This window comes from Podarcis raffonei, chromosome 17, assembly GCF_027172205.1.
Source record: "Podarcis raffonei isolate rPodRaf1 chromosome 17, rPodRaf1.pri, whole genome shotgun sequence".
NCBI classification, from domain to species: Eukaryota; Metazoa; Chordata; class Lepidosauria; order Squamata; family Lacertidae; genus Podarcis; species Podarcis raffonei.
This window is the reverse complement of record NC_070618.1, coordinates 5,506,053-5,578,141: the sequence shown is the minus strand read 5'-3', so window position 1 is coordinate 5,578,141 and position 72,089 is coordinate 5,506,053. Positions and strand designations below refer to the sequence as shown.

Sequence of the window (72,089 nt, the reverse complement as noted above, 5' to 3'; positions counted from 1 at the left end):
CATGGCCCTTCTGCAGTAGTCCCAGCCAATCACACTGCCTAACTGAAAATTCCAACCCTGCGCCCACCAATCAAAATATGCAGGCTTTCAATCCCTCTTTTGCATACTGAGAATTCTAATTCCAACCTTCCTCACAGGTGTCAGTTGACGCCTCAAGCAACAGTTAAACAAACTTTCACTGGACCAGAGTGAAAACTTCCCGCATCAGATACATTACAGTACAAATGTCAGAACACATGAAACAATACCTGTTAAAACCTAATCCACTTACACAGGATTCCTTCAACCAGGCCTTTGTGGCTGATTAATATTCCACAGCCTTTTAAATGGGTTTGTGGGAGGGGGTTATTGTTTCGTTGCTTCTATTTTAACTGTTTATTTGTGCTTTTATCTTGTATTTTTATCTTGTGAACTGCCCTAAGATCTTTTACTGAAGGGTGCTATACAAATAATAATAATAGTAATAAAATAAACAATAATAATAATTCCACCAAATCAAGAAAAATATGCCTAAGCAAAGAAGGTATATGGTAGTTTCTTGTTTTTCAAAAAAATACTGAATCCTAGTCCAATTGAGTTTGTAATTATCCATTGGTGTCTCTTATTTAGGGCTGGTGTTTGTGAGTGGGCAGTAGCCGTGAGGAATCTATGCCCCATCCTAATACCCCCAAATACAAAGACCATTATACTGATAGCTGTCAGTGGCATTTATCTTCAAAAAATAGTACTATATACTTACCACAAACAAAATGAAGCAAAAATACACTTCTGGTCTTCTGTGTCTCACATTTCCAAGCAACTCTTTTTTCAATGACTTCAGGGTAACACTTCCCTTTTGTTATCCTTACAACAACCTTGTGAGGTGGGCTGGGACTGAGAGATAGTAACTGGGTGAGAATTTGAATCCTGATGTCAACTGTCCAAGTCTAGTGCTGTAACCCCGCCCCCGCCCCATTTTGACTGTTGCTGTATTGCTTGGAAAAGTCACTGCAGCCTCAACCAAAAGACCAAGTCTGAAAAATTCAAGTCCATATTTTACGAGCTGATATGCAAATTACATCAGTGGCTTTCTTTAATAAGGGAATTTGCCAACTTAAGCCCTGTTAGCTTTTCATGGTTGTCTGTGTTGTATTTCACTATTTCACATAATGAATTCAAATTGTCCTCGTTCCCATGTTGGAGTTAATGCTTGTAAGCTACTACTATAACATTATAGTCTTTCTCTTTGAATCTGTTTCCTAGTTTCATGTACTCAACATGATGACCACTCCCCCACATTAAATGGGGGGCACCCTTTGTGTGGTCGCGCGCAGCCCCCTGGACCCTATGCGGCACCATTAGCACAGGCTTGGCTTCGACGCCCCCCAGGTAGGATACCTGGAGGTCTCCGCCTACCTCAGTCAGTTGCCCAGTCCCGCCTGGGGAGGCGTTGCCAAGGTGACCAGGCCAGGTAGGGTGAGGGAATACCTGCCCACACAATAGGGGGAGGATCTTGCCTGGGAATCGTCAGTTGGCTCCAGAGCTTCTCCCACCCTCCCCATCCTCAGTTAAGACTTCTTTTGCAGGTTAACCTTTTCTCCACAGGTACGCGGGCACTGCTACGTCAAGGTCGCTGTTGAAGGGCCGGAAAGGAATTCTCCTGCATTGGCAGGTTTGCCTTTCCTGTAGCAAAACGTCACAACTTTGGGGGTATTAGGCCTTGGGTGGAATCCTTTAGGCTATCTTCCCTGAATGGGGGGGCGTGCAGCGGTGACCCACGCCCCCCTCCTCTTTGTGGCGGCAATACCAGGGTACGTAGGCTGAGACCCTATCTGCCTGCGGACTGTCTCGCCAGAGTGGTGCATGCTCTGGTTATCTCCCGCTTGGACTACTGCAATGCACTCTACGTGGGGCTACCTTTGAAGGTGACTCGGAAACTACAACTAATCCAGAATGCGGCAGCTAGACTGGTGACTGGGGGCGGCCGCCGAGACCATATAACACCGGTCTTGAAAGACCTACATTGGCTCCCAGTACGTTTCCGAGCACAATTCAAAGTGTTGGTGCTGACCTTTAAAGCCCTAAACGGCCTCGGTCCAGTATACCTGAAGGAGCGTCTCCACCCCCATCATTCTGCCCGGACACTGAGGTCCAGCGCTGAGGGCCTTCTGGCGGTTCCCTCATTGCGAGAAGCAAAGCTACAGGGAACCAGGCAGAGGGCCTTCTCGGTAGTGGCGCCCGCCCTGTGGAACGCCCTTCCAGCAGATGTCAAAGCAATAAACAACTACCTGACATTCAGAAGACATCTTAAGGCAGCCCTGTTCAGGGAAGTTTTTAACGTGTGATATTTTACTGTATTTTTGGTTTTTATGGAAGCCGCCCAGAGTGGCTGGGGAGGCCCAGCCAGATGGGCGGGGTATAAATAAATTATTATTATTATTATTATTATTATTATTATTATTATTATTATTCCCCGTTAAAGGGGTTGTTTGAGGGGAGGCTCTGGCCATACGCCTAGAGGTTGTCATTGCTCTCCCCTGTGACGGCGGCATAACGGGGGCGGACTCTCTCTGCTTGAACATATGTTCTCCAGAGCCAGCCCATTCCCCCCCCCCACTGGATAACCCTGATGTTCCCCAGATCCCCGGGGGGGCGGACTGGGAGGGATAAACGCCCAATGCCTGAGCCAAGGTCTACCCACATCTGAAACCTAATAAAGTTGTGGCCAATTTTAATCCCATAGCACATTGTCTTGAGTCGTTATTCCACACAGGGGCTGCCCAGGGTTTGGGGGACTCCGCCTGTCCACGCAATTCTGTTATAAAACCTTCTGAAGTATAGTTCTTTCTTTCTTCGAAATTAACATCACCACCCATCAACAATACTGAGGAATTTTTTGTGTGGAAGTTTACAAAGATGCTTTGATGGTGCTTAATGGTCTGCAAAGTCACATTCTTTGCTTCAGAAAGAGTTGTTGAAAACAATGTAATTTCACATTTTTTGCAACTGCCTTCAATCACAGCCAGTAATCTTAAATGCTAGTTTGATATCCAGATTCTTCTGTTGTGGCAGTGATGTTACAAAGTTAAGATCTCCCAATGTTTTTAGCATAATTTCAGTAAGAAAGGACAAAGAAATTCTATTGATCTGTTTGAGCAAAGTAATAACATCTGTTTTTAAGTGACAAAATTTATCACAAAGGGAAGATGCACTGATTAATTTGAGTTGTGGTCTACCAGCAGTAGTTAGAATCATAGAATCATAGAGTTGGAAGAGACCACAAGGGCCATCGAGTCCAACCCCCTGCCAAGCAGGAAACACCATCAGAGCACTCCTGACATATGGTTGTCAAGCCTCTGCTTAAAGACCTCCAAAGAAGGAGACTCCACCACACTCCTTGGCAGCAAATTCCACTGTCAAACAGCTCTTACTGTCAGGAAGTTCTTCCTTATGTTTAGGTGGAATCTTCTTTCTTGTAGTTTGGATCCATTGCTCCGTGTCCGCTTCTCTGGAGCAGCAGAAAACAACCTTTCTCCCTCCTCTATGTGACATCCTTTTATATATTTGAACATGGCTATCATATCACCCCTTGACCTCCTCTTCTCCAGGCTAAACATGCTCAGCTCCCTTAGCCGTTCCTCATAAGGCATCGTTTCCAGGCCTTTGACCATTTTGGTTGCCCTCCTCTGGACACATTCCAGTTTGTCAGTGTCCTTCTTGAACTGTAGTGCCCAGAACTGGACACAGTACTCCAGGTGAGGTCTGACCAGAGCAGAATACAGTGGCACTATTACTTCCCTTGATCTAGATGCTATACTCCTATTGATGCAGCCCAGAATTGCATTGGCTTTTTTAGCTGCCGCATCACACTGTTGGCTCATGTCAAGTTTGTGGTCAACCAAGACTCCTAGATCCTTTTCACATGTACTGCTCTCAAGCCAGGTGTCACCCATCTTGTATTTGTGCCTCTCATTTTTTTTGCCCAAGTGCAATACTTTACATTTCTCCCTGTTAAAATTCATCTTGTTTGTTGAAAGGTTAGCTTCAGTGTTTTCTTCATCCCCACATCGCCTCTGACAGGAGTTGCTATTCTAGATTTATTTCCAGCAAATGAACTTACAATGGATGCTTGCTTTGAAATCATGATATGCATTTCCCCCAGCTGGGGAAAAATAAAACTTAACTTAGCCTCTCCCCTCGCCTCCCCACCTCACCCACAACTAGCAAGGCATAGATACACTCATTTCCCATTTTAAGCCTCGCTGCCAGGCCCACCAGGGCAACAGCCAATGACTGGCCAGGCAGTGAGGCACCACCCTCCAAGTGGGGCCTCTGATTGGCCCATTCAAATTTGCCCTCTTTGGTGCGAAGATCGCCCCTTGCTACTGCTGATAGAGGGCAATTCTCCAGCAGCAGCTGGCAAACAAGCATGCTCTAGCTGCTGAGGAGGAAGGTGGAACTTGAGGGGGCTGCAACTGTCACCCCCCCATAAACACGGTAAGCGCCCATATACTGCTGCTAGGGTGTTGATGACCCACTAGGTGAAACCTGGAGGAAGGAACCATTCTGGGCCTCTGAGGCTACCATGTCTGGAGTTATTTGGAACAAGGACACATTGACATAGCCCCATCGAAGCATGGAAAAAATCTCAGACTGTGTTAATAAAATTCCCATTAAACCTGGGAACAAATAAACAGTTGAACAATCAGGATAACACTAACTACCCAATAGTTCATCGTTTTACCAATCCCGCCACCAAATTATGCTATGGATGGCAACAGGAAATGCAGAAAACTCTAGGTTCTTTCTCCCATGATTTTTTCCAGGCTCCACAAATAACCCACCGTTTCACCCCCAAATCACTCGGCTCCATCCTGGCACCACTTCCGACCTCACCAGATCCCTGCAGGCTCAACCAGCCACCAATCAGTTTCTATCCTTGTTTCACCTGATTTGGCTTTACCCTCCTGGCTCAGCCTGTTGTTGTTGTTGTTTAGTCGTTTAGTCGTGTCCGACTCTTCGTGACCCCATGGACCAGAGCACGCCAGGCACTCCTGTCTTCCACTGCCTCCCTCATGCTTGTAGCTTCGAGAACACCGTCCAACCATCTCGTCCTCTGTCGTCCCCTTCTCCTTGTGCCCTCCATCTTTCCCAACATCAGGGTCTAGGTTTATCATTGCTTTTCTCCCAAGGAGCAGGCGTCTTTTAATTTCGTGACTGCTGTCACCATCTGCAGTGATCATGGAGCCCAAGAAAGTAAAATCTCTCACTGTCTCCATTTCTTCCCCTTTTATTTGCCAGGAGGTGATGGGACCAGTGGCCATGATCTTCGGTTTTTTTGAGGTCGAGCTTCAGACCATATTTTGCGCTCTCCTCTTTCACCCTCCTTAAAAGGTTCTTTAATTCCTCCTCACTTTCTGCCATCAAGGTTGTGTCATCTGCATATCTGAGGTTGTTGATATTTCTTCCGGCGATCTTAATTCCGGCTTGGGATTCATCTAGCCCAGCCTTTCGAATGATGAATTCTGCATATAAGTTAAATAACCAGGGGAGGCTCAGCCTACTGGAGCTTCAACCACAACTACACTTCACAGGATCCCTAGCAGAGTCAGAGAAAGATGCTTGGCTGGATATGCCCAAAGTTACTGTCTATGCCTACCCCTTGCTCCAAGACATGGTTGATGCCAGCAGAAACTGCAAACTGGGCTGTGTTCTCTCCAATCCCACTCACAGGCAGGGCCAGCCCCACCATTTTTCTTGAGGGGGACGACAACGACACACAATTTTTATTGATTGATTGATGTGTTTAAAATCCACACTTTCATATAAGTATAACAAGGCATTATACAACATATAAGAATAAAATCAGCCAAAAGCATCCATTAAAACTTCCTTAATACACCAGCAAATAGTGATTGGATAAAAGGAGTATATTCATATTACAAAGTATAGTTTTCAAAAGTTGTTTGAAAGAGGGGAGGGGGTGGTTCTTGCTTAATCTCTGCTGGTAGAAAGAGTGAGAGGACCATCTCAAAGAGTAGATGCTGAAGGCCACAGACTCCTGGCCACCCATCCTTAGCCTTCTGGCCATTCCCCTCTGTTGGAAGGCAAACATGTGGATGTTGCACAGTTTCTCTTGGTCCTCCAAAACTAGCTGGCTTCCTCAGGTGCAGTGAAGGATTCTGTCCCTCCACCAGTGTTGAAGGAAGATTCAAGGAAGGAAGGAAGGAAGTTGATTTCTGCATGTGGAGTGAGGAGAAGGTGCCATCCTTTGGCTCAGGCAGCAAAATGTCTTGGGCTGGCTCTGCTCTCAAGCATTAGCTCAGGGGTTCTCACCTTTGAAAGGACACCTCAAATGCTTTCAAGCACCCCTATTTACCATACAATAAAAATATCTTTGGCAACCCCAAAAGACAACCGAGCCTCATTGATTCAAACTTCTGAAAAGCCCCCGGAATATAGCCAGTGCATTGCAATAAAGTACTTTAATCTTCCCTTGACTTTAATTAAGTTAAACTTATGGGCTTGCAAGCCTGAAGAGGTTTATATTGGAATCAAATATCTCAACAGGCAGTTTTCCCCGATCTTGTCTATCTCAACCTTGCCTATACACTTGCTGTTTTAAAACAAGCTGCAATATCAGTCCTGGCAGAGGCGCAGACACAGTTAACCCAGAACTCCTGCTGAAGTTAAATGACCCATCCCTCTCTTCAATGCTGTGTTTTTTAAAAGCTGACACCTAACACTTGCATTGCAGCAGCTTTCTAGCAAATTCTCTCTCTGGGATCTAGAAAAGGGGTCAGTCTTTTGACATTATATACAGTATGCAACACTTTCAGGCTTCCCACTCCCCACAAGCAATCTTGATTTGGCCACCACTCTCATTGTTAGCTGCTTGCTAGTTTGGGATGCGGGTGGCGCTGTGGGTTAAACCACAGAGCCTAGGACTTGCCGATCAGAAGGTCGGTGGTTCGAATCCCCCGATGGGGTGAGCTCCCGTTGCTCAGTCCCTGCTCTTGCCAACATAGCAGTTCAAAAGCACGTAAAAGTGCAAGTAGATAAATAGGTACCACTCCAGCGGGAAGGTAAACGGCGTTTCCGTGCGCTGCTCTGGTTCGCCAGAAGAGGCTTAGTCATGCTGGCCACATGACCCGGAAGCTGTACACCAGCTCCCTCGGCCAATAAAGCGAGATGAGCACCGCAACCCCAGAGTCGGTCACGACTGGACCTAATGGTCTGGGGTCCCTTTACCTTTACCTAGTTTGGTGCTCTCTCCACTGGCAGCTTCTCCTGAAAAGTTCCATTGTGTCAGCAAGGAAAAAGGACAGGACATGGGGAGGTGGGTGTAGAAGAGTCCCAGCAGAATTGAGACCAGAGCTAGACAGAGCGCTGGAGTTGATCTACAGGATAGCAACTCCACCAACACCATCAAAAAGCTGCTTCTGCCCCTCTTCCAAATACCAACTTCCCTCTCACCACAGTGCTGCTTGCACATCCTTCACCACAGGGATGAGAGTGTGGGGATTTGAAACGAGGCGTCACACCCTCTGAACGGCCAGAATAATTTTAATGTCAAAGTTCTGGAAGTGGGTTGAGATAGCAGAAAGTGTCTGCCCTAGTCTAGGCAATGTTAGACATTACCAGAGCATGGGGTAGATTTTAGCCATATGGAGATGTGGGGATAAAGCTATTTTAGGTATAGTGTGTAGCTCCTGATTCAAAGGGGGTGGGGGCTGGCTAAAAGTGGGGCTGGATGAAATAGGTTACTGTTCAGTACCTTCCATTCTCCAGGTCCAGAGGAGTGTCCAGAGGAGGGCAACCAAAATGGTCAAAGGCCTGGAAATGATGCCTTATGAGGAACGGCTAAGGGAGCTGGGCATGTTTAGCCTGGAGAAGAGGTTAAGGGGTGATATGATAGCAATGTTCAAATATATAAAAGGATGTCACATAGAGGAGGGAGAAAGGTTGTTTTCTTCTGCTCCAGAGAAGCGGACACGGAGCAATGGTTCCAAACTACAAGAAAGAAGATTCCACCTAAACATTAGGAAGAACTTCCTGACAGTAAGAGCTGTTCGACAGTGGAATTTGCTGCCAAGGAGTGTGGTGGAGTCTCCTTCTTTGGAGGTCTTTAAGCAGAGGCTTGACAACCATATGTCAGGAGTGCTCTGATGGTGTTTCCTCCTTGGCAGGGGGTTGGACTCGATGGCCCTTGTGGTCTCTTCCAACTCTATGATTCTATGATTCTAGGTTATTAACTTAATATACTTTGCTGACTCTGTTTCACCAGAGAGAGGCAGTCTCCCAAACATAAACAGATTTCATACCATTATTCTATGATTTATTTTGCATAGTTTAGAGAGGAATCCTACATATGTCTACCAAGAAGTAAATGTATTTGAGATCTATCTTTTAGTTCAGGGGTAGGCAACCTAAGGCCTGTGGGCAGGATGCGACCCAATAGCCTTCTATTGGGCGGTCCGGGAATCAGCGTGTTTTTACATGAGTAGAATGTGTCCTTTAATTTAAAATGCATCTCTGGGTTATTTGTGGGCATAGGAATTCGTTCATTTTTTTCCTTCAAAATATAGTCCGGCCCACCGCATGGTCTGAGGGACGGTGGACCGGCCCACAGCTGAAAAAGGTTGCTGACCCTTGCTTTAGTCTATTCTATCATTTCCACTCTTTTGATTAGCATTCTGGACCTGATGTTCATATGGAGGGACATGCTTTTTAAAGCATAAAGGTAAAGGGACCCCTGACCATTAGGTCCAGTTGTGACCGACTCTGGGGTTGCGGCGCTCATCTCGCTTTATTGGCCGAGGGAGCTGGCGTACAGCTTCTGGTTCATGTGGCCAGCATGACTAAGCAGCTTCTGGCGAACCAGAGCAGCACACGGAAACACCATTTACCTTCCTGCAGGAGCGATACCTATTTATCTACTTGCACTTTGACGTGCTTTCGAACTGCTAGGTTGGCAGGAGCAGGGACTGAGCAATGGGAGCTCACCCCGTCGTGGGGATTCAAACCGCCGACCTTCTGATCAGCAAGTCCTAGGCTCTGTGATTTAACCCACAGGGCCACCCGCATCCCTTTTTCAAAAGATATGCTTTTAAAGCATATCTTCTGCTAAATTCAATACCACGCCCAAGGAATACAGAGAGATAAACCACGAACTAAACAACTCTGTATGTAGTTTACAAAAACTCATTAACAATAATGTACAGCATTTCAACACCTTCTATTACATGAAATCTTAAATAATATACACAATGCCAAAATAATGACTTGCGCAACTCAGTATCTCAAAGCCAAGCAGTCCAAATATTTCTGAAATGAGTCCATAAGAGAAACTCTCTAGATGTATACTTCTGCTGGTGCGGTCCCAGTGGAACTCCGACAAGATACCCAGATTTCAGTCTCTGTTTCTTGAATCTTCTTCTGGTTGGCCCAAAAAGGAACTATACTGTGGCAATTCAATGCTCCACCAAATAGATCAGCTCCAGCCTTGAATGGCACTTTGCAAAGACATGCCTTTTCAAAAAAAAAAATCAAACAGTTGAATAAGAAAGAAAGAAAGAAAGAAAGAAAGAAAGATAGAAAGAAAGAAAGAAAGAAAGAAAGAAAGAAAGAAAGAAAGAAAGAAAGAAAGAAAGAAAGATTCTCAGGAATCTGTATTCTGTGCCCAATATATTCTGGGTCTCTGTTGTGCTCCTGCAGTATCCTAGTATACACGGAGCCCTGAAAATAAACAAGCATTCTGGGGTTACCAGCTTGGTAGAAGCTCCTGGTAGGTGAAAACTCTTGCCATCCATTTCCCCTAATCTTGCACCCAACTTTCTTTGGGCAGCAGGGACAGTGCAGCCTTCCTTGTTGGTGGCAGGTTCAGAGGCGAGGGGCACAGTGTACAGGGGATGCGCTGCTCTTGGGAACTCGAGACAGTTCCCCCTCTGACAGGTAACTGATTGGATTAAGAGGCCTGCCTGACAGCATGTCTGTTCAGCCACGCCGGCTAATCAACTTCCCTCTCCTTGCCTGCTAATAAATCCAGCACTGGGGACCATTCCGCTTGATGATCTCTCCTTGGGGAGTTTTTAAGGCTTCTTTCCGAGAAAACTACTCTCAGTCTATTAAAAATTGGAGCTGTGCAGTTGTCAGGTAGTCCCAGGGAGTCACGGGAGGTGCCCATCACCCAGGTGGAGGTACCTATTACATATTCAAGCAACAACAGTGGGGGGAGAAGAATGGGGCTATCTTGGAAGAAGCAGAAATTACAATCAAGTTGATAGAACACGCGCCCACTTTCCCCCCCTCCCAGCACTGACGCTGTCACATCAGAAAGAATGACACATAAATATATAACAGTACACTCGTAACACAATAGATCCCAAGACAGAACATGTGCCTGGCCTGTTTACGGAAGGATTAAGCAAAATGTAATTGTTCCTTGGCACAAAGATGCAAAGGCACCTCGACTGCTGCTAGTGTTTTCAAAGCCAGCCAGTTTTAAAGAGCTAAGAGCAAGCTGTCTCTTGACCCTCCAGATATAGTCTGTTGGCCTAATAATCCAGCGATATGAGTATTTGACTTGATTTGATTTGCTTTGCTGTGGGGCGGAGGGAGAGGGCAAGAGAGAGACTTCTCCCTGTAATACATTTTGCTGCGGTAGGCTCCTGAAGGATGCACCGTATGAATAGATTAGAAGGCAGTAATTGTCAGATCTATAATATCTGTATGAAAGATGTATAAATAAATTAAAGTTTTAATTATTTTACTGTATTGGCCATTGGAGAACAAGATGGGAGGGTGCCTAAAGACAAGCCAAATGTAACTAGGCAATAGGAGAGAGGGGCTTCCATCTCTGTTTAACTGCTATGGATTTATTCTCCTCCATTGGCACAAAGGAACATTAAAAACCAATTTCCCTTGTTGCTTAAGATTAAAAAAAAAAAGTTAATGAATTTTAGTTCATTGACAGCTGCCTCTCAAATAGTGTGTTGGGACCTGTGGTTCTTATCTCCAGTAACCTAAAGTCAGGAATGTTGGGGTGTTCCCCCCCTTTTTACTTGTCATGTTCTTTTTTTAAAAACTCAAAAACCTTTCACAATATATGTTTTAGGTCAGGCTTCCTCAACCTCGGCCCTCGAGATGTTTTTGGCCTATAACTCCCATGATCCCTAGCTAGCAGAACCAGTTGTTAGGGATGATGGGAATTGTAGTCTCAAAACATCTGGAGGGCCAAGGCTGAGGAAGCCTGTTTTAGGTAGACAGGCATGCGATCCAAAATAAGATGTCTATTTGACAGTCATTTAGTAAATTGCAAATATTTAAAGCATAGGTTGGATCTACATTGATTTGTAAAAACGTTATTAAATAAAATGTTGTATAACTCTCAATGCAATTCTCCATTATCGAAGGCTCGCTGCTCTACAGCGCCCTCTGGTGTCACATTTTAAGAATGCAATTTTAACGTTATAAACATCCAGTGTAGATCCATCCATAGAGAAGGATTCCATATGTTCTTTGAATCCGGCTCCCATCAGCCCCAGTAAAGGCTGCCAATGGTCAGGGATCATAAGCGCTGTTGTGATGGCCTGGGAATCTGATTCAGAGGCTGAACCGGAGGAATCCCAGCCTGCACAGGAGTCCCCACCTCCAGGGCCAGCTGAACTGGGGCAGGGCCTTGATTCTGAAGCGCCTGCACCTGTGCCGGATCCTCAGGAGCAGGCACCAGGTGAATCCACTCTGGCTCCGGAGGTGGTTGAGGACTCAGTGCCTACAGGTGAGTCTCCCCCTGGGTCCAGTAACCCTTCAGCCTCTCCTGAACTGCAGAGGCTCAGGGCAGAGAGGCGGAGGGAACTGGTTTCTCCCAGGAGGAGTGCTCGCCTTAAGGCCAGGAGAGGCGGGTCTCCTGGGGGCCGGGGCCGCCCCTGGCCTCAGAGAAGATAAAGTGCAGTCAGCCCGGTCCCAGGTTGCGGGAGCAACGTCGTTGAAGAGCTGTTTTGGCCAGCACCCAGTCCGGTTCCCCCAGAGTTCCTGTCCTTGCCTGGCTCCTCGCTGTGGACCCCGCTTCACCCGTGGGGGGTCTGCCGACCCTCGACTCAGGTCCTGGACCTCGCCCCACGATAACCTCCCCCCTGGACCAGCACAGCTATAGTCCAACATCTGGAGGGCATGCAGAAGGCCAACCCCAACTTAAAGAGCTATCCAGAGGATATGAAAAGAGCAAACCCCTTCTTTAAAGAACAAAAGGGAGGGGAAGAAATGACCACATTCATCAGCCTCCACTGCTTCTTCTAAGAGCAACATACAACTTTATACAGTTACTTTTGCACCACGGTTGACATAGTTACTATTGCTGGGCTGAATAATATTTTTGCTGGACTTGATGACACTTACTTAGTTTCCTCGGTATAATTAGTATAAGCAGAGATGCTGATAAGTGCTTATCAGATTTGGGGATAGGCCTCTAGACACATCCTTTGCAAATGCTAATTTATGTGTAATGAATTCAGATGTACACTTTAAATGCTACAGAAGGCAAGGCGCGTAATTTCCTACACAAATCCCACCAAATAAGTTCTTCGGTTAATTTTCACCCCACTCCAGATCACCCCAAATCAGTTCATCCTCAATTCATGTACCCCAGTTGATTTCTCAACAGATCCATGTCCAAATCAGTTCAATTCCTCTTCTGTTACATCCATTAATTACCTACCAGTGAGATCTAAGGGACGCGGGTTGCGCTGTGGGTAAAACCTCAGCACCTAGGGCTTGCCGATCGCATGGTCGGCGGTTCGAATCCCCACGGCGGGGTGAGCTCCCGTCCTTCGGTCCCAGCTCCTGCCCACCTAGCAGTTCGAAAGCACTCTTACGTGCAAGTAGATAAATAGGTACCGCTTTATAGTGGGAAGGTAAACGGCGTTTCCGTGTGCTGCGCTGGTGCTGGCTCGCCAGAGCAGCTTCGTCACGCTGGCCACGTGACCCAGAAGTGTCTCCAGACAGCGCTGGCCCCCGGCCTCTTAAGTGAGATGGGCGCACAACCCTAGAGTCGGATACGACTGGCCCGTACGGGCAGGGGTACCTTTACCTTTTTAAGATCTAGATGAAGTCACATTCAGTTAATTTATTCCTCCAGATTAATATCCGACTCTGTAACAAAGTTCACCCCTTAATTCATACACTTCCTGAAATTCATTACCTGCCCAGAAACACTTAGGGCACTTAGAAGAAAAATTTGAGGTTCATGTGCCATAGACTCACCCCTGGCAACACCTCTGAGTGTAACGGGGGGGGGGCTGGATTTGCTCAGTTATGAGAGATCCTTAGATTTCATATTTTTTAAATATTCCTAATATATAATAGTCTACTTATTGCTGCCTGCTGTACTGCACTTTATTGCTATATTGGTTTTAGTTACTCTTTCATCTTGATTTTATGTGTATGGTTGTTGTTAGCCATGAGGGAGCAATGTAATAATAATATCTACTAAGTTATCTGTTTCACTCTTCATTTGGCTATTGTTATGTGCTAAGATATTGCAACCAAATTTGCACAATGGTTTCTGAGATCAAGGAGTAAAGGGGTCAGGCTTTTACATTTGATCAATGTATCTTGGAATTTTGCATTACTTCGGAGACCATTGTTCGTTACTGCTTGAAAAGCTGAGTTGATCCTTTGTAGGGGAGTGGGAAATGTATTTGTTTCTTTGTTTATTTAAACCTACTGGAATAGCTGTATAGACTAGTTCAGGTATATATATATATATATATATATATATATATATATATATATATATGCACACACATGCTTGGTTACTAAATGTTTGGTGCTTGGCAGTTGAATACATGAACAGACTATGTACAGTGACATTGAGGGATATGTCTGTGATATTAGACTTGTCACACACTCGTGAAAAAAATCAGAAGACTGTCTCCTGCAACAGCAGGGAGTCCAGCGAAAAGAAGAAGCAAGAAGCTGGTGAATAAATAGATAATTACAGAATAAGACGACAAACCTACACTCACTTACCTGGAAGAACGCCCAGTGGAACTCAGTAAGACCAACATCTGAACAGACATGCACAATATTGCATTGCCAATAGTTTAAAGCAACTGGTAGTGTCTTTGCCCTTTAAATTTACACACAGAGGGTTTGAGACCCATCGGCTACCCTCACCTGGTTTACCTGGCCAGTCAAAGCCGTTCCTGGGGTGTGGGTGTGTCACATGCTGACAGCTTCTAGGAGCCACAGGTGAGAGCTGAGTGCAGGGTAGGGACCAAAAGGAGACCAACTACCTGCTAGATGTAGACGTAATAATGCCCACTGGCTTAAAAGGGGATTAGAGAACTTCATAGTGAATAGTCCTATTATCAAGCTGTTGGTCATGATATCTAAACAAAATACCTACGTTCACGGGCAGTATACAGCTGTTTGACAATTTCTACCAGGTAAACAGCAGCGGCTGTTTTCATGCCTTGCTTGTGGATTTTCTGGAAGCACCTATCTGTCTACTTGGAAAGGGGATGGACTCTTCATTTGATCCAGTGGTCTCTTACATTTTTGGTCAACTTCTGAAAAGAGCTTTTGATGTCGCTTGTGTAAGTAAGAGTTACTGATCAAGTGTGTCTTATCTTGTCTGAGAACCGATGTCCTTTCTTCGCAAACACCTAGAGTACAGTGACTTGGCTGAAGTAAGCGTTGGGGGTTGATGAGAGTTGCAGGCATGGAATCTGGAGAGCACCATCTTCAGCATAAATGATGGCTGAGACACATACATAATGGCTCATAAAGACTGAATTCTTCAGTCAGCCCTTATGCAGAATCAATGGATACCTTTGAGAAGACTAGAGAATGGTTGTTCCCGGACGTGTGTCCTTTAAAACAAAGCACCCCTCTCTCTTTGGCTCTCCTTTTCTTCCTATTCTGAGAAAAGAACATTCACAAGACAGTAGAGTTAAATCTGAAAGACAAACACTAAACCATCTTTTGGATGAATGATGGCCTCTTAACCCACTTTGCATATTTATTGGCATTTTTCATGGTCTCCAGCCTCTTAAAATATCAGAATGTTCCACTTTAAAAATCTTATTTGCACTTTTTAGTCATGGAAGGATATTGTAAAATGCCTTATTCGCATCCATTGATTTTGTGCTTTTAAGGGTGTCATATAAAACTCTTTAATAGGTAAAAACCAACCTACCTGAAAATGGATTCTATATATCCTGTAACAGATTAATATTAGTACACTTGTGTCACATTAAGTGAAAGAGCAGATCATAGGCAGGGCTGGTTGTTTGCCATGCATCTGTGCACACAGCATTTAGGATGTAATTTGTCATCGCTGGAGCTTTCATTTTCTTTTTTAAAAGCATGTTTCTAGCCCTCATGGTGGTGAAGTTAGCAAAAGGCAGCATATGTAAAAGACTCCTTCACTACTATATAGGTGATAAAGCTTCAGGGTCTAGGGTGGCAATGCCCATTCCTCCTCACTTGAGCTCCTTGAGTTACTTCTGTTTTCACTATGTCTGTGAGGCATCTTTTGTTAATCATTGTATTCCCTCTTTACATTGTCCCCAACCATTTACCATGATCACATGTGTCAGGGAAGAAAGCAGAGTTAGCCCTCACTGAAAACCCTCCGGGTAAACACACCTTGTGGGACGCAGGTGGCGCTGTGGGTTAAACCACAGAGCCTAGGACTTGCCGATCAGAAGGTCGGCGGTTCAAATCCCCGTGATGGGGTGAGCTCCTGTTGCTCGGTCCCTGCTCCTGCCAACCTAGCAGTTCAAAAGCATGTCAAACTACAAGTAGATAAATAGGTACCGCTCCAGCGGGAAGGTAAACGGCGTTTCCGTGCGCTGCTCTGGTTCGCCAGTAGCGGCTTAGTCATGCTGGCCACATGACCTGGAAGCTGTACACCAGCTCCCTTGGCCAATAAAGCGAGATGAGCGCCGCAACCCCAGAGTCGGCCACGACTGGACCTAATGGTCAGGGGTCCCTTTACCTTTACTTTAAACACACCTTAATGGTGACGGGCTCCAGTTTAACTGGAAGGACAAAAAAAGGCTTACTGAGCCTAACGCTAATTGAGCTCCCAATATAAATTGGTGCATGCAAGAGACGGAACTAATTTTTCTTCATTTAAAGATCCACTGATGTGTACTTTCTGCATATATCTTTAGGGTACTGCCCTTTTAAAGGACTTCAGCTGTTTGTTTCTGGCTTTGGCTGTTAACCAATGCTTCCTTCTTTGAGATGCGGAGGCTTTCCCTGACTACACTGAACAATTTAGAAAGCTGTTAGTAACTCTTCTTCAGTTGTTCTTTTTCTTCTTCTATGAAAGCCTTTTTTTTTTTTTTGCATGGTTTACCATAGAAAACGGCATACAAATGATGAAGATGATTATTGAAAATGTGCATCAGTGTTAACTCTTTATTCATGACACACCTGGTTTAACTTGTTTATTGAACCATATGCCTGTCTCCCCAGTGGTCGATTGAATTTGTTGCTTAGTGTAAAAGTGGTATAATGTCCAATGTGAGTAAATAAGGACTGATATTCCTTAATTATATTCCATAATTTTAGGAAAGCAGAGATTTTCTGATAGGGTCTCTCTCTCTCTCTCTCTCTCTCTCTCTCTCTCACACACACACACACACACACACCTGGCTTATGCCTGATATATTTTGAAAACTTAGGCTGGGCATTTCTTTAAAAATCACATACACTTTTCTGCAGAAAACAAAATAATGAATACTTTGTCATGAATGTTATAAACAGAGGTTATGCAAGTTAAACATGCTTTCATTGTCTACCACAACTAGAAGTTGGACTTTCGGTGTCACTACTGCAGAGATTCAGCAGACATCATCACTTTTGACTTGAAGATTTCTTTATGCTGACAGGCCTATGCAATTCACACACACACACCCCTTGAGTAGCCAGTCATTTAATTATTGCTTTGTACTGTTTTTAATGGATTAAAAATAAATAAATCTTTTAACATTGTTGTACATTTCTCCCCAGTTTGTGTGTGGTGCAGGTGGCTTTTGAGCCTTTGAATCCAATCTGCTGCTCAGAATACAACCCTCTGTTTTAGGCCTTACTGATTTCAGAGTTCCAGTGTTGGTTGGGCCAGGACTTCAGAGGATCTGTTGGTGGTGGTTGTGGATAAGGAAGCTTGTGACATCAATTCTCACCCTCCAACATTGAAACTGTAGATTCGATCTATCATATGGCACCTGGAGTGCCCTCCCAGCCACCAGGTTGCCACCTCTTAAACAAAGTCACATATAAAGGTATTCACACATTACACTCAGTGAGTGTACAACCTGTGTGCACAACAGATGAGCTGTACAAATGAATGCATGCACTTGTACACGTGAAGAGACGGCTTGTACCTGTGTTTAGTACAACATGTGCACAGGTGCATATTTCAGATAGCTGCAAAGTGGGGAGGAAGAAGCTCTCAGTCCTACCTTGGTATGTAAAGGTAAAGGGACCCCTGCCCATTAGGTCCAGCCATGGCCGACTCTGGGGTTGTGGTGTTCATCTCGCTTTATTGGCTGAGGGAGCCGGCGTACAGCTTCCGGGTCATGTGGCCAGCATGACTAAGCCGCTTCTGGCGAACCAGAGCAGCGTATGGAAACGGCGTTTTCCTTCCCGTTGGAGCGGTACCTATTTATCTACTTGCACTTTGATGTGCTTTCAAACTGCTAGGTTGGCAGGAGCAGGGACCGAGCAACAGGAGCTCACCCCATTGCGGGGATTCGAACCGCCGACCTTTTGATCGGCAAGTCCTAGGCTCTGTGGTTTAATCCACAGTGTCCCTTGGTATGAGAGGGTGATATATTGCAATGGAAAAGGTGAACCACCACCTGAACAGCAGCATGCTGGTCTTTGAGAAATATCTGAGCATGATCAATTCATTGGCAATCAACAGACAGGTGTCTCAACTTGCCAACTGTCAGCATTCCATCTATCTGACAAATGAAAACATTGCAGTATCCCACCAAGGTACCTGAGATCAGCCTGCAGCCGATTCTGCTTTACATACAGGCAGATTCAGAGAATGAAAATTAAAAGAATGTTGCTGCAGGAAATTGCCTGTGAATACCTGAATTCGAATATAAAATGGCAAAGAAACAGAGTCCTCTCTCACATTGGACAGCGGCACTTTATTGTGATGAGGAGCCATCAGGATGGCACTCTCATCAATAAAGTTATTTCAACCTTAAAATTAACATCTGTTCTCAAACATTGTATCATTTCCTCAGATCCATTATCTATAGTAATAGTTATCAGGGCATAGGCTGGAAGGAAAAAATACTAATTCTTTCAAAATAATTCCCAGGTGCCATTGTATGTCCTAGACGGTAGAAATGGAAAACATGATCACCCACTGGGAGAAGCCACAATTTAATTTAAAACCTCTTACAGGGTTTGAATAAACTAGCCGTAACTTTGTTGCTCAGTGATTTTCCTCCCCTTCATCCATTTGCTGTATGTTTAATTTACACATATTTAAAAGGAATCTTTTGATCCAAGTTATATTATAGATCTGCAGTATTTGCAACCCAGCTAAACCAGCCCACCAACCACCTGATTTTGCCTCCTGCCTGGGACTGCAAAAGAACGGGTTTCCAAGGACCTGGCAGACCACAATACATGTCCAGAAGGCTGTGTTTAGCTTGGTGGGTCTCTTGTCTTGGTTTGGAAATCTGCTGAATTTTAGTATCTCATCATGGCAATTGCTGAAAAGTTTGCAAAACTGGAATTCAGTTCTGAAACCACTAGGATCACTTCATTCGTTACTTTTAGATGATATAAAATTTAGCCTCCCTCTTCTAGGAGACACTTTACCAGGTCCTAGCAGTGTGGATTTGTGCCAGAAGTCTTGCTGAAGTCAAGATATATTAAATCTCTGGAATTGCCATTATCCACCAAACCAATTATTCTATCCAACAAAGAAATAAGGATGGACTGATACGATTTGTTCCTAACAAATCCAGGTTGGCTGGTTGTAATCACTCTCTTTTTCTTCTGGACACATACAAATCTATTGTTTTGCCATTCTTTTTCTAATAAGATCCTAGCGATAGATGTTAAGCTGATGCAGCTATAACTTCCAACTTGAAGGCAGACCTTGCTCCTGATCCATATACTGTCATGCGCTGCTGCATGTGAAAATCTCCCCTGCTAAATAGATGGTTGGCATTGTCAAATAACACAGCATTGGCCAGCTGTTGGAGGTAGAAGAGCCTAGAATCTCTTCTCCCATGCCTGAAAAGAATTATTTGTGCGTAATTTAAAAGTGCATCTTTCAAGTTTCAGCTATAAACAGATTGCAGGGGTGGAGAACTGTGCAACGAAAGAGCTTTCCTACAATAATATATTATATAGTGCCTGTTTCGTTTTGCTATTAGCAGTTAGAAAATACTCCAGCCCTACTCCAGCTCTGCTAAGCAATTTGGATCGGGCAACTGTAGATTATTGATTGGATGTCTGTCATGTGCTGTCACAGCACATTGGCCACACATCCCACATCATGTGGTCTGTTAGGATGAAGAATTATAATGTGCAACAAACCAATGGACAAGGCTTTGGCTTTGGTTCATGGCAGCCTTGCTAGAGATGTAGAGCATCCAGCTAGCTGCAAACAGTTTAGAGCAATCATAAATTCCCATCTCAGCCAACTGGTGTCAAATTGTTTCCTAGACAGAACTGGAACTGAGGATCTAAGAAGCATAGTAAAAACAACTCCAGTTTAAAGGGGGTGACTCTTAAATAAATTGACTGTTAAAATCTTATACTGACTTTTGGCGGTACAGTATAATATAAATTATATTATGCATATTTCCAGTTGGTGCAGGAGAAACTGTATAATATAGAAAGGAAAATCTATGGATGCCAAGATCCAAGTTTGGGGCAAGTACTCTTTGGTGAGGGAACCCCAGCAGAGATTTAAAATCCCAAAATATACAGCAAAGTACAGCATGGAAATACAGGCTGTTTGTTGTTGTTGTTTAGTCGTTTAGTCATGTCCGACTCTTCGTGACCCCATGGACCAGAGCACGCCAGGCACCTCTGTCCTCCACTACCTCCCGCAGTTTGGTCAGATTGTCTTTGTCCATGGAGTTTTCTTGGCAAGGATACTGGAGTGGCTTGCCGGTTCCTCCTCCAGGTGGATCACGTTTGGTCAAAACTCTCCACTATGACCTGTTCATCTTGTGTGCCCTGCTCGGCGTAGTTCATAGCTTCTCTGAGTTCTTCAAGCCCCTTCGCCACGGCAAGGCAGTGATCCATGAAGGGGATCACTGAAGGGGATCCATGAAGGGGATCACAGGCTGTTAGATCTTTAAAATATGCCCTTACAAGTTCCTTCCGAAGTTCCTGTCTTTCCCTAGCATAGAAAAAGACCACACATTTGGTAAGTTAAAAATCGGCTTACAGTACTTACAAACTCTCCTTATTGGAGTGAATTGTATTGAAGTAAACAAGACTGCCTTCTAAGCAAATGAGTTCAGGATCACCCACTGACTATTTGAGCCAAGATAAATTATTAACAGACCATTTGACATAGCAGGTTCTGCACTGCAACAATTCAGGATACAGCTAGGGGATAAAATGTCTGAATATTCACCAATATGAAAATGACCCATTAAGCGATACAATGGGTGAAAGATGTGGGACATAATATACTGATGACAGATTGGGAGAGGCTATGGAAAATAGATCTGAAATTTATGGCATGTTCCTCACTGAAAGAAAATTATATGAAAATGATGTACCAGTGGTATTTGACCCTGGTAAAACTAGCAAAAATGTACTATAGAGCAAGTACTAATATATGCCGGAAACATAAAGGAAAAGAAGGTACCTTTTATCATATGTGGTGGATCTGTAATATAACTAAAAAATTCTGGGAAATGATATATAATGAAATGAAAAAAAAATGTTTAAAATAACTTTTGCTTAAAACCCCCCAGAAACTTTTCTGTTAGGAATTATAGGTACCGAGATTCCAAGAGACTGGAGGAAACTGTTTATGTATGCTACAATGGCCACCTGGATGTTACTAGCCCAGAGGTGGAAGGAAGAGACAGCCCTGACCAGAGAAGAATGGCAAATTCAATTAATGGACTATGCTGAAATGGCAAAACTAACTGGGAAGCTCAGGAATCAAGAAGACAAGAAATTTTTTTTTAAAATGGGAAATGTTTTTAATGTATATACAAAATCATTGTAAACAGGTCAAAACATTAGCAGGATTTTAAATATACTTGTAATGTAACAGAAAACACAGATAACTTAGGAAGATGAAAAATGGAGTAGTATTGATATGCAGTTGAAAATAGAATCAAAAGGACCCATGGAAGGGATGGAGTGAAGTCAAGAGATTCAGAGCAATCTCGCTATTTGCCTCTTGAACTGTCTTACGTTGTATGTTTATATTTTTGAAAATCAATAAAAAAGATTATATAAAAAAGAAAATAACCCATTGAGCTAGCATATCACAAAAAGGCCCAGAAACCTTCTTCCTAGTGAATCTGCTGATCAAGTGGCTTGGATCTGTTACACTTCAGGTAAATTCACACACAGCATGGGCAAGCAGCTGATGCCCAGTCTCCAATGGTGTAACCACTGAACTTCTCGTACTTTTGTCATTTGCATTTACACAGCACCACAAATGCACAGAACCGGGGTCCTTTGCCTATAGGAAAGACTGCTTCCTTTCCCGTAGAAGAATGCAACCTACGTACTATCCTCAACATAAATGCTTTGTTGACTCAGGCTGAAGACATCTATTACCATTCTCGTTTGCCTTGTGATTTGGATATTGGAGAGTGTTCAGGGAGCGCTAGCGCTGTCGTCTGGGATGCTTTTGTTTTAAAAGGGCATTTGTATCTGAAATAGGGTTTCTGGTAGGATGAACGACTGGAGCAGAACCATATGCTTACAATGTGCAGCAAAACATCCCTTGCAGAACTCTCCCTCCTGTTTATTCTCCTCTCAGCGTGGCCTGCCTCTGATTATCTCGTTTCCAAGTGGGGGATAGCGCCTGCCGCAGCTGGTTTCACCCTTTATTTCCACCGAACAGCAAAGGAAATCCAGCCCTTCCCTTCTATTATATAGCCAAGGAGGATGGGGTGTGTGAGTTTGTGCAAAAACCAACACCGCACCAAACAATGAACCCCTTTTGCGACTGACCCAGCTCCATAGTTTTGTGTCTGAGTGTGCCTTGAGAGATTCAGCTGCCACACTTCGAGGCCTATTTGGTAGATCTTGTGCTAATTCCCCATGATGAAAAGCTGCCCGCCTCCTGGGAAGTACCTACAGCCTTCAACGCCGGCCAGGTCTGGCCGTTTTATCATGCACACCAACCGAAGACATAATCAATTCCCCAGTTGGCACTTTGCACTGAATACCCACTTTTTCAGCTTGATAGCAGGACTAAATTAGTTATTTAGCAACTAGACCCCTAATTTAAAGTGAGCAAGTGGCTTGACAAGCCTCATTGTTCAAGGCCTCTGCCTCCCCCACTCCTCCACCTCTTTGCTTTCCAAGAAGAGTCCCTGCAAATCCTGGGGAAGTGATAAATAGACAATTAGAAAATAGATATATTTTGTTAGATCTACAAAGCTCCCCAGTGCTGTCAGATGTACAATAAAAAGGACTCTGCTAAATTGGTGGGCAATGAACACCATCTGTACCACCATCACTCCTACAGACACAAAGCCATATGCGGCCATTTACGGGACATCCCTGAGAATAGATTGGACCAATAAGACCAGAGGGAACGGAAAATACTTGACAAAGTTGGCTGCTCTTCATTTAACAAGAATAAAATATCTAATGGAGTGTAATGGAGACCATCAATCACCTCTGGGTAAACCTCAGTTTTAATACTTTGCTTTTAGCTGTTTGTTAAAAAAAAAAAAAAAAGGTTTTCCCTGGAATAAGCCAGGAATGAATATCTTCAATGGGTGGTAAGATGGTGTTCTTTAGTGCTAATAAATGATGTGCAGCACCCAATAGAAGTGATCCAAAACAAAATTTGATTTGTAAGAGCAAGAAAACAGGTAGAGCCCGAAGCATTTGAAAAAATGTGGTTAACATTCGTAAGTTGCTCTTCCCTGCTAAGTCAGAGTTGTCTTGATTGTTATTGGGGAGTGCAAACAGAATGGGCCCTCACAAACATAGTATTTGTTAAGTTGTGGGTGAACATACCAGACAACACAGCAATTCTTCAAATAGCTCTTGCTTATTCACAGGCCAGAACAGAACTGAACTGAAGGGTTCAGCCAGCCTGCTTATATAGAGCTCCACTACAGCGCAACAGTAACCACTTTCTGTAACTATCCAATCACTGAACGTCACTTTCAATCCCCTATTTGCATATGTGGACCCGAGTGAAAACTATCTACAGTATCCCCCTGCTGGCCCAGGGTGAGAACTTCAGTACGTAACAGTATTGATATTATTCCAGCTTAATTTCCATGGCTTCTGTCAGAGAATGCTAGGATTTGTAGTTATGGAGAATTCTCTATTAAGAGACTCTAGCCCTCATTGCATAAATAAAGTTCCTAGAAATCTCTGGAGAGAGAAAATTAGTTTGGAATTGCTGTCTGGCATTGGCAGGCCAAGGTTTGAGGGGCAGGAGCGCCGGCTGAGGGGAAAATGTAATGACCATATACCATCAGAGCTTCCCTAGTTTAATAACAGTCATTGAAGTGGCTCAAATAAGTGAGCCAGTCAATACAACTTAGGGCAGTGAAGAAAATCTGATCTGGAGGGAGAAGAGGAAGTAGTATTGAGATGGAGAGGTAACAGAGGATGCAGGTTAAATTTACCTGCAAGGGGTAACACAACTATATGCACAGTCTCATATTCTTTCGCTCTATAGTCAGCTTGAAATGCTCTTTGATTCTATATTTTCTAGCTCAGTTCCTGTTGGCACTGGCTTGTCCTCTCTTATTTTGAACCCCGGTCCCAAGCATAGTTTCATTAGATGCCAGAAATATACACCCATCCTCCTTTCTGTTCTGAGCAGAGGAGAGCTGCAGAAATATGTTCTGTGAACAAGCTCAGCCGTGGCTGATATAGGTACCCATCCATCTCCCCATCCCCAACCCACACCCTAGAGAAGGGAACATGCCTGCATTGTTTTAATTAGTCCTGCCTCTTTCTGTTCTTTTAGATGTGGCAGGGATTTGTGCGATGCCACACCATCACGGCAGCTATTTCGTGACTGCGGCTCTGTTTTCTCAAGTGACCCCTGCCATAAGTTGTTGAACGAGGGTCTGTAAATGGCCAATTCTATCCAGGTCCTAGTAGATTTGCTCTAGTGGAATTGCTTTTTTACTGGGCCAGGTTGAGCTGTTAGAACATTCTGAGGACAGAAAGCCTCATAATAATGGTACATAAAGAGCATGCTAGTAAAGGTAAAGGGTAAAGGGACCCCTGACCATTAGGTCCAGTCGTGACCGACTCTGGGGTTGCGGTGCTCATCTCGCTTTACTGGCCGAGGGAGTCGGCGTACAGCTTCCGGGTCATGTGGCCAGCATTATTAAGCCGCTTCTGGCGAACCAGAGCAGATCACGGAAACGTCGTTTACCTTCCTGCTGGAGCGGTACCTATTTATCTACTTGCACTTTGACATGCTTTCAAACTGCTAGGTTGGCAGGAGCAGGGACCAAGTAACGGGAGCTCACCCCGTCGTGGGGATTCAAACCGCCAACCTTCTGATCAGCAAGTCCTAGGCTCTGTGGTTTAACCCACAGTGCCACCCGTGTCCCTTTTAAAGAGCATGCTTTGTTGTTAGTTGTTTAGTTGTGTCCGACTCTTTGTGACCCCCTGGACCAGAGCACGCCAGGCACTCCTGTCTTCCACTGCCTCCCGCAGTTTGGTCAGACTCATGTTGGTAGCTTCGAGAACACTGTTCCTTGCCTTGCCTCTTCTCCATAGTGTTTAGATTTCTGGTCCAAGTGTTGTTTTAATGTTTCAAAATATATAAACACTTGCCATATTTAAGAGGTATTATTGGTATGTTTTGATAAGATCACCTTTTAATATGCAATATTAAGCCATGGTTTGTTCCAAAAAACTGTGTGTTAACCACTAATTGCCCCACAGATGCTCCAAAGTTTGGTTTGTTTTCCAGCTGGTTTTGCCTTCCAAGTTTTTATTTTGGTGTCTGGGATGGAAAGGGTACTTGCGTTCAGATGCAATGCCAAACCGCACACCAAACCAAGGTTTATAAGTCAGCAACAAACCATGGTTTCAGACTGATTTGTTGTCTGTGAACGAACCAGTTATATGTAAACACAGCCCAGCAGCTCAACACTAAACCATAATTTAGTGTTACATGTGAACCAGCCCATAGTAGAGGGCCAGAGAAGCATGTTATGGCTGGTGCCAAAAGGATCTACAGTGGTACCTCGCAAGACGAAATTAATTCGTTCCGCGAGTTTTTTCTTCTTGCGAGTTTTTTGTCTTGCGAAGCACGGTTTCCCATAGGAATGCATTGAAAATCAATTAATGCGTTCCTATGGAAACCGCTTGCCGGGCTGGCAGTGCGGAGAAGGGCTTTTCTCCCCACCGCAAGCCTTCAGAACAGCATTCTGAATGTTGGTGGTGGGAAGGAAAACCCTCCTCCCACCGCAAGTCTTCAGGACAGGTCCGGGAACAGAGGGGAAGGCGTGCAGCCTTCCGAAGGCTGGCGGCGGGAGGAGGTCTCTCCGCCCCACCGCCAGCCTTTGGAGGAGGTCCGAGGACAGTGGGGAAGACGCACTGCGCTTCCGCGCTGTCCCTGGAGATTTCCCTATGGGCTTTCATCTTGCGAAGGAAGCCCATAGGGAAATTCGTCTGGCGAAGCACCTCGAAAAACGGAAAACTCTTTCTTCTTGCGAGTTTTCCGTCTTGCGAGGCATTCGTCTTGCGAGGTACCACTGTACCAGCTAAGGCAAAGGTGTTATTTAAAAAGAATTAGATGCTGTGTCGAGTTTAGTCACCGTTTAGCAACAGCAGCCAATGTGGTAATTCCTTACAGTTGCACTTATTTCTTTGGCAGAAGTCAAATACGCACAGCTGGTTGTGATTTAACAAAACCAGTTTTCTAAAAATCCTGTTTTATTTCTTTATATATGTCCAAAGGTAAAGGTAAAGGACCCCTGACAGTTAAGTCCAGCCGCAGACAAATCTGGGGTTACGGCGCTCATCTCACTTTACAGGCCGAGGGAGCCAGCGTACAGCTTCCGGGTCAGGCGGCCAGCATGACTAAGCCGCTTCTGGCACAACGGAACACCAAAACCAGAGCAGCGCACGGAAATGCCGTTTACCTTCCCGCCGGAGTGGTACCTATTTATCTACTTGCACTTTGATGTGCTTTCGAACTGCTAGGTTGGCAGGAGCAGGGACCAAACAACAGGCGCTCATCCCGTCGCAGGGATTCGAACTACCAACCTTCTGATCAGCAAATCCAAGAGGCTCAGTGGTTTATCTGCATTTGGTGTTTTTTGTAAGAGCAACTTATATTGAGGGTTTTAAAAAAATACATTACTAAGATGGCTTATTATTCAGCTTTTAAAAAAGTGATGTGGAATGAAATACACAGACTCCTGACCTGTTCCTTGGGTTAAATGTGGTCTCTTTCCTTTAATTAAAGGATATGGCACAATGTATTTTCATGCTTTGTTTATTATATTATGGTGTTTGAGGGTTTGCTTGCTTAATTCCTGCTCCAGTATAGTTATTTATATGACTTAGACCAGCTTTACTGCATTCCCTGGAGTAGATTGTGTACTATGTGGAAGTAAATCCCATTGAACTTGGCAAGACTTATGTCTGAATAAACAGGTATTTTTAGTTTTACTAGACTAGAAAATAGTTACAGTTTTAATTTAAATTGAAATGGCTGTGTAATAGCTAGACAAATCATTCAGAAATCCCTAGAGCTCTTAATTGTAATTCTCTACTGTCTTGATGCATAAATTTTCTTTCCAAGTGCTTATTTTGATAAAAAAAATTGCTCACATATTCTTAAAACATGTGACAGTTCTTTAAAAAAATTACAACAGTTCAGAATTAAAGTTTTCCTTTAAATATAAATGTTGGAAGTAGCAGCTTGGTGCAATAATTGAGGGTTGGTGGTGTAGAATGGATGCACTGGTTGTAAGACAATGGTGTTTTATTTCTTTTAAATGAATGAATGAATGAATAAATAAATAAATAAATAGGAAAAATGCTATTGGTGTTTGCTGTAGAACTGTAACTGGCAAGAAGTAGACATCTCTTTCCATTTCAATGGATGTTGCTGCTCTTAAAATACACCGTCAGCAAAAATCACACGATGTAGACTGCAGCGCTTTAGGCTGCAGGTGGTGGAAACTATATGTTTGAATTGGCTACATATAAAAATCTCCTCACACATAATTAACTAGCAGGTCAAGGAGAGTGTTACAGCCTACCCTTTCTTCCCAACATGGTATTTTTTCTTTCCGCAGGAAGTCTGATGGATAGAAAGCGTTAAGGTATAGTTAAGCTTCTTCTGCCACCAGCTGAACAAGCTTTTGTCACCGAAAAAGCAGTTACACACCTTTTGCTAGAGCTGGCTTCAGTTCTGCTACCTTTTAAAGGGATCAACAGGTTAAAGCTCTGGGCAGGAGCATCTACTGCCAAAAGTGTTAATGGGAAAGAAGCAAACTGCAGCCTTGTTATCTTTTTTTGGGTCCCTGCAATAATGGCTGTTGGCTTTCAGACATACGATCTGAACATCCCATACAGCATCCTGACTTGTTTGTTTCCGAAAACACCGCACACCATTTTCATAAATTATACATGTCAGCTCAATAATTCCCTCAGGTTAATATATTGACTTAATTAGGTAAAACAAAAGGTGGATAATTAGACTAACATCCTCAGCTTCCCATTGATTTCGGGAAAGAAATCTGTTTCACAGTAGTTTTATTTATACTCCAAATGTCGAGTTTTTAAAATATACAATCTCTTCTGATGGTTAGCACAAGCCTTTTCTCCTCCCCACCTACTCCCCATAGCCTCTCAAAATGTCACTTTGCTTTGTTTGGCAGAAACTTCTAGAAGTCTGAGAGACAGTTCACGAAACTTTTAACATGACACATTTACAGTGGTACCTCGGTTTTCGAACGTAATCCGTTCCGGAAGACCGTTCGAGTTCCGAAACGTTTGAAAACTCAGTACGGAAGCCTCAATATGGAAGCCTAAATACAGGAGCCGTGTGGCATGTTCGACTTCTAAGGAGAGTTCGAAAACCAAAGCATTTACTTCCGGGTTTACGGTGTTCGAAAACCGAAATGTTCGTCAACGGAGACGTTCAAATACCGAGGTACCACTGTATCTCAAAACGGCTGTTAGCAGCTCCTGGCAGGAACAGGCAAGCTACCTGCAGAAAGGAATGTTGGCTTGCAGTACGTCCATTGCTCCTTCTCCTCTTTGAACAAGACTGCAAAGGGAAGAAAATTCGGTACCAGTGTCCTGTGAGCAGACTTCTGCTTCCAGGAACTCTGAATCCAATCTCACAACAAGAAAACTGTCAAAAGTAAAGCATGCTTTTAAAACATTGTACTGCTCAAAAGGTTTAGGAGAGGAAGGCCTTCTCCCTTTGGGAGAAACACACACACACACACACACCCCCCTGATCAAATTAACCTCCTGGAGGAAGAAATTCCACAGCTAGAGTAGCAGAACAGGGAAAAGCCCAGGAAGTCGCCAATCCAGCTTCTAAAGCCCAATGAGTGGGACTGCTCTCCCCCCCCCCCCGTCTAAGAAAAAGAGTACATTCAAACGGAAGCAGATGTACAAAAGAAGCATCTTGATCACCTTCTTGATTATCCCTTTGTTGCAGTAATTCGTTCTCTACCAGGAATATTAGGCGCAAGAAATCGGCACCATAACTGAAAAAAGAGGAACCTATTTCACACATCAGAGCGTGTAAGATAACTTGAATCAATTATCCCCTGCTTGTTTTTAGTTTAAAAGAGGAAGAGGGAAGGGGAAGCAAAGAACCATAGAATATACTGTTTTCGAACACCATCAGGGGTTCAGAAAGGTTGCCTTCATTTGTTTCAGTTAAACTGAACAGTTGTGTGATGATCAGGTCCATCACATTGGGAATACCGTAATTCTTCACAGTGCAAGATCATGTGTGGCTAAGTGGGGGTGGGGGGAGAACCCTAATTGTGTAAATTATACAGACTAAAACAGCAACAACAAAAAATCAAGCTATACGATTGCAAGTTAACAGTATAATGATGCAAGAGTCAACCAATTTTTTCTGCATTGGTCCAAGAAGTTGAATCCAGGATCCTGCTTCCAAAAGTGGCTAGGCAGAAGTGTGCAAAGAGCTTACAATTAAATGAATGCAGTAACCCTCTCCAGCAGCTTTGCCCAAATATCCTAGAATCCAGAGGTAGCTACACTGTGAACCTCCAGATGTTGTTGAATACAACTCCCACCAGGCTCAGTCAGCATAGTCAATGGCCAAGAATGAAGGGAGGTGCGATCCAGTATCTTGAGGGCCACAGGCTAATCCCCCTTGCAAAGCCTTAGAACACACGGTTCTGTTTAGCTACCATAGCCATTGATAGACCAATTCTCCATGCCTTTATCTAATCCTATTATTGAAGCTAGCAAAGGCCATAGAAAAGCTTCTTTGCCTTGCCTAATGGAGGAGTGTATTGTATCTTACTCGATCATATGAAACTGCTCCATCTAAACAGCATTTCCTGCCCAAGGCTCCTCCATGAACCAGATGATATTGCTTTAAGACTATGAGACAGACATTCTGAAATGCAGGGAAGAGGGCAACTCGGCTGTGGTGCTCATTGTATAGCAACGAGGTTCATGAATGAATGACAAGAATGTTATAAATTTATTAGGGATGTTGAACACAAAGCAAATTTGAACTTTGAAACATAGCTGTGGCCCTGTTTAGCCATTTCAGTAAATGCAGCTTGAATTTCTAATTCATTTTCTGTTAACTGATAAAACAGAATTGGAACACTTTACCTCTTTCCAAATGAGAGACAGCACGCTGGTCACAAAACTGTTTGAGAAGTTGCATTTGCCAAGTCGCAGTTCAATGTTTACAATCATTGGAAGAAACAATTAATGTACAAAAAGCATGTGATTAAAGAAACAAAGGCAGATAATGACATGGGAGGTCAATGTTTATTCACAAAGGAGGTCCTATTTAAAAACAAAAAAATACTAGTCCTTGGGTTAGATTAGGCAAGCTTACTAACAACTAAAACGAACATGGCTTAGGTTGGTTAAAACTGTCCATGTTCTCACCGTGAACCAAGAGTTATAGCTTGCAGCTACATAGGATATCTTCCACTAGTCTTTTATAGACCCAGGCATCTCCCTTCAGCCGCTGCCTCCGAATGCCCACGCCTTCAGGTTTGCTTAGCTGGCAAACTTCCAGCTCAAACTGCATTGTCACTTTGCCAAAGTCTGACTGGGTCTGGCACTTCAGTTTATAGCTGTGTAAGACAAAGGAAAGGGGGAATTAGTTCAGGTACTTACAAGTCAGGGATTGCAGGGGAAATAATTCTAGTGACAAGAGCCAACTTTTCTGCACACGATCTACTGGGAAGCCAGTACATTCAGTCGGTAGAATAAAGTGGGAAAGGTTTTTTCTAAGATGTGGAGATTAGAGCTGGGCAATATTACAAGTAATTGTTGGAAACCAGTCTGATGGTCAAACCGCAATATCAGTTTCAGACTTTTTCAGCAGGCGATACATTGCGGCTCCCCGGTCACCACCAGCACAGCCCACCTCATTCTAGTCTGCCTGCCTACCTGCACTGTGCTGGTGACAGCCAAGAAGCCGCAATGTATCGCCAGCTAAAATTGCCTTGATCAGCTGAGAAACGGGCAGTTTAAGGAAGCCTGCTTCTCATCTGATCAAGCCCCTGCCTCTGGCTCCCGTGAGCAGGAGGGCAGGATGGTGTTGTCACAGCTTGTTTTAACTGCTCTGCTGAGGGGTGGGCAGGTGCGCAGCCAGCTGCACCTCAGTGGAACAATTTAAATAAGCCCCCCTCTGGGGACTTGATCAGCTATGGGGTGGGTGGGAGGCTGCCCGCTCCTCAGTTGATCAAACCCACATTTAGTTCCTTGCTTGTGGGAGCCAGAGTGGTGTGGGGGCTTGCAACTTCAGACATCGTGATATATCAGTACATAGCAATATTTGTTGTTGTTGTTTAGTCGTGTCCGACTCTTCGTGACCCCCTGGACCAGAGCATGCCCTCCTGTCTTCCACTGCCTCCCGCAGTTTGATCAAACTCATGCTGGTAGCTTCAAGAACACCATCCAACCATCTCATCCTCTGTCGTCCTCTTCTCCTTGTGCCCTCCATCTTTCCCAACATCAGGTCTTTTCCATGGAGTCTTCTCTTCTCATGAGGTGGCCAAAGTATTGGAGCCTCAGCTTCAGGATCTATCCTTCCAGTGAGCACTCAGGGCTGATTTCCTTCAGAATGGAGAGGTTTGATCTTCTTGCAGTCCATGGGACTCTCAAGAGTCTCCTCCAGCACCATAATTCAAAAGCATCAATTCTTCGGCGATCAGCCTTCTTTATGGTCCTGCTCTCACTTCCATACACCACTACTGGGAAAACCATAGCTTTAACTATACGGACCTTTGTTGGCAAGGTGATGTCTCTGCTTTTTAAGATGCTGTTGCAATATTTAGCTGCTGATATATCACAATGTTGAAAAGCAGATATTGCCCAGCTCTAGTGGAGATACAGATGGGGAGCTCTATGTACTGAATGCATCCACCCACCCTTTGAAAAGAAACTGTCCCTGACTTTCTAGCTCTTTATGCAGGAATGCCACCCTCCACACAAGGGGGCACTAACATGCCACCCGCCTGAAGGGGTACTGTGGTCTGTCGTCTGACCTGATGCTCAGTGTTTTATCAGGCAGCTCATAAGACAAACCAGTAGAGGAAGGTATTGATTTACAAGATGTGACATTGATTGTGGCCCTTTGAGTGTGACACTTCTCCACTTGAGGTTATTAAGGCTGCTTACATTCGTTTGATCAGTAACTGACTCAGTTAATGATCAATCAAGATGGGGACCATGCCTTTAAAAAAGAAAAAGAAAAATTGTGCCACGAGACAAAGGCACACATATTTTAAAAATTGACTGTGATGTGTCCTTTAGAAAGATATCAAGAAAATGATCTTTCTGCCAAGTGGTTGATTGCACTCATTAAATTGCAACTTGGTTTGGGGAGAAATAAACCATGAGTGCAGGTCTGGGTGACAAGCCAAACCACGGCTCGCTTCCCAGCAGCAGAAGCAGGAAAGAGCTAAGTACATGTAATTTCAGCAGGGTGCCAACTAACTGCTCGTTCATATTAAAGCATAGTTAAAATAAAACTATGGTTTAGTGCAACATGCAAACTAGGCCACAATTCTAATGTAGAATGAGCAAGATAGCAGCTTGTTAGAGGATCGAGGAGAAATTATCTGATAAAGATACCAGACTGAAATAAGGAATGAATATTTACACTTACCCCTTCTGTACAAAATCAACTTGCTTTTTGGGAAGGATTGCAATTATTTCCTTCAACAGCTCATCTGGATTTAATAAGTTTGTTGTGGTCACATTGTAATGAGCCTAGAGAACAATACATTTGGTGCACATTTAGGACACAATTCTGCATTTCACGTTCAAACACCAGCTACATTATTTCAGAAAGAAAGGAGAAGGAGAGGATGAGAAAGATGTTATGAGTCTTAACGGTCCATGGCTTTGACTTAATGGCAGAACATCTGCCTTGTACACAGAAGATCCGAGATTCAATCCATGTCCAGGCAGGGCTGGGAGAGATCACCATCTGAGATCCTGGAGAGTCGCTGCCAGTCAAATCGGCCTATCCTGAGCCGTGTAGATGGACCAATGGTCTGGCTTGGTATAAAGCCATTTCCTCTGCTTCAAAACATTGTTCTTTGCTACATAAGTGCCATTCAAAGTACTGGAAGAACCATTCTTCCCAGCATGTTTAGTAGGCTTTAACTAGGTATAAGGCCTTAAGGTTCTTTTTTGTTTAAATTCAATGTTTCATGCCAGACTTTTAGGCACAAAAGTCCATAGACATTTGTTTGACGTTCCCAACACCTGTAAGGAAGCCCCATCCAAATGATTTCTATGAAGCCGAAGCCTTGCTTCACTGAAATAAAGTTTCTTACTGTTCTAGCCATTATCATATTCGCTGCCACTTGCACCTTGAACTTTAAAAGTGAAAGAACTCGGAAGTTTTGATCCATGACGTGAAATCCACTGCAAGCATCACAGAACTGGCACCTACTTGCCTACTACTTGTTAAGCATGGCATTTGGGCCTTCATCAGCTGTTTGTGTGGCCTGGATCAGGCAGGCTCCATGACAAGAGTCATTTAGTAGAACAAGGGTATTCAGCTGTAGCTGAATCTCTGCAACCAGATTCCAAAAGTTGATAGTTGCTAAAGCTGGCCATCATTTGGACTTAAATCTGCAAGTAACCTTCCAAATTTAGCCTTTTCAGCAACGAGAAAGCTTACTGGACTGTGAATTTAAGTGCAGCACAAAAACAGAAAGTTTTTCGTTAGTGCTGGGGGCGCATTTGAAAAGCTTGGAAGACATGGCAACTCAGTCTAGGGTGTCATGTGCAGATGGTGTTTAAGCATTACACAGTAGCTGCTCCAAGTCTGCACACTGCAGAGATGGATACCACTAGTTTTTTTTCCCCCAGTTAGCTATTCCAGGATGAGACACCACTTTATTAGACTTTAAAAAACAACAGCCACAATGTCTCCAGTACAGTGAGGGCTTGAGGCTTGGGGAATCATAGCCATAGACCTCCACAGCCCAAACAGGCATGTTTGCTTACTGATACATCACTGATAGTTTAATCAGTAAAAGAAATCCCAGGTAATTCAGCAAACTTACCTTTAATTTCCTTGGACCCTCTTTGGTTGAGCCTCTCTTTTTGTTTGGTGTAAGCATTGTAATAACTTTATCCAGGCCTCTTTCAAGGCTCCCAAACATCTTGGTTCCTTTTCTCTTTTGACCACTTTCAAAATGAGCTTGGTTCAAGTCCACTTCCACTGAGCGACACCTGTCATGTTCAGAGATAGCAAGTGCAGAGTTGTTTTCAGTGGCTGGGAATTGACAGTTTTTAGATACATCAGTAAAAAGGTCTTTCAGCTTCTGCTCTTTTGTGGGGGTGGAGGGAAGGAAGAGGAGAGAAAGGGGAAACTGACAAAATACAGGGCTAAAAGGACCTGCTGCACAACAGTAATTTGGGATTTTGAGAGCGAGTTGTATATATGCTCCAATTCTCTGGGGGCACAAGAGTGAATTTTAATTATGGAAAACAGGAATGCATCCAAGACTACTGAAGTGTGTAATGTAAGATTTTTTTTCTGCAGCTTTTTAATATTTGTTGGTAAATGTAGGAACGGATTTAAATAGGTTATAACAGAGCAAACAGATGCCATTGCAAAAAGCTTTTCCCCATCAATACAAGGATTAAGATTGTACAATAGACTACCTGAATATGCTCAAGTTAACTGGACATTTACCTTCTCTCAGGGCTAATGACTCCAGCTTCTAATTCACACGGTTTTGTAGAAGATGGTAGCTTAACTGGGGTCTCACTGGTGGCTGCTTGACTTCTCTCTGCAAGAAGCACCACCCAGTTTTGAGTCTATTTAGAAAGATGCATTATCAGCCCTTCGTAGTCCCATGCTTAATCCCATTATTTTCTTACTTTGGTAGAAAAACAGCCATTCTTGAGTATTCCCCCCACCCCCCGCTGCAAAATCAGTTTGTAAATGCAAGGCTCCTCCCCTAACCAAACAGCCTGGAAAGGACCAAGCATCCTCAGTGGAACCCCCAGAAGGAAATACCCCACTCCCCCCAAAGAAGAATCTTGAGTGGGATATCAGCCACAGATCAGAGCAGAGGGTGGATTTTAAAAGAGATTTGAAGGAAGGGATTCTAAACACAAACAAGAAGCTGAATTGATGGTAGTGGAGTTGGGCTTGGAAAGTATGCAGTTTCAACTAATAGTTATTCTGCTGGCCAACACAAAAAGATGTGATAGAAAGTCAGAAGTGTTTAGCTAACTGCACAGTAGTTTTCAACAGCCTAATAATTATGAATACAATGAAATACTTTTTTTAAAAAAGCAGTTGTGGAAATACCTTGAGCAAACTGTTACAGGTTTATTAAAATAGGTACAGAGTAAGGAGCTATCCTACCCAGCCACCCACTTCTGCACAGCAGGCCTTGTTAAAAAGTACCGTCAGTAAGATAATTGATTAATTAGGGCTTCCTGCTCATGCCCCCTTGAAATACCCCTCCCGGGAAGGATAGGTACAGAAGTGCTGTTTTGTTATTTGGCCTAAAGGCAAGATAACCTAGAGCAACAACTGGACACAGTGCTCCAATACACCATGAAGCAGGAAGTCTAGAACACAGCAATTCCACACACCCCAGTGTCAGATGTTAACCTGTAGTTACTGCCTCGAGCCCCATCCTCCAATCTAGTATTTGTTTCATGTAAACTGCCTGGAGTTTTGGAAATTAAGTGGTAAATCCTGTCCAATAAAAATAAATAGTATTTGTTAACAGTTTTCTGTTTCCAACAGCAATCCCTTCTCATTTCCAAGCCATACCTTCAGGTAGAAATGCACGATTTGGCGTTGTGAGCACTCTCTTCTCATTCATGACCCAAGCTGGTGTCTTTGGAGGGGGAAGAACAAATGGCTCTGGCTTTGCCGTAGAACAAGCACCAGAGTTTTCTTTGTTGGCATGCTTCTTTGAGGCTCTTCTCCTTGGCACAGGAAGCAGAGGCGGAGTGAACTCTCCACCATCCAGGAACAACTGAGGCTTTTCAAAAGAAAATATTTTGAGGAAGGGAACCTATTTTCCCCATCCCAGACAAGTCACACGTGCAGATCAGTACACTGTTCACAGCAAGCCATGACCCAAGCCATCACAGGCATGTTGGCAACTTATTGTCTTCATTAGACACAGCTTGGCCTAACAAGGCAGGATTATCTGTACCTGATGTATGTTAAATGATCCAGTTTCTCTCACCCCTTACATGACACCATTTGACTTTTACACAGAGGCACACATGTGTTCTCTCACTGACTTTTTGCAAGAAGAGACAGAAATGTTCAACTATTGCTACAAGGGGTGTATCTGATCACACCTTGTAATTGATTAGTGGAGAATGAGAAGGGTCATTGCCTGTATTTTCCATCAATCCAACATTATCTCGGACCTTTGCCAATGCCAAGTTGTTCACAGCCAATTCAAGCATTGGCTAAGGTTTTTATTTGACTCATCTTGTCGCTATTTGCACCCCTGCCATGAATAGCCCCGTAACACATCACCCAAGTTCTGTAACTTCCAGTTACATCATGTTACGGGTGGCGCTGTGGGTTAAAGCCTCAGCGCCTAGGACTTGCCGATTGAAAGGTCGGGGGTTTGAATCCCCGCGGTGGGGTGCGCTCCCATCGTTCGGTCCCAGCGCCTGCCAACCTAGCAGTTCGAAAGCACCTTTGGGTGCAAGTAGATAAATAGGGACCGCTTACCAGCGGGAAGGTAAACGGCGTTCCGTGTGCTGCGCTGGCTCGCCAGATGCAGCTTGTCACGCTAGTCACGTGAACCGGAAGTGTCTGTGGACAGCGCTGGCTCCCGGCCTATAGAGTGAGATGAGCGCACAACCCTAGAGTCTGGCAAGACTGGCCCGTACGGGCAGGGGTACCTTTACCTTTACCTTTAACAATGCCCAGCCCCACTTACTCTGCACTGGAACCACCCCATTCTTCTTTGGGAAAGCTCAAAGGTACTTATGTTTGGTCTCCACCAGACAACCTCTAAGCCAATACCAACGTTTTAAACATCAGAGGCAAGCATAATTTTTTTTAAAAAAATCTATCATTTAGTTAATAGGTACAAGATACCTGCTTTGTTTTGGGTGTATTGCAAACAGGCTGAGATTCCTCACAAGAGGCTAGGAATTCCATGGATCCAAAGCCACATGCCATTTCATTCCCGTCTAGATTACCATCGTAAGACAGGGCCTTTTTGAAAAGCTGTTCAAAGAGGTATAGTTCATTTCATTAAATGAGTGCACTTTCAAAACCCTTCTCAGTTAATTCTAAATGTCTCAAAGACATCACAAAAATAATAATCCAGCCTTTTGGGTACCCACACTTATTTGTTTCAGTGAGGTTAAAGGAAAAGCTTCGTGAATGACGAGCATACCATGCTGAATTGAGTGGTTCAACTCAGTTCCCGTGGTTCAGCATTAAGCTGTCTTCCTACCACTTGGTCATTCTGGAGAGAGGGATGACTCCTCCCCTTGGAGGGGAGGCAAAAGGCTTCAGAGGACCTTGTCTAATCTTCGGACAAGGCATCATCCGTATTAGGAATGTCCTTCAGTAGCATCTGGCAAATCATAACATTCAAGCCTGCCTTGGTTCCACTGTAATGAAGGCTTGGACAATACAGCCTGCTTCGAAGAGGAAACGGCACTTTGTGTTTGGAGGGTTCTGTGGCTAAAACCCATTTTATTTTTGATACTTCTGTCACACGCTTCCTTTCAAAAGGTCATACCCACTCAGATAGCACTGCCAAGCAATCTCCCATCCATGCAGGCAGAGATTTGCTTAGCTTTAAACATAGGGATATCCTGTGCCTTCAGTCCCTTCTCTGGGTTCCAGCTCTAGAGAAGTGTTATGAGCCGTCTCCAATGTAACAGTGACCCAACTGACCTCAACTGGAAGTTAGTGTTGCCAGCCCCATGCTGTGGAACACCCTTTTAGGAGAGATTCATCAAGCACTCTCACTTTTGACTTTCATCTATTGAAGACACTTCATTCTAAACCTTTGTAGCCATTTTTTTTAATAAAAAAAATTTGACTACCCGGTCACTTTAATAATTATTTGTATCGTTTTTAATTTCGTTTTATGTTGCATACCCTCCTGGTATGTTATGATATGGGGTGTAAAAATATTTTCATAAATAAATAGTTCACTCTATAGCTGAAATTTCATTATACTACTTGCTGCCAAGTCAAAACACCCAGCAAGGGCTTGTTTAGCTGCACCATTCATGGGGGGGGGGGAATGAAAACACAGCAAGCTTTAGGAGCAAGACAGTGACCAAATATGAATCACACACCTTCTGTTCTCTGGATGGAGTGATGCCAGCACCTTCTGCCATTACATTTGGAATCCTTAGACGAACAGGTTTACCATGTGCTTTCTTTGATTGAAGCAAAAGGTATGTTGCAGTCACATGATCATATTTCCACTAAGAATACAAATAGATCTGGGTTACTTTCTCAGCCATCTTCTTGAATAGGAGGGGACAGTGGAGGGTGGACATACCTAAAATCAATGCCACATTCCAGAAAAGCTTAAACTGCATATAGTCTAAGTATTTTTTATCTCACTTTTAAAAAAACACCTTACTGTAACTTCATTGTGTTCAGCACAGAACCTTTGTAAACTTTTCCTTCCAAATATAGTCAATGGGTTTTTACACAAGAGAACATAAAAGGCATGTTGTCACTGGTACCATCATATCAAAAAGTTGATCCGAGCAGAACTCCAGGACAGAGATTTTAAAAAAGGGAAATTGTGGAAAAGGCAAGGGAGTGCTATGCTAAGTGAAGGGAATCTTGCAGTGCCAGATGATGGAATAAGGAAGCAACTAGAAAGATTTCAGAACATAAATACTTTCCTCAAAAAGCACCAGAAAAGGCTCCTCAGCCAGTGCCTTCTCCTTCCCACACTTCAAAATCCCCCTCCCCTTTTTTCTTGAAGGGAAGGAGATGTCAGAGTTCTGAATATATGGGCTAGTTCTAAAACAATTTTTGTCTTATTATAGAACCGAACATAATTATCTGAAAAATTAGGTTTATACACCTCCTGCTTTTGCCTTTTCAACAACTTTAAAAAAAAACACCTTTAAAAAACCCTAGCCATGTTCATGCCCATCTGAAATAAGTTTAGCAATTTAGATTCAAAACTCCATTAATTCATCTCCCCCCACCATTATGATCACAGATTTCTGTGAAATTCACCTTCTGCTTCAAACCTCTACTGCATTAATTTTATAATTGTAGAATAGTCCGTACTTCTGAGTCAATGTGCCATGAAAGATGCAAATTCTTACCATGAAATAAGCAGTTGATTGCCATGAAGATGCTGCCTGAGCAGCAACAATTTAGATCTGCAAGTTCTTCTTAAGAGATGCAAAACACAAGAATTTCTACTTACAACTGATAAAGTCTATTGACGAGGATATTTGCAAGAGACCAATTGCTTTTATCAGTGGCTTTGAACTGTGTTAAGGGGAATCCTGTGGTTCCCTCAGAAGCCTATCAGGTTCTTCAGCGAGACCAGTGATGAGAACAATTCCCTGAAGAGTCAGATTATTGCTCACCAACATTTATTTCAGGCAACACAGACGCTGGAAATTGCTAGAGTATGCTCTGAGAAATGCCAAAGAGCACACCTATCACCCTTTGTGAACCAATTGGCCTGGCCTGATATCTGGCATCCTCTGCAATATGGATTTCATGGCTGATATGGAAAACATTCTTTTAATAGTAAATAACTTGAAGACAACCAACTTAAGCCAGTGTTTCAAAGATCAGATCTAATCAGATTACATTCTAAATCAAAGATATAATTTAGTGTACAGTACACAGAATGTGAATATCTGCACTTTATCATTAATTTTTGTGTATGTTCCATTGCAGAAGCATATAAAAGGCACCTCTTCAGACAGGTTTGCTGCTGCTGGCTAGCAGAACTGCAAACTTGTTGATCTCACCAAAAAAGTACCAGCAAGAAACTTATTCCAAGTATTTGTATGTTAGTGTCATAAACAAAACTCAAACAGTGAGGCTAAAGAAACAATGAGGTTAAAGATACACATTTTCCAAGTGTCCCAATGCATCTAAATCTACAATGAGTTCTCCAGATGGAAACATGACATAAGGAATGTCACTTCTGTTCATAGCCAACATATCAAGAAATGTCCTTCTGTAGAGTTCCAGTTGTTTCCAGTTTTTATCTTCATGGAACTCTGTCACTCCAAAGAAGCTTGTTCAGAAAAGTATGTGTCTGACAAATGATTCTGGTCGTGTTTAAGGTATAAACTTGGGTTGCTGCAGCAAGTCTCTGATAGGCCGGAGCCTAGTTTTGTGACAGGCTGAAACTAGGGGCTGATTCTGGCAAAGGTAGAACAGGCTAGAGGCAGATGACGTCTATTCAGAAGATAGCCATGAGTCAAAGGCAGATTAGATATGAAGTTCCAGATGAGATGGGTGGTCTGTGCTATTAACACCCGCAGATGAATGAGATATTGAGAAACTTTGGCTATAACTGGAAGTAAAAACCATAGAGAGAGCTAACCAAATCACACGTCCATAGCAGGCTGAAAAGCTGCAGTTCAAGCAGATACCACCATACAGGAGGCATTGCAACACAGCAGAGTCTGGGCAAATAATTAGTATGGGAGCTGTACTGGTAGCTTAAGATGTAAGGTGCCTGGACTCAGCTCCTCATGTCCCCCAGCACAAGAACCAAGAGTCAGCAAACTTTTTCAGCAGGGGGCCGGGTCCACTGTCCCTCAGACCTTGTGAGACGGACGGACTATATTTTGGAATATATATATAAATGAATGAATTCCTATGCCCCACAAATAACCCAGAGATGCATTTTAAATAAAAGCACACATTCTACCCATGTAAAAACACATGATTCACTGACTGTCCGCGGGCCAGATTTAGAAGTCAATGGGGCTTACGTTGCCTACCCATGACCAAGAGTAAAGTCTTGAAAAACCCTAATCCTCTCCCAGCCCTTCACTGCAGTGGATGACTGGTAGCAGTGGACCAATCTATTCAGTAACAGTTCTAAATTTAGAGTTTGAGGCAGCTACAGTCACAGATGTATTAGAGGGCTTAAACTACGTAGTTCTAAAATAGAGATGTTAGTTTTGAGACACGCTCTACAGGATTGAATATTAGATGTGTGAACAACTAAATCTCTCAGGAATTATTATTAAAGTCAAACATTACCTCTGAAATCATCTCTGCCATACTTTCTCTGCTACATTTGTGATACACCGAAAGTTCTGTTATGCAGTCTTCATCAAGGCGCCCAAGCTGGGAGGGAAAAAGATCTGTTTAAATATTGGTGTTAAAACTGCCAATACACCCACCCTCATTTTTTTAAAGACCTGCACACCGCTGGCTCTTTTCCATCACACACTTTCCCACTGGATCACTATGTCTACTCTTAACTGTCAGATCTCCAGAACATTTTGCTTTTAAGTATACCTAACCCCGTATTTATTTACACAATTTTGTTTGGAAAAAATACCCAAGTGGTCTGTAATCCTTGATTGCAAAATACCCATGGGGAATCATTTACAGGACTACATAATAATGCATAGCATTATGTTGGTATCTATTAACATCTGCACACTTTAGAGCTGGAGGTGGGGAGAGGACCCTCCCCTTAAAATGGTGAGAAAATATAAATATTTGGAACAGGGCAAGCATTTCTGAAGTCAAGAGTTCAATTTCCTATTAGTTTTTGCAGCCCTATTTTGTGTATTTTTCATAGTTCACTCAGCAGAAACGATATAGTGTCAGATGTTTAGATGCCGAGAGCTAGTATGTCTCAGCTTGTTCTCACTAGCAGTTATTTCTGGATTGAAACCAATTCTGGATGATCTCCTATTGTGCCTGGTGCTACCGCATACTGTTACTTTGCAGTCCGAGAGAGAAGAATTGAAACAAAATATGTTTAAGTATATGTAGCCAAGCATAAATAAAGGTAGAATATTCTAGTATAGAGAAACAGTGACACTCAATGGGCAGTGGCCAGTGTGAATAATTTCGTCGGGCTCATCGCCTATATGCAAGCACAGAATCCACTAGATTTCAAATGGACCTGCTGCTTATTTGGCTGCACAGAAAGGTCTCTACTCAACACTGTGGAGAGCCTCTGCTGGTCAGAACAAACCATGCCAGGCTCGATGGACAAAGTCAATCAGCTGCTTCCTATGTATGTATCTATGTCTGAATTCAATGAACAGCTCTCCCCCACTGCAGGTCACTTTGCCAGGCTTTCATTGGCTCAAGATACATCTGATCCATTTCACTCCTGGCTTAGAGTCAGGAATACAAAGGAAGAATTGTGAGCACACTTATGCTTCTTCATTATTAGTTGTGGCTTAAAATTTCCTGCACCAGACATCAGGCATGGCATCAGAAGCAGAAGGTCGGTGTGGTTTGCGGGGAACAGACTGGTGGATCTAGCTAGACCTATGGGCCAGAAGGTCCCCACCACTGAGCTATATGTTCAATGCTGACTTAATGAGGAAGAAAGGCAACAGCAATTTAGTTATATAATACAGTGGTACCTCGGGTTACAAACGCTTCAGGTTACAGACTCTGCTAACCCAGAAATAGTGCTTCAGGTTAAGAACTTTGCTTCAGAATAAGAACAGAAATCGTGCTCCGGCGGCACGGCAGCAGGAGGCCCCATTAGCTAAAGTGGTGCTTCAGGTTAAAAGCAGTTTCAGGTTAAGTACGGACCTCCGGAATGAATTAAGTACTTAACCCGAGGTACCACTGTATGTATAAAATAATAATATGTCATATCTCTCTCATCACTGCTGTTGGATTCCAGTCAAATCAGGTTGTTTTGACACAGATACACATATATGGCTCATTGTTAAGTGTGTTGCACATGCTCTTTAAAACTTCACAATGGTAGGCAAGTACAGAATAAAGGTGCAGCTTGCTCTTGAGCTCAGTCTAGAAACCCACAGGAGACTTGTATTCACCACTGGTGCAGACAGTACACAAAATGCTTAGCAGCTGGCTGCATCATGCAAGGATACTGATTTCTTTCACTATAAGAATTCTGAACTCTTTTAATCACACAACACTCTGTGAAAGGCCTAGAAGATTCAGTTTAGTGTTCCATTTAGGAGAGACACTTCGCCTTGTTACCATGCCACATTAGCCTAGATTCAGCTTTGTTATATTGCTCTTGTTCAGATGAATTCGTTTACTCACAGGGTATTTACTTTGCCACTGGACAGCAAATGAGTAGCCATGCATGAGCCAGGGGTGACTTAAGAGATGCTTAACCATAATCCGTTTCTTTGGGTCCACCTAGTGGGTAAGAGTAGAGATGCATTTCAAGAAACAGTTACTTTAATCACAATAAATAACTGTACCATATATTTTAGCAATCCTCTGCTGTAAGGATGGAGCTGTGCAGTTAAGCAAAAGGCTAAACATAGTTTTTCCAAGACACGTCTGAAGGTTTGTCCTGAAAACTATCATGATGTTCCTGTTCCGGATAACAGGAACAACACATTCCATCAGCCCTGATTTCAGGGGTGTAATGTTCCATTCATTTGCTTTAGTATGTTAAGAAACTGTAAAACTGTAAAATGCTGTTAGTACCATTGTGATGTCTGCGTGAGGCACAAGGATCAGTAACTTGCATCCCTGCAACTGGCAGGAGAGAGTCTGGTCACATCCATCTTAATTTCCCACTTTTGTTAAGCAGTTTGGGATTTCTCCCCTTTTTTAAAGACAAGGTGGAGTAAAAGGAAGAACAGTAGTTGCTTTTTACTAAAGCGACTCAAGCTGAAGCCTTCATGTATTTCCCTCCTCTCTATATAATAAAGGTGCAACACTATAAGAAGTGAGACAAATTCATGGTGGATAGGGCTGTTGACAGCTATTAGCAACTTCCAGAGACAGCATGCTTCAAGGCCAGCTTGCATGCCCTAATGGTGGGCTTCTCGGAAGCACCTAACTGGCCACTGTGGAAAACGTGATGGACCTCTTTCAGGGCTCTGTGGACTTAAAACACCAACGTTCCTTAAATCACTGCTCCTATTAGAAGACCATTCCAGAGAAAAGAAGACATTTACTAGAAGTGGGGCAGAAAGAGAATTTGCTTCCACCAGATGTGGAGACGGCCACCAACTTGGATGAATCAAATCTATGAAGGATAAGGCTATAGATCACTGACAATGGCTATGTTCTCCCACCACGGCCAGACTCAGGAAGCCTCTGAATACCTGTCACTGGGAAACAGGGGTTGGAAGAGTGCTGTTGCACTCAAATCCTGCTTGTGGACTTTCCATAGACATCTGGGTTGGTCACTGTAAGAACAGAATACTGAACCATTGGTCCATTGCGCTTATGCTCTTATTACCTGCAGCATCTGGTGCAGCAGTAGTTCACTGGCAGGTGAGAGCCATTTTGGTGTCTCATATTTTCCCCTCTGTAGAGAAAGTAGTTTTAGCATTAGTTCTAGTTGAATTAGTGGAACAGCCATCACTTGAACCAATCAGAGTTTTCTACCACCCACCCCCCAAGCAAAATATAGGGTGCTTGTTAGGTTTCAGGGTTGACCCTGAAAAGTAACAGCAACACAGCCTGACCTCCAGTGGGCAAGTTGGTAGGAACATTAAATGGACCGACATGGGTATCTATGCAATGCAAGATTTTACTCCAAAAGCAGACAAAAAAATTAAGTATGAAACCGCTCATCTTTAGAAGAGTGAACTCAAAGAGCATGAATGAAATTCAGTGTTAATAGCCAGTGTAATACCCAATTCTCCATATGACTGAAGCTTTCCACAGTCTGCATCATAGCACTCAATCATTGCAGACGTCACCTCACTGCACTGGATGAGTCAAGGACATTATATTCTGCACATTTAGTGCCCAAATATAAATGTAGGCTACAGCTATAGTTTTTGGTCAGCTGCTTTACTTCTCTAGCTTCTGATAATTTAAGAGGGCTGGAAGTGAAAAACTAGAAGTGATTTTAATCTGTGGGCAGCACTCATCCATCTACCGAAGAGCAGATGGGAAACTATTGAAAGCTGTTCCTGAGAACTTAGGTTTATAAAGGAAATACATTTTGCTTGATGACCAGGTAAGCGACAGAAGGACAATCCAAAGGCTCAAGATCCACAAGGTAGCTTGTAGTTTTGAGCCACAGACCTGGACACCTTAAAAAGATCTTAATCACTCCTTGTTTACAGGCATTAGGGGGCCTTTCCCCTTCCTTCTCCCACCTAGTCATTTGGTATGCATAATACATTCTTAGTCTAACCATCTATTTTTAAGAAACTTTTTACAATAGCCTCTGGTATCTTAAGCTTACTGGAAACAAGCTCTGTGAGGATTTTAAGACCCTGTTTCCTGGCAGGGATGGTGGCCCTCCAGAAGTTGCTGGACTACAACTCCCATTATTCCTGGCTACTGGCCATCCTGGTTGGTGCTGATGGGAGTTGGAGTTCAACAGAATCATGTGAGCCTCAAGTTTCCCTTCCTTGCTTTTGGGAAAACAGTAAAGATGCCTTTAGTGGGAGGAACAGGAGGGTTGTGTCTTCCTGCCTCTTCAGAGCTTCTGAACAACAATGCAGAGCTCATTTGATTATTGCACTGTGCACGGTGTGAAGAAGACTCGGAAACTTCAATTGGTCCAAAATGCAGCGGTTAGATCACTGGCTGGGTTTCCATATAGATTTTTCAGCTAATGCTGAAGACACACCTATTTACCCTGGCCTTTGACAGCTGATGTGTATATTTTCAGGACCCTGTTTTCAGGATCCTACTTTTTGTGACTGTATTTTTTTTCAGTTTAAAACTGTTTTTATTGTTGTCTTTAAAATTGTTACACCCCACCCTGGGACCTTAGGGTGAAGTGTGATTATTATTAAAGTTAGTTCCCTCCCTACACCCAGTTTATATTCAATGCCCACCACAAAGTCATAAGGCAAGTCAGGCTCCCCAGATGCTAACTTCCTTCCTCCATACCTTCTCCTGTATTGTGAACCCTGATTCTGAGATATGCAATCAATTGCTTCCCCAAAGCTCTTTTCAATTCTATCAAAGCCTGCATCTTTACATTTTGTCCTTAAATATATTATATTACCATGTAATTGTACATTGTTTTAAAGCAATGCCTCCAAGGGTTTATTCATCTGAAAGGTCTGGGTCTTCATTACTGAAGATCACAGAATCTTCTCTTGGGAAAACATCCACATTCCAAGGGCAGACACAATAATCACCAACAAACTTAAGGGATGCAAAGGACAGGGCACACCTTATTTAACAAGCTAATATGTAGCCATATCACTGACACTGAGCAGAGCAGGAGAGTTGTCTTTCCTCCAAAGCTAGAGAAGAGTAGAAATGAGATCAGGACATAGAATGCCTTCTACAGTAGAGGAAAAGCTAAATTAGGACCCTTCAGTTTAGAAGAGACAAGCCTAGTAAGATTCAAAGCAAAAACACATGGATGGGAAATCTGTGAAATGTTTAATCTCATGCAACTAGAAGATGTTGACTGCAGATCATCCCTAAAAGCTAGTTACATAGGAGTTTGTTTCAGAAGAAATCTAGAAGTGCCTACACAACTATATTCAGGTAGGTAGCCATGTTGGTCTGATGCAGTCAAAATATATTTAAAAATTCTCCAGTAGCACCTTAGAGACCAACTAAGTTTGTTCTTGGTATAAGCTTTTGTGTGCATGCACACTTCTTCAGATATGAATCTGAAGAAGTGTGCATGCACACGAAAGCTTATACCAAGAACAAACTTAGTTGGTCTCTAAGGTGTTACTGGAAATTTTTTTATTTTTTTTATATATTACACAACTATAGTATGAGCCAGCAGTACATTGCATAATCTAACTTTATCTAGTATTAGCTCACATATTAGCTGCAAGTCAAGTTACAAGAGGCAGCTGGCTACCTAACCCAGGCCTTAGAATAGCCTACTTTCATTATAAGGCCAAATCAGGAAGCCCTCAAGTCCAGCACAGCACAAACACTCAGACTGCCTTCTACAGAATCAAACCTGTAGACCATCAAGTCCAGTGCTGCCTATTTTAACTGGCAACAACTCTCCAGGGTCTCAAAGTAGATGCCTCTCATCTGCTACCAGAGATTCTGGGACAACACCTAGGACCTTCTGAATGCAGAACATGTAGCCATTGAGGCTGAAGGTGTTGAGCAGAGTAAGAGGTAACCCCCTGCCTAGTGGCAGCACTAAGAGTTGTGATCAAGTTAAGCACAGGCTATTGGCCAAACCTTAGGGCCATTTTGCAGACACGCTGCTGGATTTACAGCCAAGCATGATTAGGCCCAATTGATCGACACTGTGTCAAGTTATAGTTGCACAGGTTTCTTAGATGCTGACCAGAACATTTATCCCATGTGAGATTTAATGCACTACCCTATCTAGAGCCAGATAATACAGAGTGTGCCTTCTCACCAATATGCTCCCCCTGCCCCCTAGCAAGCAATGGGGCAGGATGTGGGGGGAGGATGCTACAGAACCTTGCCAAAGGTTGCAGGCAGCTTTACCTGCAGCAATTGCATGTTGATTGCCCTCTTAAAAGACAAAGTCCAGCAACTGGAGGAACGTGTAGCTACGCTCCAAAGAATTAGAGAGCTGGAGCTCTTCTTGGAAGCAACAGAGCACACCGTCTCCACCAAGGAGGAGACAGGGGACTCCCCTGAGAAGGAGGCTAGTTCACCAACACAGGAGCCAGATATATGGAGAAACGTGACTCAAAGAAGTAGGAGGCCCAGGGTTCGCTCTGATTGTTTAGAAATACGCAATCGCTTTGAGGTCCTTTCCCCTAGCATGGAAGACGAAGAGCAGACTCCATTTGAGGATCTCTCCCTCATTACAGTCGATCAGGTATATGAAGACGAGCAGCAAAGGCAGTCTTCAGGGAATGTGCAGGCGACCTTGGAACGGACAGCTCACGGAAGAACCCCGACCAGACCTAAGAGGAGGCGTGTAGTGGTGATAGGGGATTCCCTACTGAGGGGAACAGAAGCAGTGATCTGTGGGCCTGACAAGATGTCTCGGGAAGTGTGCTGTCTCCCCGGGGCTAAGATCCAAGATGTAACTGAACGACTGCAAGGAATCATAAAACCCACTGACAAATACCCCTTCCTCTTGGTTCATGTGGGAACCAATGACACTGCAAGCAATAGCCTCCAGAAGATCAAAAGAGATTACGAGGCTCTGGGCAGGAAATTGAAGCAATTAAATGCACAAATTGTCATCTCATCTGTCCTCCCAGTTGAACGACGTGGCCCAGGGAGAGAGGGAAAAATAGTGGAAGTGAACAACTGGCTTCGCAAATGGTGTAAACAGGAACGGTTTGGATTCTTAGATCACGGAATGCAGTTTCTTGAAGATGGACTTCTGGCAAGCGATGGGCTGCACCTCACAACGGTTGGTAGGAATGTTTTTGCAAAAAATCTCAGAAACCTCATCAGGAGGGCTTTAAACTGACTAATGTGGGGGAGGGAGACAGTGCTCCTGAAGGTAGGAGTCTATCAATTGATGAAGATGATCATCCAAATGTCATAGACCGAATGGAGCAAACAGCACGCAGACCTAGTGGTGGGAGGAAAAAATCCTTAAATAAGAGACACGGGGGAATGATTAATGGACTTCAATGTCTGTACACTAATGCGCAAAGTATGGGAAATAAACAAGATGAGCTTGAGCTCTTGGTACAGCAAACTAAATATGACATAATAGGCATCACTGAAACCTGGTGGGATAAGTCCCACGATTGGAATGTAATAATGGAGGGATATAATCTATTTCAGAGAAACAGACCAGACAAGAAAGGAGGAGGAGTGGCGTTATATGTCAGGGATGTGTATACCTGTGAAGAGATCCAAGATTTAGAACCTCAAAGCCAAAGTGAGAGCATTTGGGTCAAAATTAAGGGAGAGAAGAATAACAGTGACCTCATTGTGGGAGTTTACTATAGATCCCCAAGCCAAACGGAGGACATAGATGATGCCTTCCTGGAACAGATGGCCAAGCATGCAAAAGGAAGGGAGATAGTAGTAATGGGGGACTTCAATTACCCGGATATTTGTTGGATGTCAAACTCAGCCAAGAGCATAAGGTCAAACAGATTCCTCACTGGCCTTGCAGACAACTTCATTGTCCAGAAAGTGGGAGAAGCTACAAGAGGAACAGCCATTTTAGATCTGGTCCTAACCAATGTTGATGACCTGGTTAGTGGGGTAGAAGTGGAAGGATCATTAGGCGCGAGTGATCTTGCTCTTCTGAAGTTTACTATACAGCGGAAAGGAGCAGCCAAGCATACTAGGACTCAATTTCTCGACTTTAAGAAAGCCGACTTCATAAAACTTAGGGAAGTGCTGGGTGAGATCCCATGGACAGTAATACTAAAAGGAAAGGGAGTTCATGATGGCTGGGAGTTTGTTAAGAGGGAGATAGTAAAAGCACAACTTCAGGCAATACCAATGAGACGGAAACATGGAAGGTGCCTAAAGAAGCCAGGGTGGCTATCTAAAGAACTTTTAACTGAGTTAAGATTAAAAAAGGATGTGTACAAAAAATGGAAAAGGGGGGAAACCACCAAAGAGGAATTCAAACAAATAGCCAGCACGTGTAGACACAAAGTCAGAAAAGCTAAAGCACAGAATGAACTCAGGCTTGCTAGAGAGGTTAAAAGCAACAAAAAAGGCTTTTATGGGTATGTTCGTAGCAAAAGGAAGAACAAAGAAACAGTGGGGTCACTCAGAGGAGAAGATGGTGAAATGCAAACAGGGGACACAGAAAGGGCTGAACTCCTCAATGCCTTCTTTGCCTCAGTCTTCTCCGATAAAGAAAACAATGCCCGACCTGAAGAATTTGGAGCAAATGATTCAGCAGAGGAAACACAGCCCAGAATAACTAAGGAGATAGTACAAGAATACTTGGCTAGTCTAGATGTATTCAAGTCTCCAGGGCCAGATGAACTGCATCCAAGAGTATTAAAAGAACTGGCAGATGTGATTTCAGAACCACTGGCAGTCATCTTTGAGAATTCCTGGAGAACAGGCGAAGTCCCGGCAGACTGGAGGAGGGCAAATGTTGTCCCTATTTTCAAAAAGGGGAAAAGAGAGGACCCAAATAATTACCGCCCAGTCAGTCTGACATCAATACCAGGGAAGATTCTGGAGCAGATCATTAAGCAAACAGTCTGTGAGCACCTGGAAAGGAATGCTGTGATCACCAATAGTCAGCATGGATTTCTGAAAAATAAGTCATGTCAGACTAACCTGATCTCGTTTTTTGACAGAATTACAAGCCTGGTAGATGAAGGGAACGCAGTGGATGTAGCCTACCTTGATTTCAGCAAGGCATTTGACAAGGTGCCCCATGATATTCTTGTAAAGAAGCTGGTAAAATGCGGTCTTGACTATGCTACCACTCAGTGGATTTGTAACTGGCTGACTGACCGAACCCAAAGGGTGCTCATCAATGGTTCCTCTTCATCCTGGAGAAGAGTGACTAGTGGGGTGCCACAGGGTTCTGTCTTGGGCCCGGTCTTATTCAACATCTTTATCAACGACTTGGATGATGGACTCAAGGGCATCCTGATCAAATTTGCAGATGACACCAAACTGGGAGGGGTGGCTAACACCCCAGAGGACAGGAACACACTTCAAAACGACCTTGACAGATTAGAGAACTGGGCCAAAACAAACAAGATGAATTTTAACAGGGAGAAATGTAAAGTATTGCACTTGGGCAAAAAAAATGAGAGGCACAAATACAAGATGGGTGACACCTGGCTTGAGAGCACTACATGTGAAAAGGATCTAGGAGTCTTGGTTGACCACAAACTTGACATGAGCCAACAGTGTGACGCGGCAGCTAAAAAAGCCAATGCAATTCTGGGCTGCATCAATAGGAGTATAGCATCTAGATCAAGGGAAGTAATAGTGCCACTGTATTCTGCTCTGGTCAGACCTCACCTGGAGTACTGTGTCCAGTTCTGGGCACCACAGTTCAAGAAGGACATTGACAAACTGGAACGTGTCCAGAGGAGGGCAACCAAAATGGTCAAAGGCCTGGAAACGATGCCTTATGAGGAACGGCTAAGGGAGCTGGGCATGTTTAGCCTGGAGAAGAGGAGGTTAAGGGGTGATATGATAGCCATGTTCAAATATATAAAAGGATGTCACATAGAGGAGGGAGAAAGGTTGTTTTCGGCTGCTCCAGAGAAGCGGACACGGAGCAATGGATCCAAACTACAAGAAAGAAGATTCCACCTAAACATTAGGAAGAACTTCCTGACAGTAAGAGCTGTTCGACAGTGGAATTTGCTGCCAAGGAGTGTGGTGGAGTCTCCTTCTTTGGAGGTCTTTAAGCAGAGGCTTGACAACCATATGTCAGGAGTGCTCTGATGGTGTTTCCTGCTTGGCAGGGGGTTGGACTCGATGGCCCTTGTGGTCTCTTCCAACTCTATGATTCTATGATTCTATGAGAAGGCCTGTACCTTCTGTACTTCACAACATGGGGAGAAAAAATCAGCACACCTCCAAGACTAATGCATGCAGCATAAAAATAATTACACACCTGACTAAGGTAAGAGAAGAATTGTCCTGGGCAGATTAAATCATGTGGGTGCTTACAACTGAATGAGTGCTTCTGCATGCCAAAGCTGCTCCCCTGGCCTCTTGCCATGAATGAGCACTTTTAGGAGATTTCCTAAAAGGCTGACTGAAACACAACACAAGAGCCTGGGTGCCTTTCTGGTAAGATAGTCGATAGCGTCTGTCAGGGAACTGCCATCAGAAGAACAGGAGGTGAAAGGGCTCACAGAGGCTGAGAGAAACTTATCAGCTGAGGAGGGAACCAGCAGGGGGAGAGGAGGAGCTCCAAGGGAAAGTGAGTCGGAGGGATGGCTCAGAGACACTTCCAGCGAAAACAGTGGGGAGGTTTCAGGACCTCCTATAGGGACACCCACTCCTCGCCGGAAACTGTCGCGCCGAGAGTCCAGAAGACGCGTTTCCGTTAAGGAGCTTTTATGCTGGAAGAAGTTCCGTAAACGCCCACTGTCGGATTCTACCAGCGACTGACGGAGCCATGCTTAAGGAGCTCCGTTACAGACAGAGGTTTGTGGACTTAGCCAAACTCTGAGGGACTTGGAATTTCACGCACAAGCAGCTCATCATCCCATCACAGCGTCTAACAGACTACAAGAATGTTTGGGTGGGGTGGGGGAATTGAAGAAAGAACATAGCAGAATTCAAATGCCAAGATTATCCCAAGGTGGGCCTTTAAAAAAAAGCCACTGGGATATCACAAAAGAGCATCCTTAGGCTTCCATGAGAATCAGCAAGATCAAGAGAACAAGTTTTAAGAGCTATGAAAGGGCTTCTTGCTGTAAATCCCCCAAACTCTGTTGGAAACAGGTCTCTCCCACGGTTGCTGCTCAAGCATCCTCCCATGAGCATGAAGATCCAAATCCTGGAAATAGTACATATGCCAGAATACATACCACTATTTTCTTGTAGAGCACCATAACATTATCGTCGTCGAATGGTAGAAATCCACAGAGCAGAGCAAACAAAAGCACTCCCATGCTCCAAATGTCAGCCTGGGATGACAAGCAGGTAAGTTAGAAAAATATAAAGGTTAGTCACTTTGGGCACAAACATCCCACACAGCCCTAATACACAATAATAAACAAAGTCATGGTCACCTCTGAACTGTATGGTAGGTACTGGCTATCAACTTTTGATGTTAACTGCTCAGCCCTTGGGGTCCCCAGTGTTGCTGGCCACATTCACCACAAAGGTTGCACTGCTGCACTCTGGTGAGCACAACAAGCCCCCGTCTCTTGCCCAACCATGAAGCTGGAGCCGTGATTACCCCTGCAGTTGTGTGGCACACCTTGCAAGCAAGCCCTACCCTACAGTAACAAACCCCAGCTCCCTTGCAGCTCCAGGAGGTTTTCTTTGTGGGTGGGTGAGGAAGAGACAAAGGTTTGCATTCAAAGCATTTCAGCAACAAGCCCTAGCCTTCGTCTCCAGCTTTCAATGTCCCCCAAAAAGACAGTGTAATTGCAGGGATAATGCTCATCCTAGCTGCAAGATGGGGAGGAGATTAGTTTGGAGCAAAGCAGGGGATTGACTACCACACAATTTAAAACAGGGTGAGGTCAAGAAGAAGCCTCTGCCCCTTGGGCCCTAGCACCCATAAATTTCTCAGAACCCACCACTGAGTCACTGACGACAAAGGCCAGACAACAGTGTGGACACTGCCGCTCCTCTTATACTGCAAAAAATTAGATTTAGCCTATCAGCGATGTATGCCATTAGAGGAGAGGTAGAGCACACAGCTCGTAGAGTGTTAAGACAAAAGGTTCAAGATTGGCAGGAGAGGAAGGCTTTCCTGTTCCATTTGGAGGGTGCCCCCATTGCCTACTCCATAAGGTAACAGAGGAAGATATTGCAGAAGAGGAATAAAAGATGCAACGGCACTGAAGGGATGACCAGAGACTACGACTGCATCTTTGCAGAAGATGCTGAAAACAATATTATCCACATACACAGTTGTCATGTATGCCCCTTTAAAATGGCTCCCGCTTCAGAAAGTTAACAGACTTTGTTACATTTTACGCAGCGGCCATTTTGTAAAGAAAATGTGTATGCAAGAGTCAATATCGAGAAATGTTAAAGAATCTACTACAATACCTCTGAGCCAATGTAAGCTTTGCCCTGAATCAGCTCTGGTGCTGCATAGGCTGGACTTCCACAGCAAGTGCTTAGATGGTAATCCAGACCACCCTACAGCAAGAACAACATAGTAAGCTACATCTGCAACAGGCCACATTTTGCATTTCACCTAGATATGGATGCAATTGACAGTGGGCATTGTCAGCCCGAAATATCTAAGATGTTAAAAGCAAAGTTGGATTGCTTCCCCAGTTCCCAATGGGGTTAAACCAACCTTTTTGAGTCTCCCTTGACCAACTACCTTCTTTCTGTGGCACCCTGATATGTCACCTCTTGCCTGCAGAGCTGGCAGCCTCTCACTTTTTTTCGAACACCTTCCCCTTGTGGTGTTCAGCCTCTTCTCTTCTCCTTGGGAGTCCTCTGGGCAGCAGCAGCTGCCGCCCCTTGTCTATGAGCTGCCCCCCCTGCCCCAAAGAGAGGTGCCTCCTCACACTCCCACATAGGGGCCTGGGAAACACCCCCCGGCCAACCCCAGAGGCTCCATTTGCCTGGGGAGCTTGTAGCCACGTCTGCTGCTGTGTAGCTGTGCAGACCTTTAGGAGGCAAAGACATGAGAGGGAATCAGAGGAAGAAGGGAAGGAAAGAGGGACAGAGGCCAATGCCGCCCACAGCTCCCCTGATTATCATCAAGGCACCCCAGGGTGCCACAGCACACTGGTTGAAAACCACTGGGTTAAGCTATTGCATTCTTCTCTTTCACCTTTCAGCCACTCTATGTCAGGCATCCCCAACCTTCGGGCCCTCCAGATGTTTTGGACTACAATTCCCATCATCCCTGACCACTGGTCCTGTTAACTAGGGATCATGGGAGTTGTAGGCCAAAACATCTGGAGGTCCGCAGGTTGGGGATGCCTGCTCCAAGTCATTATATATCTGAAGTTAAGTTTGTTTGCCAACTGCAACTCTAGGACACCCTGACCACCTTCTAACCCTGTTCCGTTTTAACCTGCCAAAGTACTCAAACCCACTTAAATTCAATTTAGGACACATAGGGCTAGATAAAGAAAGAGCTGTCTAATAACAAGCTTGTGTTCAGGATCCTGTGTTTCCAATCCTTTATCAACAGAAATTCAACAATCTGCTGAAGCCAGCAGCCCAAAATTCTGCGATTTTTACATGTTTTGAATTGCTTCAGTACTGTACTGGGAAGACCCACAATGTAGGAAAGAAGATAAACCAGGATATATCATGGGGGAGCATGTCATCTGAACGCAAACCGAATCACATCACACCTTTCAGTATGAACCAAGTGAATGGCTGGGCTTCAGCATGCCCACGGCTGAGCAGAGCTATTTAAATCCAGCTTTAATCAGAATGCGTCTCTGGAGCAGGAAGGAAAGACAGGAAACCTCTGACATGGTTTGGTTTGGAGATGAAACAGCAATCATCGCACCTTGATGACAGCAATAGCATCCCGTGTTTTCTAGTGCCATTGGCAAAATGGCAGAGTTCATTGCTTTGCACAAACTCACCAATGGTTTTGCACAGAGACCAAAGTCAATCAGCTTCAGGTTATGCTCGGCATCAATCAGCAAGTTTTCCTGACAAGAGAGATTGCACATTAAAGGTAAAGGGACCCCTGACCATTAGGTCCAGTCGTGGCCGACTCTGGGGTTGCGGCGTTCATCTCGCTTTACTGGCCGAGGGAGCCAGTCCTAGCCTCTGTTGGTTTAACCCACAGTGCCACCCGCACATTAGAAGCAAGTAAATTTACACAGCAACCTTATGCTGTAAATTGTTGACGAGGAGAAAACAAACTCCAGTCAAATTCCCAACCCTAAAAACATACATAGAAAACAAAACCAGGTGGTCTCTTAGTTAGACTGAGCTAGAGAAAGCACTGGAAGAAAATCAAAAGGAATCTTTACGGAGCTTGCACTAAAATCTCTATGACACTAATTATGCTGAGTGGGATTAGAGGCACAGAATGCTCAGAGGCTCTGGGAACTAAGCTGTTCACAATGCAGCTTCTATAAGGGATGAGAAAGATGTCAGTTTGGCTGGCAGCTGATGCAAGTCTTGAGGAAACCAAGGCAAATAAAAGCTAATAAAAGGAAGGGAAGGGCTGTATGTTCTATGGAAAGGGAGAAGCCTAGTTCCTAAGTTAAGGGATGGTGGTTGAAGGAAGTGAAACAAAGTAGACAGTGCACCGTTTGCCAGAAGCAGTTGGGCAGGCAAAGCTTGGAGGACCATAGATTATGGGCAAGGGAGCATCATCTCGCTAGGTGCAGAGCCTAGGCTGCAGCATGGAATTTCTGCCAGCTGTGGCTTCAACAGTCACAACAGCACTGTGACATGTCAACCACAAAAGTGTGACTAGAAGGAAAGAGCAGTGGATATGATGGCAGTGAGGCCAAATGTCAGATACTGGGTTTTTTGGCTGTGGGCTTCTTTCATGCAAAACAGAAGGAGCAGCCAACCCAGCAAACTATTTGGAGTCTGGCATACAGCTAGTTTATTCCTAAAGAAACTCTGCTTCAACCTTCCACACTTACCGGCTTAAGATCCCTGTGAGCATACCCCTGGCTGTGTACGTATGCAATGGCAGCTACAATCTGGCGGAAAAAGATGCGCGCTTCATCTTCTGCTAAGCGATCCTTAGCAATGATGTAATCAAACAGCTCACCGCCAGGGCAGTACTGTAGTGAAAGCAGAAGGCAACAGTGTTTAAGAGGCACTGGCTAAACTTGAAGCCAACAAAACAGGCTGATAAAAACTGTCGGGATCTAGAAACCGGGAAGTTGTCAAAGATACCAAATCAAGTTTTCATTTATGAAAAGGGCAAGTTTCTATCCTTCTGGTGATCCCTTGGGTTGGACGTTTAATACGCAGAAGACCAATGTCTGTATTTCCAGGCAGTTCCTGTGTTCTCCAGTCCTAGCACAATGCAACCCACCACAGAGTACAGTGGTACCTCGGGTTAAGTACTTAATTCGTTCCGGAGGTCCGTTCTTAACCTGAAACTGTTCTTAACCTGAAGCACCACTTTAGCTAATGGGGCCTCCTGCTGCCGCCGGAGCACGATTTCTGTTCTCATCCTGAGGCAAAGTTCTTAACCTGAAGCACTATTACTGGGTTAGCGGAGTGTGTAACCTGAAGCGTATGTAACCCGAGGTACCACTGTAGCAGCTTCTGGAATAGAAGTCAGCAAGGGCTCCACAGGTAAGGAACACATTTCTGGGAGAATCCTATCAGTGGCATGCATAGGTGTGGTACACACTTCCTGAATATACCACAAGAAGCAGATTATTGAAGGGCAAGTGACCAGTGTGAGTGTGCATGATACCAAAGCATTTATATGAAGAATATATACAACGAAGAAGTCTGCTTCTTACAAAAAGGTCACAGAATCCTTAATTAGCATTTGGGAAGGTCTTCTAGAGGCTGTGCAGCCTGTGGGGATCCTAGTTGCACCCCCACCCTCCCCACAGCTGAGACCCAATGATGAATGTGTCTTCTGTGCTTAGTTTTAGTCACTCAAGAGCCTTCCTGCTCCTCTTTCCCCTGTAACTCCTTCCTAATGTCAACTGCCTGCCTTTTCTCCACACAGGAAAAGAACTTTTGTCTGTATTTTAAAAATGCTATTTTGTGCAGTCAAGCAGGCTAACAAATCCACGTTTCTGTATTTGGTAGAGCACCACTCTGGGGGCTTTTAGTGCAATATCACTTTGTATTTCCTTTATGGCATTTTATGTTTTCTTGTATTTATATCTATTGTTGTACACCATATTGATATTATACATGAGATGTGACAATATAAATTAAGCAGCATGAATTATTACTAGATCCACTTTGCAGAATGCAGGTTTAGAGAGGAAATATTCTATTGTGCCTAATTCTAGAACTCCATGACTGAGGTTTTCATATTAATTATTTATTGAATTTATATACCGCCCTATACCCGGAGGTCTCGGGGCGGTTCACAGAACAAAATCAAAATATAAAACCACAAAATATATAATCAAAATAAAAACAACAACCCAGTAACACCCCCCACAAAAAACCTACATTTTAAAAGGGCATATGAACATAGGCAAGGAGAAAAGGCTGCTTGCATTGTATTAACATGCTGGAAGAGGGTTTTGCTTGGAGCTTACATGCATGCAGGTTGCTAGCAAAACACAAGGCGGCATGATGAGACACTTTTGTCCCCTAGATTACAGGCACTTGATCCCCTCCCTAGACAAGTTACAGAGAAGAGGGGACTTCCAAGAACCTGACACAAAACTCTGGGCCAGCATTCTTGTTGGTTTGAACAGTGCCAAAAGACCAGTTGCAAACTAACCCTGTTAGGTTGTATAGCTGCCACCACTCCTTAGTCCAACAGCTTGGGACAGGAGACCCTCAATGCCTTAATCAGACAACATTAAGATTTCAAGGAGTAAGAGGTAAAAGTTCTGCCCCAAATTACAACATACCAAATGGCTCGCACTGTGAAGGACCAAGAGAAAGATCCTAAAAAGATGCCAATAGTGACTGACAGGGACTATTTCAGGCTCCTGAAACATTTTAGCCTTAAGCAGCAAATATTTTAAAAAGTAGAATGAAGTTTCAAATCTTACCTCTAGAATCATGAATATCTTCTTTGGTGTCTCAATCACCTGGTATAACCGACAAATGTTCTGGTGGCTTAAGCTCTTCATGGCTTCGATTTCTGTTTTGACACGAGGCAAATCATCCTAAGAGATGAAAGGTTTGTGGGATTTCCAGATAATGGCATGCCACAATAGAGAAACTTCCTCTACATTTTCCCCGTCCCATCCTGTTAGATCATGCTTATGAGATTGTATTTTAAAAGCAACAATTAAATGCCACTTTAAGGTCTGTTATGGAAACACACTGTCCAGTTAGTGCTAACAGAGCTCAGCATACTTCCAGAAGCTTTGATGCAGAGCTTGAAGTCTGAATTCCCTTATGGCCACAAATGTACAGTTTCACATCAACAAGTTGTACGATTAGAACCTTATTTGTACAAAGGAAACCCATCCTTTCCCAGCAAGAAAGTTACTCACCCCCAGAGACAGCTTGTCCATTATTTTTATTGCAACCTGTTCTCCAGTAAGTAGGTGACGAGCCAGTTTAACCTTTGCAAAACCACCTACAGTAAGGAAAGAAAAAAAGCAAGGCTACAGATTTAACATTAGTGATCAACTCCTTGTTAAAGATCTATATCCCTACATAGTACCACCTCTGTTCTTTGTACTTCTGCCTCAAAACCCTCTATGAAACCTTTGGCTTAACCCCTTATCTTCAACTGTAACATCCAGCCTAAGCACTAGATGTTTCTGAGTTAACATATATTTATATCTTGTATGCTTTAACAGTCCCTCCATCCCCTCTGCTGCTTCACACTGTCCATATTGAGGCTGGAAGCTCCTCTTACAGCTCTTAACTGAGAATACAGTCCCAAATGCATTTATTGGGCTGCTCACCGCATCAAACTAGTGGGACTGACTTCTGCAAAAGCGTGCTTAGATTTTGCAGTAAATCTGAAAGGAAAAGCAATATTAAATACTACCTCCCTTTAACAATCATCTACATCAGGGGTGTCAAACTCAAATTCATCGGGGGCCGCATCAGCAGTTTGGTCACCCTCAAAGGGCCGGTTGTATCTGTAGGACTATGCGTCCACTCTTTATTATCATAAATTATTGTCACTGCATTCAATTATTACTGTTTTTTGTAATAATGTAGACGGTCCAGAAGGATGTTATGGTCGATTGTATCAAAGGCCGCTGAGAGATTCAGCAGAACTAGGAAACAAAGTTGTTACAAATAATGAGCCCTTGCATTTACTTGAAACTCCTGTCGAAGAAAGTGAGGCTGGCTTCTGAGTAAACATACACGGCATGGGGCTGTAAATAAAATGTGTGTGGGGGAGAGAAAGAGAGAGAGAGAGCTCTGGCAGGAAAGCATCAACATGCCTTGTGCACTCTCATTTTCCTTGGCTAATTCCCCTGCCCCCCCCCATCTCGGGGTGCCATTGCATAGTGCAAAAGGCGAAAGAGCGCGAGCACGCTGCCTGCAACTGGATCTCCGGCTTTTTCCTTTCCTTCCCCGAGACGGGAGGGAGAGATCAAGACGGAGCTGCTGGCAGGGCGGAGAGCGAGCCGCCCAATTGTGTGACCGAGTGATGGAAGGGCTGCAAGGAGCCGCAGTCCGATCTCCTCCCAGGAATGTGCCAGCGGGACTGACATGTGCCGGACGGGGAGAACCGCCCAGCGCCGCTGCGCGGGCGCAGAGTCCAACTTGTGGAGCTGAGATAGAGAGCCGGGCGCCAGATCGCCTTCCTCGCTTGGCTTGCCTCGAAATTGCAAGAGGAGGAGGAGGAGGAGGAAGGCGGCGGTGGGGTGCAGGGAGTGGAGGGGGTGCCAGGGAACACAGCCCCCTCCCATCACGGCCATCATCATCGCCGCCCCCACTTTACATTTATTTTAAGGGTGTTTGGAGTGTGTGCGCGCGCGCCCCTCTCTCTCTCCCACTCACCCCCCCACACACACCAGCCACCCCATATTCCCAAAGAACACGGGCATCGTCGGTCCTGGAAAGGCTGGCCGTGCAAAGATGGAGAGGGAGGCGAAATGCAGAGGAAGGGAAGGGAAATGAAGAGGAAGGCGAAATGAAGAGGAAGAGGCTGGTGAAATCCAGCGCGGAGGAGAAGAGGACGCCTCCCGCAGGGCGAGTTTGCACACCGGGATCCAGCATCCCCAGAGAAGATCTAAGGCTGGAATAAAAAAGTTTCTCCGAGGAGAAAGACTCCCCCTCCACGGCGCGGAGAGACCTGACCTTCCGCTTGCTCTTTTTGAGCAGTGAGTGGGAGAGAGAAGCAAGCTGCCCGCCTCGCTTCAGCCCCCGGACGACGAAGGTGCAAGTTGAGAGACACGGGGACATTTGAAGCAGCAGCCACGTCCTTAAGAGCGATGGGGGGAGGCGAGTAGGGAGGCGCACCATGTAAACTTTATTGTGTAAAAAAAACACACAAGCGAGAATAAAAGGTGAAGGCTGGTGGCCGGCGGCGGCTACACGGGCCACATGATGAGGTCTGGCGGGCCGGATTTGGCCCGCGGGCCTTGTGTCTGACACCCGTGATCTACATTGTTTTCCATTTTATTCATGCTGTGAGCTACTTTGGGGGACTCCCCTGCTTTTTGACCAAACAAATCTATAAAGCAAGCTAGATTTTCTTAGCTCTTTATTTAGAGCAGCTTTTATTTGAAATCATCAAGGAGCATACCTGTACCAACAGTTTCGTGTAGTTCATAATACTTGAGTAGCTCCTCATAGTCATCCATAGCCATGCTGAGAGGCAAGACTTTCTCCTTTAGGCACCTGAGAAAACAAAAAAGCGACCACTGATGCCAAAAAGGTTACAGCAGCAAAACACAAAACACTATGAGTACAATATAAACACTTACTCATTTATATTTTTAATTATTTAAAAAAAGAAATAAGAACTACACCTTCATCTAAACTGACTTTAGGGTAAATTCTACAAGCACTTTTAAATACTTGAATATATTACTAACACATTATGGGTTTTTTAAAAAACATGCAAGACATACCTAATAAATACATTAGTCAATCTTTGTGAAAACTCATCACTAAAAAAAGAAGTGGCAGGGTAGGGGCAGGGAAGAAGAAGGGAAAACCAGATGATTACCGGTGGGGATGGAAACAAGGCCTCTGGGTCTTCTTGGCTGGACCAGACCTCCCTGTCAAATCTCTTTTTGATCTGTCAAATCAAAATCAGCGCAGCAGGCAATACTGCCTGCTTGAAATGGGCAAAACTAGCTCATTAGGTGGGGTAATTAATGTAGTGCCCTCCAGCTGTGGACGAACTATAACTCCCACCATCCCCAGCCATTGACTATGCTGGCTGGGGTTGATGGGAGTTGTAGTCCAACACATCTGGAGAGCCCTACTCCTTGTTAGACCACCCCTGTCATAAGGCATAGTCCTGCTCATTTCGCAGTGACATCACAATATACCCTTGGTTACCATCACCAAGCCTCACTCCCTAGCACACCACAGCCTGATGCTGCAAAAGAAAGCTTTTACTGTCTTCCTTTTTCTTCAGAATATCCCATTCTGTGAGCCAGATATCTTCATCTTTGAATTGATTTTACTCAGAAAAGCGAAGTAAGAATGGCATGCTAGTTTCTCATTGTTTACATTAGGCTGCAACAGTTATTGTCTGCCTTCCAAGGAAGGTCATCTGTATTGCCTGGTCCATTTCTTCCAACAGTGCTGCCAACCTCTAAATGCTGAAAGAGTGATACAGAGGATAAATGTCATTATAGTTAAAGCTATGGTTTTCCCAGTAGTGATGTATGGAAGTGAGAGCTGGACCATAAAGAAAGCTGATCGCCGAAGAATTGATGCTTTTGAATTCTGGTGCTGGAGGAGACTCTTGAGAGCCCCATGGACAGCAAGAAGATCAGACCTATCCATTCTGAAGGAAATCAGCCCTGAGTGCTCACTGGAAGGACAGATCCTGAAGCTGAGGCTCCAATACTTTGGCCACCTCATGAGAAGAGAAGACTCCCTGGAAAAGACCCTGATATTGGGAAAGATGGAGGGCACAAGGAGAAGGGGACGACAGAGGACGAGATGGCTGGACAGTGTTCTCAAAGCTACCAACATGAGTTTGACCAAACTGCGGGAGGCAGTGGAAGACAGGAGTGCCTGGCGTGCTCTGGTCCAGGGGGTCACGAAGAGTCAGACATGACTAAACAACAACAACATCTCCTACTTCTCATCAAAGGGGGATACAAATGGCACATATTTGGCCTAACCTATTTCACCTCCTATAAGTGATATGCACAAGCCAAATGAAGGCATCATAGGAGTGGGGAGAAGCAGGATCACATGTGCTATCACTGTCCTTGGCATTTACCATATTTTTTGCTCTATAACATGCACCAGACCATAACATGCACGTAGTTTATAGAGGAGGAAAACAAGAAAAAAAATATTCTAAACGAAATAGTGGATATATGATTTTTGTGGTTCATGCTGTGGCCACAGACATGTGATCTGACAGTGAGTTTGGAGTAGCCCATTGCAAAAATCCTGAGGATCCATGTGGATCCATGCTTTGTAACCACGGAGGAGGGAAGGAAGGGGAACCATGGATCCTCTGCTCACGACTGCAGCAGATCCCCCCCGCCACCCGCAGGCATTCGCTCCATAACACGCACAGACATTTCCCCTTACTTTCTAGGAGGAAAAAAGTGAGTGTTATGGTGCAAAAAATACAGTATGTCTAGTCTCCCCCACCCAAATAATCTCTACCCCACATTCACATACATCAAACCTGCACATATACATACAGATCAACGTGCAAAAGGGTGTGATCTCACTCCCTGTCCCTGCACAGATGCTTGAACCCCAGATATCACAATTAAATCCCCAATACAGTCATACCTCGGGATAAATACGCTTCAGGATAAGTATTTTCGGGTTGCGCTCCGTGGTGACCCAGAAGTAACGGAGCGCGTTACTTCTGGGTTTCACCGCTCGCGCAGACGGTCAAAATGACATCACGCGCATGTGCAGAAGCGACAAAACGCGACCCGTGCATGCGCAGACGCGTCTTACGTTCTGTTCAGGATGCGAACGGGGCTCCGGAACGGATCCCGTTCGCATCCCGAGGTACCACTGTACAGATACAAGAATTCATGTTCGGTGGCTTTCTGCTTCTTTGAGACTCATACTTTACATTTCTCTACAAGCTTGTACAGAGAGCATAAAAAGCATCATCTAACTGAAGATCTGAGTTGCCAATATTTTACACTGGCTCCTTAGCAGCAATGGAACCTCACCAATTTTGGGAACGATCAAAGATACTCCTGCAGATGTTATCAGTGACCAAGCAGGAATATAAGGGTTCAGGCGACCCCCAAGGTATCCCGGATTCAAGTTGTTCAGGGCTTCATAAATAAATACAAAAACCATGAACCTTGCTCAGTAGCAGATAAGCACCCAGTGCAGCTGTTTTAACAATGACATCACATGTTCTTGAGACCAGGGCCCTGCAGGATCTGATTTTTTTCCGCAGGGCCTGTAAGACAGAGTTGTTCTGCCTGGCCTTTGGCTTGGAGCCAATTTGATTCCCTCCGTCCCTCCCTCTCTTTTTTCTTTTCCTTCTCCTCCTGCGATGAGGCTACATTTTAATATTTTAATGTTCCATTATTTTAATGTTGTTTTTTATTTTTGTTTTTAAGTTGTAATCATTCATCTTGTTTTGATTATTGCTTGTAAGCCGCTCTGAGCCCGGCCTTGGCTGGGGAGGGCGGGGTATAAATAAAAAATTATTATTATTATTATTACACCACACTGGCTTCCTAGAGCACTTCTGCTATGGGGTAGCTATATAAATTAAGAAGGTAAATAAATATGGAGAAAGCAAAATGCCACTTAGAGAAGGATCCGAAATATTCCCCTTGAAGCTTGGAATCTGTTCTATTCTGGATTGTTTCATTTAATGTTTTAATGTGTTGTAAACTATTCTGAGACACCCCCCCCTTTTAAATATAAGGTGTTATAGAAACTCATGGGGGGGGGGAGAACAACACACCAAACTGCTGTAAACTGTAGGCACTGTCCTGCCATATGCCTCATTAGTTGTTCTTGTTTCATCTGTACTCTGCCTTGAAGCCTTGGGCCAGTCGCCATCTCTTAGAATGACCTACCTCATGGGGTTGTTGTGAAGATGAAATGGGGAGAACCATGTACAGTGGTACCTCGGGTTACATACGCTTCAGGTTACATACGCTTCAGGTTACAGACTCCGCTAACCCAGAAATAGTGCTTCAGGTTAAGAACTTTGCTTCAGGAAGAGAACAGAAATCGTGCTCTGGCGGCGCAGCAGCAGCAGCAGCAGCGGGGAGCCCCATTAGCTAAAGTGGTGCTTCAGGTTAAGAACAGCTTCAGGTTAAGTACAGACCTCTGGAACGAATTAAGTACTTAACCCGAGGTACCGCCGTACACCACTTTGAGATCTTTGAAAGATAAAGGTGGAACTGTATATAAATGTAATCAAAAAAGCGAGTTCGTGTCAGGGGAAAAGGTGGGGTGTGTATATATATATATATATATATATATATATATATATATATATATATACATACAGTGTGTGTGTGTGTGTGTGTGTGTATATATATATATATATATATATATATATATATATACACACACACAGTGCTTTTTTCTGGGGGTACGCATACCCCTAAACATTTTGTGAATCTTTGTCCTTTTGCTGTATTTATTTTCCCCGATTCGAACTATAAAATGGTGATTTTCTTGAGTCAAAATGAGAGTATCCCTAAACATTTTATTGGGGGGGGGAATCACTGGTAATAATAATAATAATAATAATAATAATAATAATAATAATAATAATAACAACAACAACAACAACAACAACCCCCTGCAATGCAGGTTAACAGCCAGAGGTACTGACTCGCTGAGCGTTTTGGGTTAAAACGCGCGTCAATAAAATACGATATTTTCCCCTCACTTTATTTTTTTTTATTTGCTTTTTTTTATTTAATTTTAATTTCCCTCACTAGCAGGTAAACGAAGGTCTGTCTGCCGGCTCGCCTTTTATCGAAGCCTGCGGAGCCCGCCCAGCGCTCGCCCGAGGAAAAAGGCCCCTCGAGCTCCATAGCGACTTAGCTCGCATTACTTACCAGGTTAAAATCACAGCAGCCACAAAGCCCCGCAGCCGCCTATGGCATCCGGGCCGAGAGCAACGGCGTTCCGGAGGCAGCCAAGGATTTAAAATTCCCGGACGGCGCCAGCACTTCCGCCCTCCATCCAAACAAACGCGGCGTTGTGGCCGGAAAAGGCGGGCCTGGCCGAAAGGGCCCATGGGAGGAAGGTCAGGAGAACGCAAAAAGATGGGGAATGTCGGCCGTTGGTCCGCCATGATGGGTGTTCCGTGGGGGTGGTTTTTTTTTAAGAAAGTCGGTTTTTAGTTTATTTACTGATGTAGTTTTGGGCGTCACTTGAGTTTCTTGTAAAACAGAAGCTTTCCTTAGCGATCCGAATTTAATAACGGGGAGAAAACGCCTCCTGGCCAAAGTTAATGGCCGTGCAAGGTTGCTTCTTATTTCAGTGGGAGAAATTCAGTAAAATATGTTTAAAGCGCTTAATCCTACGTGGATCGCATTTCTAACTGATTGCTGACTAAACAAGCCTGGGTAAATTTTGCGGGATTTCTTCCTAAGTGTAGGAGCAGCAGAGACGCCCACAGCTGCTTTGATTAGTTTGTCAAGTGGCTGAATATTTATGAAGACTTGTGCTTAGTATATTTTTAAGCACTAAAATAACTGCAACTTATGATCAAATCTAGTGTTGCATTTTATTTTTTGGTCTGACCCCTCCCTCTATGTGTGCTGACGAAAGCTAGTTTTCAGCTCTGCAAATTTCCCTCATCACCCCCTTGCCCTGTAATATGTTGCAATTGTCAAACTCGTTGTCAGTTTCTCTAATGTCTTTGGCTGTTGCTCCTACTCGCCCCTGCTCATTGCTCTGGTAAAACTGAATGCTTTCCATAATTGTGTGTGTGTGTAAAATGGACAAACAGCAGCTGAGCAGCTCTGAAAATGAGCATTTTTTTCCAAGGGGAGAAAACTGGGATTTGCATAATTTCGATTAACTACTTAAAAGCACAGGTAGTTGGATTTAGCTTCCTTGGATCATCCAAAAACCTCACGAGGGAAATGTGCTTGTGGTCTTCCACAACAAACATGGAGAAAGCAAGGTAGTATTTTATACATCCTAGCCTAATGGAAAAATAAGTTTTAGTGGTGTGGAACGCTTTTCTCTGAACGTTGCTGTGCTTATTTTATTCCTCGAAGGGAGTATTTCACCAGCATTTTTTACATACAGACCAGCTGGTGGCAGTAGACTACTGTTCATTTTCTCAACCAAACTTCCCCAGATGTACGGATTGTGCTCCATCTGCACAACCATGATTAACAAATTTGCAGCACTATATTTTTAACTGCCTTTATAAACAGTTTCGTTGTGCACATTCCAAATACCTTTGGCAGCAAATCTATCAGTTCTCAAGCATCTTAATAGCATATTTTACTGTGCTGTGAACTTTCATAGACAGAAGACAAGACAAAAAACAAAACAAAAAAAAAACCACCACTTAGACCTCTGTCATTCCATGGAATCAAAACTTTCTTCTCCAGTCCAGCATCTATTCTGCAGGGAAATGTAATATTTTCCAGCATTGCAATGTCCAAGCCACTGATACAAGGGTCGTTTCCACCCCATCATGTATTTTACAACTTGGTGTAATACGTGTCAATGCCATCAGTGGTTGCAAGAGTTGTTCTCTGTCGTGTACCATATATAAACTACGTATTATTACTGGACTTCTTCAGAAACTGAACACTTCTGGAGTGATGTAGCACAATCAGAGAGCTTTACCAAAATAAATAAATAAATAAAGTCACCGATTAAAAAATTAATACAAATCTGTAGTTTTATGTACTTGGCTGTGATAATTGCAGAGGCATCAAACAATGCAGCGCAACCTAAAGGGATACTTTCCCCCTTTAAAAGATGTGATAAAAGGCTTAATCGAAGCAGTAGCATGGTACAACTTTGGCTGGTCTGTTCTATCCTTCCCCTCATCGCTCAATTAATTTGCTAATTCTTTCCAGGGATATTTAATTACAGTTAGATCTGTTCAGTTACTGGGCAATGTTTGAATCTCCTAGAATTCTCGCACATGCGCAAGTGTCTTTCTGACCATTGGACTTCATGCCTGTCCAAACTCTCTTTTATTGTTTTGATATTCTAATTGTGTGAGCTCTCCTGGAACCAGTACCACTGAAGGGTGGTATATAAATATTTCAAATAAAGTAAGCGTGGATGCTTACCTAGAGCCCTCCTGCCTGCGATTCTATGCTTGATTACCTGACACGCATAAGAGGTAACAGCCCGAGATGTGTATGAACAAAGGCTTTATATTGATTTTTTTTGAGGGCTGTATTAAATCATACTTAGTGAAACGCAACCGTTGCTTTGCAGTAAAATACATTACAGGATAAAGAACCTTTCTGTGATCTAAATCAGGCTCATCTCTTTAATGGTATATAGTTAAAGGAGTATACTAATGTATTTTATTGCCTGACCCCATTTCTTTTACAGCAGGTGAGCCCAGCATACTTAAAGCCATTGTTGTATTCATGTTCTCTTTTACAATACCATTAATGAATTATCATTCTCTAATTTGAAGTTTTAATTATGGCCTGGGGTGCTGCTCCCTTATTTCTGGTTAGTGAGAGGGAGCTGTCTTCTTGGCTCAATCACTTGCTCTCTGTAGAGAATATAAATTTTAAAATGTATGATTGGAAGGATTTGTTTTAACTGTGATTGCCTGTCTCTGGTCCTTTTTCGTTAGCACGGTATTTGCACTTCTCAAATCACTCTCTTTACATCAATACTCACTTAATAAGTCACCTGAAATACTTGTTGGGAAATGATTTTATGGTGTAGGCACTAACTATATTCAGTTCAAACTACTGGAGTAGCTGTGGGGAAAGGAGGTGAATTTCATATTGGGGGTCATTTGGAAACAGATGGAACAGAAAACTTCCAATATCATGATGCTTTTATAGAAATGTGACTGCACTTGGAGTGCTGTGTCCAGTTCTGGCTGCCTGGCTTGAAAAAAAGAGATTGTCGAGCTTGAAAAGGGGCAGTTAAAATGATTAAGGGGCTGGAGAAGCTCCCCTGTAAGGAAACATTACAGTGTTTTGGGCTTTTTAGTTTAGGAGAAAGGGAAATACATTGTGACATGATCGATGTGAATGAATTGGATTGTGCTTGGTATGAAGGAAGTGGATAAGGAGAAGTTTCTTTCTCAAAACTGACCTAGGACCTAGGATCATCTGCTGAACCTGAATGCTGGGAAAATCAGGAAATGCTTCATCCCATAGTGTATACAGGGCCAGCTCACTCATGAGGCAGGGTGAGGCGACCTCCTCAGGTGGCAGAATCCACAGGGGTAACCAATTCAGATGTAGATCTTTATTTCCCCCATATTACTGATGTAGATCTTCACTTACTCTTCCTTGTCGGTCAGGGGGGATGGGAGCCATTTTGGGGTTCACCTCAGGTGCCACAGTGTCTTGGGCTGGCCCTGAGTAAACTGTAGAATTAAACTGTTAAATGGGTTAACTGTAGAATTCACTGTCACAAGATGGAGTGGTGTTTGCCAAGTTGGATGGTTTAAAAGGGGAATAAATATATGTGGAGGCTAAGACTATCCATAGGGACTGTTCTTAATTTGGTTATTTTTTATAGTTTATGCTCATCTTGTGTGAGCCACTTTGGGAAGGCTATGCCTTAAAAGGCACCATAAAATTATTTCTACAGATGAAAATGAATAAAATATAGAATTTTCCATCAATGCCGAAATGTGGAAGAATGGACGTTCCTTTTCAACGTACTGCAAAGGAGATGGAAGGGCAGAAATCCATTTAAGGTCACAGGGAGAGAGGGACCAGGGGAAGTTAGTGTCTTTCACCTGGGCCATACCAAAGGGGCCAGGATGAACTAAGAGCCTAGAAGCCTAAACCAACAAACATTAAACTCCACTGATCTATTCCTCCCCACCTAAAACAAGCACCCTGTGTGTGGCTTGGTGATCAACACTTGCTCTGAACTCTTTCTTAGCTGCTGTGACAGTAGTGTTGATTCAGTCACAGGCAAACAAGGGCAAAAGTTGGCACCAGCAGGATCCACCATCAGGAGTAACCCAAAGATGCTTCTGCCAACAGTCTAATCCCAGACAGCAAAAGAGCGACATTAGAATGTTGCAGCCTCCATCACAAAGAGTTGGTACAATTTGAAACTGCATTGTCATGACGACCATGTCAACACTCAACAGCGTTGCCATTCCGAGAAGCAACTTTCCTTTTCATTGTTAAAAATAAGAAACCAAGCAGATGCAACATAGGAACAAATTTCTCTCCAGCCTTGTAGGGTCGTAATGGACCTTCCAGTAAATAATGAAAGGTTCATTAATTAATAAAGTCAGATCCATATCTTCTATAGATGGCATCAGCATGTCCATTTCTGCCGGTTTCAGAGATTTCAGTAGCTACACTCAGATCATTGGCAAAGTTGAGTGTCCCCAATAGCAAGTCCCAAAGCTTTCTGCAGGTATTAATTAGCTGCCAAAGGGATTTCAAAATATTGGGACTATTTTCTTCAATTGCAATGAACAATATAAATGCGGAACTGAGAAGTAGCCAGTTTAATTTATCCCCAATAATTTTGCACCTGTCAACTTGCCCGCCACATATGAACCAGTTCTGCATCGGATGTCCTGTCTTTCCAACATTTAAATCATTCTGTAGAAAGCATCCTATTAAACCTTGCTGGGGCCAAGCAGCTGCTGATTCGAAAGCTGACTGAACATGGCACTCAGTCACTTTCAGGGCTAGCCCAAGACATTTTGCCGCTTGAGACAAAGGACAAAATGGCACCCTTCCATGACGTACAGAACTGAACTTGATTGGTAGCTGGCTTTAACTTCCATACTGATCATTGGATAGGACCCTCCATTGTAACTAAGGGCAGACTGTGTGGAGCACACAGATTGGTCCTCCAACATCTTACCACCACTCCACCTTGCTCCCCCACCCACCACCTGAAGTGGCTGCCTCACTCTGTCTAACGGTAGAGCCACCGAGTTTTCTATCCTCAATTAGCATGTTAGATGATTAATCCTGAGAGGCTGAGTTTTTCTCTCATCACTTTTCCATTCTGAAATCTTCACGAGCACATTATCTGTAGACATTCAAATGAAAGGGACCAGAATTACCATTGGTTGCCAATGTTTTAGACGAGAGGTTCGAATCTAACATAATGGATACTGATCTCTGCGGGGTCTTGCTATTTAGCAACCCTCGTCAGCAACAAAATGCATTTTATTTTGAAGATGCACAAGAACCTAGCCAATTATCATCATCAATGTCTTTCTTTAGAAAGCAGGGGGCAGGAAGATGTGTCTGGTGGGAGTGGTGGTGGCGAGAGACGTCTGATTGCACTATCAGTGCAGATTGCAATGGGCATATTTATTCTCACTCCTGAAGGGAAAACGTTCGGTGGTTCGCTTTCACCTTTTATACAGCTTTCATTAGCCATGATTCACGATAAAGTCAATGCAACAGGCAGGTGTGCTTTTGTTTAATGCAGGATACCATGACCCACACTACATTTGGGTAACCGTTAACCATAACTACCCACTTGTTGGTGGATGCAGATGAGAACCTCCTCAGCCTGTTCCAAACCAATTGCATAGGGTGTGACAAGCTTTTGGACCCGTTTCGAAATACTAGGTTTTACCTTTTGAAGCTTTTCATCCTTTAGAGCATGCATACTATAGACCTCTCCCTTTACTAGTATGCTCACCTCACCCACTCCAAGACCCCTCCATTCGGAAAGTATGGCTGTCACCTGTATTGCACAAAGGAAGGCTTTCTGTGTGGCTGAGCTGTTTCCATAAGACAACCTCCTCCAAGACGCCAGCTGTTGCTTCCTCCAAGGGATAGCTCAGCTGGTAATAATAATAATAATAATAATAATAATAATAATAATAATAATATTTATACCCCGCCCTCCCCGGCCAGAGCTGGGCTCAGGGCGTCTAACACCAATAAAATCACAGTAAAAGCATAATAGGGGGGAAAGAGGGGGGGTAAACCCAATTTAAAATACAGGTTAAAATGCAATTTAAAATGCAGCCTCATTTTAAAGCAGCCGATAAATCAAGACCATAAGGGGAGGGAAACATAAGGGTCAGACCAAGTCCAAACCAAAGGCCAGGTGGAACAGCTCTGTCTTGCAGGCCCTGTGGAAAGATGTCAAGTCCAATAAGGGCCCTAGTCTCTTGTGACAGAGCGTTCCACCATGTCGGGGCCAGTGCTGAAAAGGCCCTGGCCCTGGTTGAAACCAATCTAACTTCCTTGCAGCTCGGGATGTCCAAAGTGTTGTTATACCTTAAGGTCCTCCATGGGGCATACCAGGAGAGGCGGTCCCGTAGGTACATGTGAAAAGGTAGGTACATGTGAAAAGGATCCAGGAGTCTTGGTTGACCACAAACTTGACATGAGCCAACAGTGTGACGCAGCAGCTAAAAAACCAATGCAATTCTGGGCTGCATCAATAGGAGTATAGCATCTAGATCAAGGGAAGTAATAGTGCCACTGTATTCTGCTCTGGTCAGACCTCACCTGGAGTACTGTGTCCAGTTCTGGGCACCACAGTTCAAGAAGGACACTGACAAACTGGAACGTGTCCAGAGGAGGGCAACCAAAATGGTCAAAGGCCTGGAAGCGATGCCTTATGAGGAACAGCTAAGGGAGCTGGGCATGTT

At 43.9% G+C, this 72,089-nt stretch overlaps 1 protein-coding gene across 4 annotated transcripts; it reads right to left on the bottom strand.

Annotated features, from left to right (window-relative positions):
* Positions 1 to 29,864: 29,864 nt before the first annotated feature.
* MELK (maternal embryonic leucine zipper kinase) lies at positions 29,865 to 69,474 on the bottom strand. Of its 4 annotated transcripts, none has more exons than XM_053370405.1 (18): positions 69,366 to 69,474; positions 60,912 to 61,006; positions 58,690 to 58,775; positions 58,240 to 58,356; positions 56,173 to 56,316; positions 55,150 to 55,218; positions 53,636 to 53,728; positions 52,438 to 52,536; positions 44,298 to 44,366; positions 43,139 to 43,237; positions 41,126 to 41,212; positions 38,212 to 38,343; positions 36,989 to 37,120; positions 35,690 to 35,903; positions 34,592 to 34,688; positions 33,957 to 34,125; positions 32,543 to 32,646; positions 29,865 to 30,500 (listed from the first exon to the last, which is right to left on the bottom strand). In XM_053370405.1, exons 1-18 carry the CDS (start codon positions 69,452 to 69,454, stop codon positions 30,323 to 30,325), a joined length of 2,073 nt encoding a protein of 690 aa, XP_053226380.1. In that variant the 5' UTR covers positions 69,455 to 69,474; the 3' UTR covers positions 29,865 to 30,322. The 4 variants fall into 4 exon arrangements, with proteins under 4 accessions (XP_053226380.1, XP_053226378.1, XP_053226379.1 ...); XM_053370403.1 differs by lacking the exon at positions 69,366 to 69,474 and adding an exon at positions 65,371 to 65,496; XM_053370404.1 differs by lacking the exon at positions 69,366 to 69,474 and adding an exon at positions 65,371 to 65,496 and having other exon boundaries at positions 35,690 to 35,897.
* Positions 69,475 to 72,089: the final 2,615 nt, after the last annotated feature.

Coding starts and splice junctions, on each gene's coding strand:
- MELK (XM_053370405.1), bottom strand. CDS start 69,454: ATGGTGGATCCTGCTGGTGCCAACTTTTGCCCTTGTTTGCCTGTGACT. Junction 41,213..43,138: donor AGTGGCAAAGTAAATACCCT/GTGAGTAAACGA, acceptor TTTCCCTCCCAG/CTTGGGCGCCTTGATGAAGA. Junction 35,904..36,988: donor ATACACCCAAAACAAAGCAG/GTATCTTGTACC, acceptor TCTTTTGAAAAG/CCTCAGTTGTTCCTGGATGG.